Raw genomic sequence first — 72089 nt, forward strand, 5'->3', positions numbered from 1 at the left:
AGTTATCATAGCCTGAAACAGATCAGGCCCGAGTGTCTGTGGTTCAGGGGGATGAAGCCCTGCTGCAGTGGGTGTAAAGGTAGCCTGTGGCCCAAATAGAGCCTGTGCTCCACACTGGTTAGCTGTGAAAGCCAATACTTTCTTCAAAGTCTTTGGAATGTTAACGAGGCCAATACTTTCTGCTGTCAAAGTCTTTGGAATGTTAATGAGGGAGGAATGCTCTCTGGAGGGAGAGCCATCCCAATTCATGCAGGCACCTGCCTGCAGGGAATCCCTACAAGAAAGGCTTTCCTGTCAGAAGGCTAAAATACTAATTAAAGGTTTCCTTTCTTGTTTTTGTTAATAATAATATTAACTAAAGTCCAGGATGAAGGGAAGGAAATTTCACAAATGGGTTATACAACCTGCTGTAGTCTGAGTAATCAAAAACGCATCTTTAGAGCAAGAGACTAAGTCTAAAACTGGGATGCTCTTGCACAGCAGAGGTGTACTTACACTTCAGACTTAGTCTTATTGGAGCAGGAAGATTAAGACAACCCATTTGTGGATTCTCCATCCAATCATGCTGGAGAAGCAGGTATTGTTGCAGCAAGCTAGCATTTATAAAGTACTGTGATGTGATGGGATCAAATGTTTTTATGAAATCCTAGTTTTCAATGTCTTAGAGTCATATCCTACTTTATAGGAATATATGGATGTCTGTTACTGTGCTTAGCAGTCATCATACTGTATCAGATATTCCCAACAAAAGAATGAAACTACGAGCAATAAAACAAAGACTGTACTTATTCCGGACTACAGCTTTTGACTTTTTATTAAAAAAGAATTAAGAAACCCTCTAGATGCATAATTACAACATAGCAGGGGTGTCAAACTGAGAACTGTTCTCAGACAATACATGGGTTTCTTCAACATCTTTGATAAATAGGACTATGAAAAATGGACTCTTTCTTTAACCCTACTGGCAGGTTGGTGAATTGTTGACTTTTTAACCATTTGCTGGTAGATAAGTGAAATAATGATTATTTCCTTGCTTGTTTGCTTGTTCATCCCATCAGAGTGGAGCTGGAATGCCAAGCTTGAAGTGACCTGGCATTCAATTGCCTAAATCATCTGCAGCAAAATCCTTGAGGAACTTCTGTTACTAACTGCTCCTTCCAGAGCTCCATTGGTGAAAATAAGTGGTAGAGATGTACAATGAACTGAAAGCAAGGAAACGGAGGGACAGAAGGCAGGGAGTGATTGGTGGTGGTGGGAATAGGAGGGCAGGATCCTCTGTGGGTATTTAATATCAGGTGTGAAAAACCAGATCCATACATGAAGATTCAAATTAATGGATTTATTGTTAAAAGTTTATGCACTTCTCAACTAAAATCAGCACTCTTGTGGCTATGTAATGATTTTTAACTGATGCCTCTTTTAACTCTCCCCCCCCACAGTACAATCTCTTGTGGAACAAGTATAGCAAGGAACAAGCAAACATTTTCCTAACCACAAAAAAACAAAAATAAGAAAAGAACAAAATTGAAATTCTTTGCCAATTTTTCATGTTTTTATTTTAAGCTGCCAAAAGGGATAGCATATTAAATTAACAAACAAATAAGAGGAATAATTCTCCCTCAATCCCCTCCCTTCTCTCAACATCACAAAGGATACTGGACTTCCAGTTTAGAATCCTGTTATGTTTTTGGCTTGTTGACATTCTGTTAGCATAGTGTTTCTCAACCTTGACAATTTTAAGGCATGTGGACTTCAACTCCCAGAATTCCACAGCCAGCATTGCTGGCTGTGGAATTCTGGGAGTTGAAGTCCACATGCCTTAAAATTGTCAAGGTTGAGAAACACTGTGTTAGCAGGTCTTGCTAACCAAACGCTGAAGTATATCTTTGGGTGGAGCTGAAAACCGAGTGGAATCCTTTCTGGCTTAAATGACAATAATGGTAAAATAAGAGTGGCTCCCCTCCCCTCACTGGTACTTTAAGGGGGAATGAATGGCTTATTGTGAGCAAGAAACTCCTGCAAGGAGCAGGAAATTGGACTAGATGACCTTGAAAGTCCCTCCCAAATGTATGATTCTGTAACGGCTGGGTATTGTTTACTTATGCAAATAGAAACCATCTGTCTTTAAAGACCCACCCATGAAAAGTGACTGGCTCTTGCTTTCTGAGTGTTGGAGGTAAAAAAGCAGGGATCCCAAGATTGGAGCCAAGGAAGCCATGGGCAGACAGAACACCTGGCTGGCATTTTAGCCAAAATTTAACATCCACGCAGTGGTTAGGCTGGCTTCATATCCAGCTGGTATCAACCTGGTAGACAAGAAACAAAATGCTACAATGTGGAATTGCCCTAAGCCTATAAGCTAGTGGGAGTCAATGACACTGCCTTGGAAATGTGGCATTTACGTTGACTAAATAACATGCCAAGAACTCTGATCAATAATGGAATATATCACATTTAGTCATTACAAATGTAGAATGTAGCTAGACCAGAAAGATGATGGTCACACTTGGCTCTCAACATCAAATAGGTCTGAATGCCAGAATTTTTGGGGAGATTGTAATTCAACATACCTTAGAAGGACAGATTATTTCACATTTGCTCTTTGATATGTATGTAAATCATTTTAATCCCTAGTGACAGCATAGATTTTCTCCAAGACAATCTATTCCTAACCAGTTCTTTCAGGTCCCTTAATGACATACTCATCACCACTGTAACTTGAGTCCACTGACAAAAAATTTTTCAGCCACTGGAAGTGCTTGCTGAACTGAACCCCTTGTCACTGAGGCAATTTCTAAACCCTGAAAAGCCTACTTACTTCCCACCTAACCTTGTGTTGGCTATTGCTTCTATGCAACAACTGGATGAGTTTCATTTATCAACACCATCTGGCCATACTTCAGTCTTAATATCATTCCTTTCCCATTTAATGGGAGTGCTGCTTGCTGTTAGCATTACCTGGAATCTTTCCATGAATCTCTTCATGTTACTCCATCTCTCTTGCCAATTGACCAGGGGGTGGGGAAGAGTAGAATTCTTCTTTTCTAAAGACAGTGGCCATGTCCTCCCTGAAGGCTTCTGCCTCTCTCTTTCCTTCTCCTCTACCATTGGAGGCAACAGGAGAGGGTTGCTTTTCTCTAGGAGGGACATCCCATATTGCAGGATGGGGCAAGGATGGGGTTCCTTCTAAAGCAGGGGTGTTGTGACGTGTCGTGACATATCACGACTTTTTCTCCATTGCCGGCAATGGGGTGGGTGCGGTTTTGGCATGACGCATCCAGCCCATGGGCTGGCAGTTTGACACCCCTGTTCTAAAGGAACCTGAAGAAATTCTAGGCTCAGTCCTGCTTTCTCATTTGAAGAAAAACCACCTGGCAGCTGAGACTGACAATGCGGTCATTAAAGTAAGGAGAGGGCTATGAAACATCAGAATGTGGAGGTAGCATAATCAAAGCGGGAAAGAACTATAAAGGGAAAATTTGTCTCTCAGGAGAGCAGGTATAAAGAAAGTTGATGTTTTGTTATTGAAAAACATAGCCAACACAACAGTTTTCAAATATTTCCTAAAAGCCAAATAAGATTCAAGAATATTTTATGAATTATTCTTATGCTAACTAGTCTTTGCTCAGAATGCAAAAAACAATATGACCCTTTGATATTAGCAGTCTTAAACTGCTTACCCCTATTCAGTAGACTTTGACTGCAATAATTGTTTCTACCTTGAATGAGCTGCATTAAGTTACATAATTTTACATAGTGGGCCTTTGACCATAAAGGTCTAGGTCAGTGGTTCTCAACCTTTCTAATGCTGCGACCCCATAATAAGTTCCCCATGTTGTGGTGACCCCCAACCACTTATACATCACCGGGTGCCAGGGGCGTGGCCAAAGAAAAGGGGGAAAAATGGCGGACAACCTTGTTTGGCAACCCCCGTGAAATGGTTTTTCGACCCCAAATGGGGTCCCGACCCACAGGTTGAGAACCACTGGTCTAGGTTATGCAATTACAAAGGGAAGATATTATTCTATTCTTCCTCCACATCCATTCAGAATACCACCATTAAGTGCTCTAATTGGGCAGTAGATTAGGCCACAATCAGTTAACCCAGCTGTGATATCAGGCATTTAACGACACTGCACAAGACTCTAATTAGAGATTACAAAACTGAGTAGGGGTTTTTTTCACTAAATATTTTTAGAAATGAAAATTATGCCTCAGAGATTTTACTGCAATTATTGGAAATCATTTTTTTTTGCTGACTAAAATAAAACAGCAAGACTTGTGAAAGCAACCGTTATCTTCTGTCCCTATGGTGACCAGTGCCTCATCATCTCCAGTTGCTGAACAATCTGTCTCTGCTATCCAAGCTTCCCAGAACTCGGGTAAGGTTAAGAAATTGGTAATGTTTACAAAAATCTAATCACATCTACTAAAATATTTACTAAATATATATTTATTTTAAAATATGAAATTTTTTAAAGGATTAAAAAAAATCAGATTTAAATTCTAGATTCAACTCCATTTTTACAGCAGAAATCTGGACCGAGTCAAAAACACTAACCAGTGTACCTTTACGGAATTTCAGCATATTTCTATTTTTATTAGAGCTCTTAGTCTCTGATTAACTCAGATGTTTAAATCTTCCAATAATTTTCTGGCATATTTGAGCTACCTGGTGTTATAACAACACCTTGTTTCTGCAATTGCCGTAGAACGTCTAACATTGAATCTAGTTCAACGCGAAATTTTTCCAGTTCTTGATTCTTCAACAGAGCAAGTTTCCTCCATTTCTCTGTTTCCTGAAGATGTTTGACTTCTGCATTATATCTTGTTTGTTGTATTACCTGTACAGTATGAGAAGAGTTATTTCAAAACACATGCTCATCAATATCTGTTTTATTCTTAAGAGCATTTACAGCACTTATGGCGAAGTTTAATTGAAAAAAATTCTTGCACTAAGGGAGATGCCTCAGATACACTCAATGTATCAGGCCATGGGGTTTGAGGTAAACTCTTAGAGTATGTTATTCGGATGTTTCTCTGAAAGAAACCTATGACTTGTAATAAATTCAGTTCATGCGTACTGAAGGATATTGCCCACGGGTATCTTTGTAAAATGAAAAAGATGGGGTGGCCCACTGATTCCAGAAGAATAGCGACTTGGTTACATGTGAAATGGCCCCAAAAAGTAATTCTGTGAATTAATTCTTCGTGCAAAAAATTCTATGAAACAGTCTTTGAATTGCTTTTAGCCCTTAATTCTAGACCAGCGGTTCTCAACCTATGGGTCGCGACCCCATTTGGGGTCGATCGCCCATTTTTCGGGGGTCGCCAAAGGTGGCGATCCGCCATTTTCCGCGGTGTCGCGCATGCGCGCCACGCATGGGGGGCACACGCACGCGCCCCGTGCATGGGGCGGCACCGTGCACGCACGTCATGCATGGAGCGCCGCGCACGCGCGCCGTGCATGGGGGGAGCGCCGCGCACACGCGTTGCGCATGGGGGGAGCGCCATGTACGCACGCCACGCGAGGGGGGGCGTCGCGAATGCGCGTCGTGCATGGGGGCGCCACCGCGCATGCGTGCCATGCGTGGGGCCCCTGCCCCCATGCGCGCAGCCCGGCGCATGCGCAGAACGTTTGTGTGACGGGGGTCGCTGTCACACAAACGTTGAGAAGCACTGTTCTAGACTGTTCATTGTGAAGAGAACTTACAAAAATTGGATAGGGGAAGACGTGTATTAACAAATTTATAATAGTTGCCACAAATGATTTGTTTTCTTTAGTTAGAAGCTAGAACTGAGAAAAGACTCTGGTTCTGTTGGCAGAGCCAGGACTAGCAAGGCGTGGGAACGGAGGCTTTCTTTCCCGACTCCTGACCTCTCATTTGGAAAGGCCTTAATCCCCTTCTGTCCAAACGCTCATTCTCGTGCCTTAAGGAGGTAGGGGAGGATTAATAAAGCACCTTTTTGAAGCCATAGTCCACCTTACTGCAAGCGCAGATGCTGAATCACAGGAGCTTGGCAACAATTCAATCCTTTACTCCTTTTTCAGAATCCAGTGCTGCAGGCTATCCATAACTGAATATTTTAACCTTTACATTAAATCAAAGAATCAGAAGGATCTTGCAGCATTCTCCATCCGAGCTGCGCTTTTAAATAACAATTTGACCGCTTCTTACTGTCTGGAAATAGATTACATAGACACCGAAGAAGACTGTAATTAAACCAGTCTCTTTTTGCTGCCATGGGACTACTAAGTGCGATACTGATAACCTTCAATTTTCCCTTGTTTTTTCTCCCAAGGCTGCCCTGGGAGCTTTCCTAACGCTCCCAAGCAAACTTAGGGGCTACTTGGGAGATGAAGAATGGAAGTGGGAAGAATGGTTTTTCCACTACATTGATAGAAGGAATTCTATCAGTAAGAGCAGTGTATTGCACATCACTGTAAACCCATAATATTTTTAACGATTTTTCTATACAAATTAATTATATCTGCATGCTTTCACAACAGATTAGAATCCTGAAGCCAGAAAATATTTGCTGTGATTCTGAAAGGCTTATAAAATTCAAAATATTTACATTTTAAGATTAACAATTCCTTGTTTTCTTACCTGCTGCAGTTCTTGCTCTCTCTGTTCATAACTGGTTTCCAATTGTCTTATTTTTCGTTCCAGACACGAAAAGCGTTTCAGCTCAGGACTCTGATTCTCTCTAGCTACTTTGAGCTCTTCTAACAACTTTCCCATCTGGAAGGGCAATTTATGTAATGATCCAGCATTTGATTAAGAAGTATTCAATTATTTCGCTTATATAAACTTGCATCAACTACATAAAAGCATGATTCTACTTCTGGGAGAGTAAAGGATGCAACATTTATATTTATCTTTTGTGCTCTTCTATGTATCAGCATACACTTACTATACTTCAGGGGTGTCAAACTCACAATGTCATGTGACATGTCACGATGTATCGCGACTATTTTTCCATTGCTGGCAATGGGATGGGCACCGTTTCGCCATGATGCATCTGGCCCGCGGGCCGGCACTTTGACACCCCTGCTATACTTACTCAAAATACATACATTTATCCCCATTTAATAATGGCAATTGGGACCATGACTGTGCCATTTTAAAATGGCAGTTGCAGCAGTCCCAGTTGCCACTGTTAGGCAAATCTTGCATGATTTAGCATCTTGCAGTCACACGATTGCCATTTGTGACTTGCTGGTTTCCCCACTGACTTTGCTGATTGTAAACTGGCAGTGAAAGTCACAAATGGTGAACGCACGACTGGGGCATGCTGCAATGTTGTAATTGACAGCCGACTGCCAAGTGCCTAAATTGTAGTTCATATGACCATGGGAAAGCTGTGATGGACACAACTATGTAAGCCCCTCTCATTAAGTGCCATCGTGACTGCGAACAGTGGTCATACATTGAGGACCTGTATTTGCATATAATGATATAAATAATATATAAATAATAATGCGTATTATTTCTGTTTTATTTGATTCCCATGGTGCTTGCACTGCTTTGTCTTTGAAGAACTTAAAAGTATATTGTTATTTTCACACATATAAGGCAATGAACATATGCAAAAACCCTTCCTCCTCCCATTTCCCCCCACAACAACAAACCTTTGAAGTGAATTGGGCTGAGAGAGAGAATGACTGGCCCAAGGTCATCCATCTGTCATGGCTAAGGCAGAACTTGAACGTACCGTTTCTTACTTTCTAGCCTGATGTCTTAACTACTGGACTAAACTGACTAATAATTTATAACTATTAAATATTTTCTACAGTTTTAAGAAATATCCGCACATTTACAGGTAAGTATTGCAATTCTAGAAATGCATATTTAAAAATAAGTCTCACTGCGTTCAGTAGGGCTTACTGACATGCAGGGTATTGCAATTTATATCTGATGGTACAATATTCTAGACAACATGGGGCAAGCTGAACGTTTGAGAACTTCTCATACACAACCCCCCCCCCCGAGCAGTACCACAGAAACTGTATCCTTTTCAAGAAATTGTCTTTGAAATAGCTATTTTTAAAATGAAAAATTATTCCATTATATCTACATATCTCATCTATCTTCTCTATCATCCATCCATCTGTTCAATTCTCAAGGTTTACTCGGCCTTCCATCCTTCCGAGGTTGGTAAAATGAGGACCCTGATTGTTGGGGGCAATAGGCTGACTCTGTAAACCACTTAGAGAGGGCTGTAAAGCAATATATAAGTCTAAGTGCTATTGTTGTCTGTCTGTCTGTCTGTCTGCCTATATCTATCTATCTATCTATCTATCTATCTATCTATCTATCTATCTATCTATCTATCTATCTATCTATCTATCTATCTATCTATCATCTTTACCTACCTACTTACCTATGTACCAACTTTCATCTGATGCTATTAGCGTTCAGTGAAAATGACTAATAAGTCACTCTCACTCCAGTTTGAATTATAACAAACTGGTGAACTAGTTAATGAAATAGGTTTAAAGTATTCTGGCACAAATGCTGAAGCCAGCATACAAGGCAAGAACAGGTGGATAAAGGTCAGAGTATAGATATCACAATCATGATAAAATGCTATCAAGACCTATTGCATAAAATGCACCAATTTACGAGGGCAGTTCGGAAATAAACCGAATTTACAAACTGCTGTTAATACTCTTAAAATACTTTAGATTTCAATTTACCTCCTTCTGAAGAATGGCTTCCCTCCTTTGTGAAACTGCAAGGGCTCCCTCCTCCTTTTGCAGTTCATGAACTTGCTGCTGAAGGTACTTAATAAGGTTCTATGGGAAGACATAAGTATTCTTGATGGTTAGACTATTCTAAAACATGATGTACTTCTTTAAAGATATGATGGTGTGTGGCCCATCCACTTCAGTAATCAGAATCTGCATTGATTAGGACTAGACAAGAGAGAATTGTGTTGCCTTAGCGGATAACATGCAAATAATTGTTTCAATTTCATTTTTTAAATATTATTTTTATTGAAGAAATTTTTAATAAGATTAAAACACTATAAATATTAGAAAACAAAGAAAATATACTGAATAAGAAAGAAAACAGAAAAAGAAATAGAAAAGAAAAAAAAAGGATTATAAAGAAATGGCTTCTAATCTTTTGGATACTGCTTGTACATGCATTTATATTTTACTCCTTTCTAAGGCTATATCATAATTTCCTTCTTTCCATAAATTATCCTTTCTAATCCTCAAACCCTAGAAAAATTCATAACAAAGTTTTTGAAATGGGATGAAGATGACACGGAGGCAGAAATTAAAAAGTATATAGAATCAATACACAAACCCATAAATCATAGGTTCACTTTTCTCTTTTTCAGCAAAAGGTTCATAAGGAGTTTCAGTCACTGAAAAATGTAGTTATTGATATTTCTGTAATAAAATTAATTTTGCCATCTCTGCTAGTTCTGTTATCCTCACAAACCGTTCTCCCATTAGGGCTGTTTCAGAAGCTTTCATTTTTGTGCATATAATAGTCTTGCAACAATAATCATATATAAAAACAATCTTCCATGGCTCTTTCTAATTGTTTATTAAACCCAGAATGAAAGGTTCTGGTTTCAGTTGAAGACTGCCCTATAAAATTATCATTATATGTATTTGAACCCAGAAATTTCTCGCTTTTTTACAAGTTCTCCAGGCATGATAAAATGAACAGCTTGTCAGTCAAAAAGAAGTACTCTTCTTTTTGCTCAGTATTCTAACTGGAATTTCTTTTAAGTACAATCACATCCACATTATTAATCTTCAATCTCTTAGTGAAATGCTTCTATAAAACTTGATCTCTGCTGATCTTTCTGACAAAGTGCAGAAGAATATCCTTAGTATATGTCTTAGTTTTACAAATTGTGTAAACACATAATTTACATAAACATGGCATTCAGAGTAATATTGTCAGAAGTGCCATCTTACGCCTGCACTTTGCATTCACTAGCTGCCAGTCTACTATGAATTAAGGGTGAGGGAGAAGGATGTTCAAGATCCCATGGCTGGGAAAGTAAACCTTTCACACCGAATGGAGTTGAGAGTCGTTCTTACTTAAAGGACCAAGCTGGGGCAGGATTGACAAATATATAGTACAATGGTTTCTATGACAGTTCATGGAATGAAAAAACTACTTGCTATAATGGCAAGTATGTCTGCAAGATACAATATACCATGGCCTTTCTGTGTATGCCTGTGTCTATTTGTAGGGGTATGTTGTGGTGTGGGTGTGTGTCTACCTCTCTCTCTCTCTCTGGCCAATTTTACCTCTTGAGATGAAATCTTGCTGTTCAGTTCTGCTGCTTTGGAAATAGAATATTCTCTTGCTTGCTGACAAAGAATTCTCTCCAGCTCTTTCTGATGTGATACTTTAAGAGTAGCAATATGACCTTGTAACTCTTCTTTTGCCCTGTAAGCACAGAAAAAAAGTAACACTCTTTGCTGTGTTGGTAGTAACCTACATATATCCAATTCTTTCCAAATAATACGAATATCCTATCTGGCTTGTATGTACTATATTTTTCAAATGTTTCTGCAGCTGTAAATCAACCACAATTGTTCTTCCCATTGTTCTTTTTTTACACCACTCTTAAACATGAGGGATAGGGCAGAGTTCCCCAATCTTCCTGGCTTTCCGGTGGGGAAGAGGGAAAGGGGATGGTTCCATGCATGTAGCCGGCAAGTGCGTGCATGTGCAGCTCCATTTGCGCATGCATGCGCTTGCCCGCTGCTCACGCACGTGGAGATGTGTGCGTGCATGCACACTTCCGTGGTCCAGTACCAAATGGCTCAATAGTGGGCCACAGCCCGGGGGTTGGGGACTCCTGGGGACAGAAAGGAGAAAAAAATATGCCTGCTTTAGGACCAATCTTAAGAACTCAATATTTAAATCTTTAATTCTAATAAAGCAAGTACAAGCATTATCATTAATGAGAGTGGAAAGAGGATCAAGACAGAGCCAAAAAGGAAATGAACTGTGGCATTTCTATCAATTGTAATTTAAAAAAGAGAGCTTATTTTACAAAATGAAATAGTTTGCGCACTAAACAAATATTATTCATTGTACGGAAAAGCAATATATGTATGATTTCTATTCTAACAATAGATCTCTGTAAAAGATTCTATGTAATACTGGCTGATCAAAAAGGGCTTGTTTAATTTTTTTTTTAAAATAACACTTTAAAAAAAATCTGTGTAAGTTTGTTCTAGTGGTCCAATTAACTGCAAGGATCATGTGTTAAAGTCCATAATTTATTTAAGGGTAGAATGCAAATAATACTATACAATTGTAATTTAGACTGTATTTGTAACTCACATCACTGCATAAAAAGTAATGGGAAAAATTCAACAAATGCCAGTGGAAGCTTGACTTAAACTGCAAGGAAAAACTTTAATTTAACCTGGCCCTGCTGAGGAGAGCTGCTTCTAATGAACAGGCTTCCAAGAAAGCACTCGTGAGAAGGGCAAGACTTCAAATCAGCAAGCGTTACTACTCTACAGCAGGAGTAGTCAACCTTGGCTCTTTTATGACTCGTGGACTTCAACTCCCAGAATTCCTGAGCCAGCCAAGCTGGCTCAGGAATTCTGGGAGTTGAAGTCCACGAGTCATAAAAGAGCCAAGGTTGACTACCCCTGCTCTACAGGAATAAATGGCCCTGGGCATGTGTTAACAACTCTAGACCATCAAAAGATTACCTTCTCATAAGATCTTCAGCATTTGCCAGAGCTGCTTGAGATGTTACCCTTTCTTCGTTTAGTTCCAGTTTCAGTTTTTCCAATTCTTCTTTCAGGTGGGCATTTTCTTGTTGGACTTCTGAAATGTGAGCGTCAGCAAAGACATCGGGCTGGTATATCTTATCTTTGAGATGATCAGGGAAAAAACCTGCATTCCTGGGGACCTTTTTCTCAGGACTCACAGGGTCTTTTTCCAGCATTCCTTTTTTATCAAGCCTTCTTCCAGAATTTGCACTGGACAGCATCCTCCTCCTCTCTTTTTGAAGCCTTTCAACAGTTTTGGTGAGATCTTTTATCTCCCTGTTTTTGGCAATCATTTCCTGATTGAGCCGAACCAACTGGGCTTTTGCACGCGCTTGTTCCACCTGATGTTCTAGTGACTGCAGATCTGCAACGTCATCTCGTGGATTCCTCTGACTTTCTAGCTGGGCTACATGGCTTCGGAGGGAATTGATTTCAGCCTGGAGATTCTGAACAGTCTCTTGGTGGGCTTCATTGACCTTACACAGTTCCTGATCAAAGCTGGATGACTTGTCTTGAAGCTTCTGAGGCTCATTCAGCAGTTTATATGCCAAAAGTTGTTCAAGTTCCTCAATTCTTTTCTCATATTGAAGCTGTAAAGACAGATTGCAGGAAGTAAAGATTCACCTATATTTTGCTTTTATTTGCTCTGAATCTCAAAGGAGAGCAAGGGCGCAATAGTTAACGGTTCCTTAATGCTTTCCCAGGGAACACATGATTGTTTCCTTAAGCAGTCACCAGGATAGATCCAGACTGATATATCCAACTATGGCACTTTGCATACCAACCTTAGAAGTGTATTATCTGCCAGCTTTCCGAGAGGGAAGCCATCAAGCCATGTTCCCAGAAGAGAACCGATGGTATGAACAGTGAAGTATGGTAGACCGCGTTCTTTTTCTCAACTGCTTTGACAACACTCATTTTAAAAAAGACTCTGACACCAGTAACCAAGAGTGAAAATATTTTTTTTTTAAAAAAATGCAGCTTGTTGTGCAACACAAACAACCCAAGTACAAACACTTGCACAATTATGGCTTCCTTTCTATGAAAGTTAAAGTCAACATGTGATGCTAAAGTGACAAAGTAGGCTCACTTACACGCATGCTTTCGCTTACATAAATGTGAAATGAAACACAAAAATATTGGATTTTGTAAAATTACACCAGGGAACTTAAGGAACATTTGATAAAGTTGATCAATGTGATGGACAAGAAATTTTGTAGGAACTTTGGAAAGCAATAACCTAGGTCAGGGGTAGGCAACCTTGGCTCATTTATGACTCGTGGACTTCAACTCCCAGAGTTCCTGAGCATAGCTGGCTCAGGAATTCTAGGAGTTGAAGTCCACGAGTCATAAAAGAGCTAAGGTTGCCTATTCCTGACCTAGGTGTCAACAAGTAGTCTCCCAGCATTATCTTCTGGACATGGCCTGATAAGGAGAACTGGAACCACTGGAAAACAATACTATGATTTATTTATTTATTGTAATGCTCTCCATCTTTAATTGATTCTGGCTCACCACATAAAACAACGAAGTAAAATAAAAAAATACTCAGCAATAAACAACACTGTGAATCCTATCAGCAACAACGTTGTCAGGGTTCCGACTAATGAAGCACTTTAAAGAACTTTCAGGCATGTTTCCTAAAGTCTTTATTACAGAGCTACAAATTGCCGGTCACCATCATGGACGTTTTGATGCCAGAATCTGACTTCCTCTCGCTGGCATCAAACTTTTCTTGCTAAACCCCTCCCTTATCTTGCAGTCACAAGTCACATTATCCAATTAGTGTGAAGGTCAAAAGTTTACTTCCCCTTTCTTTCCCGGGCTTTTTACCCCCCCACTCTAAGCTATGTATTAACCCAGTAAATACCAGACAGTTTCGCATATTGTCAAAGCAAGAATATACAGTATTTGCAGCATTGACAAACGTATCATCCATGCAACAAGGGGTTCCAACCACCGACGTCGAAAGCCTGGGAGAAGAGCCAGATTTAAAAGGCCCTCCAGAATGCCATCAGAGTATTAAAACGTCCTGAAGTACCCAGGAAAACAACCAGAGCCGAGCCCTCCAAGACAGTTTCCAGCATGGCTCACGGTTACCAAAGTAATCGAACAATTTTAGTATCGTATCTTACTAGAAAGACCAGTTGAAATGGGCCTAGATAATTAGTACTCAGAGTTCTTAATCACCTTTCTCAGAATATGTTTGAGACTGGTCTATAATTGCCAAGATCTTTTGAATCAAAGCAGGTTTTTACTGAAATCCTGGCTCATCTTCACCAGTGTTTTTACTGAATAGTAAAGAAGAGCAATAATCAGCCTGTTCTGTACAGGTAAAACTGAGGCACGCCATACCTTCCTTATTATTTCTACTGGTACAAAGTAGATTGAAACCTGCAACGGCCTCATCTTCACCAAAGTCTTTCACTTGCAGTCTAACTGGCATCTTAACAGCTTCAATCTTTTCAGCTGTCAGCTAGTAGATTTTAAAAGAAGTATTTAAAACTGTAGTGAAGTGTTTCACCTTTATTTTTTGAAACTGTTGTTCCATGGCACGGAGACTTTTTTTGGCTTCGTCATCTTTACCCTCCAGTTCTGTTTCTAACTTCTTAACTCTTTTTTCAAGAAATTCCACTGTATTACTTTTTGGTGTAGCATCGCCGTCTCCCTCAGAAGCTGCTGTAGCAGCAGCATATATCAAAGCTGGCAAAGAATTAGGATATCTTCTCTTCAGAATCCCTTCCATTTCCTTAACCTTTCAAAAGATACATTAAATTAAATAAAAATAAAAAAACACTTAGGAAATCAAAAGGTTTAGAGCAAAGGCATTTTAGCTTTACATTTTCAGTGACAAGAGAAAGGTGTCTGATAATATTTACACTGAAATTTTAAACATACCTAAGGATACTTGTTTCATAGTTGAACAATACAAATACGCAAACAATACTGTTCATAAGCTAAAGGGAGAATCCTAGGAGTATACTGAACATAACTAGTGGGATTTATAATTGACAATTCAAATTATAATTTATAATTAACAATTCAATTATAATTAATTGCTTTCTCACAAGCCTCAGTTGTGAAAATGATTTCACTAAATGAGAAGAGAGAGAAAAAGAACTCAGTAGCAAAGAAATCCTTTGCATGCTAAAAATATCAGAATCAGCCTTAACATTTCCATCTAAATTTGGGGCAGACAGACATGCATGCACACTGATCGTTTTCCAAAACCTATATATTTCAGGGGTCTAGGGAAAGAGCAATGAAAAGACATAGATATATCATTTTTTTATAGATTCTCTATCTCAGAAAGAGACTGAAACACCTCTCAATTACTGTAAATGAACTCAACATCCTTCCTTGGACATTATTTTAGTATGAAGAGTATTTGGCCTTAATTCCCTATCCCCACTCTGTAAATCTATTTAACAATTATTTTCCAGAAAAGAGCTTCAAAGCAAACACAGTTAAATCACCATTCTCATTATTAATAAAAGTAGATACTAATATAATACAGGAAAAAGGACTGTATATTACATACCTGCCGCTCAAGGTCTTGAATCCGTTTGGCATCTGCTGCCCTATTTTTTAGCCGTGTCCTTTGCTGGGCAGAGTGATGCCCAGCTTCACTTCTAAGTTTTTCAACCTGTGCAATAAAAAGTAAAAGTATACCAAAGAATGGCCTAAACAATCCATTTATCATTACCGTAACACAAAGTATTTTCATTTTTTTTCAATGGAAGATTTTTCTTCATGAAAACAGGACTGGAACCTAGACATTGACTTTCTCAGTAATAGTTGTCCCTCTGAAACAGCTTGCTTCCCCCTGATGTTAGGTGTGCCTTGCTCTGATAATGTAGCAGGAAATACTAAGTTATTCTCTCTATGATAGCATTCACATTATTGAATAATTTCCCTTGAATAGATCTTTATTGTTTTTTTGTTTTAAAAAACTCATAGTATTTGATCTTTACAGCAATATTTTTAAAGCCTATTAGTCAATGTACAAATTGCTTTTCATTCTGTCAATCCCATATCAGCATGGGGGAGAGAGGCTCTTTTCTTTATTGATTTGTCTGATATTGAACCATATCATGTTCCATCAACATTTTTCACAGACTCTAGGTTGGATTGTAAGTACAATATCACTTTAAAATAATTTCAGTTTATGTTCTTGTGCAACTAATTTGGCTTCTAGAATTCTATTTTTTATGTATTTGGATTACCAATGGTTCTAATGCTAGAACTATTAGCTAATAATGCTAATAAAAATAAAGGAGAGAATAGCCTTGTCTTGTCTCTCTCTTGTTTTATGCATACAACATATTTAATTTAAGTAAGTAAGTAAGTAAGTAAGGAAGGAAGGAAGGAAGGAAGGAAGGAAGGAAGGAAGGGAGAAGTTGATATGAATAATGAACCTGAAATTCTATCATCCTTTTTATTGGGCTTATTAAACATGACAGCCCTTTATGGATTACTGCCTTGTCGTGGCAAAGGGGCTTGTGTAACTCAATGAAGCTATAAGCTATGCCGTGCAGGGCCACCCAAGACGGACAGGTCATAGCAGAGAGTGCTGACAAAATGTGATCCACTGGAGAAGGAAATGGCAAACCACTCCAGTATCTTTGCCATGAAAACCCCATGGACAGTACTAAAAGGCAAAAAGATATGATGCTGGAAGATGAGCCCCTCAGGTCGGAAGGTGTCCAATATGCTACTGGGGAAGAGCAGAGGGCTAGTACTAGTAGCACCAGAAAGAATGAAGCGACTGGGCCAAAGCCGAAAGGACACTCAGCTGTGGATATATCTGGTGGTGAAAGCAAAGTCCGATGCTGTAAAGATCTTTTTTCCATAGGAACCTGGAATGTAAGACCCATGAATCAAGGCAAGCTAGACGTAGTCAAAAAAGACATGACAAGACTGAACATCGACATCTTAGGAATCAGCGAACTAAAATGGACAGGAATGGGTGAATTTAACTCAGATGACAATCAGGTATACTACTGTGGGCAAGAATCCCTCAGAAGAAATGGAGTAGCCTTCATAGTCAATAAAAGAATAGGAAAAGCAATACTGGGATACAATCCCCAAAATGACAGAATGATCTCAATTCGAATCCAAGGCAAACCATTCCATATCACAATAATCCAAATCTATGCCCCAACCACTAGTGCTGAAGAGGATGAAATAGACCGGTTCTATGAAGCCCTGCAGCACCTTATAGAATTAACACCAAAAAATGATGTCCTTATCATCATGGGGGATTGGAATGTTAAGGTAGGAAGCCAAAAGATAACCGGAATAACAGGCAAGTTTGGCCTTGGAGTACAAAATGAAGCAGGGCACAGGCTAATAGAATTTTGTCTAGAGAATACGATGGTCATAACAAACACTCTTTTCCAACAACCCAAGAGACGGCTCTACACATGGACATCACCTGATGGTCAACATAGAAATCAAATTGACTATGTGCTCTGCAGCCAAAGATGGAGAAACTTTATACAGTCAGTAAAAACAAGAAAAACAAGACCAGGAGCTGACTATGGCTCAGATCATGAGCTTCTCGTTGCAAAATTTAGGCTTAAATTGAAAAAAGTAGGGAAAAGCACTAGGCCACCCAGGTATGAATTAAATCATATTCCTGATGAATATACAATAGAGGTGACAAATAGATTTAAGGAATTAGATCTGATAGACAGAGTGCCTGAAGAACTATGGATGGAAGTTCGCAACATTGTACAAGAGGTAGCAACTAAAACCATCCCAAAGAAAAAGAAATGCAAGAAAGCAAAATGGCTGTCTGAGGAAGCTTTGCAAATAGCTGAGGAAAGAAGGGGAGCGAAAGGCAAAAGAGAAAGAGAAAGATACACCCAATTGAATGCAGAATTCCAGAGAGTAGCTAGAAGAGATAAGAATGCCTTCTTAAATGAACAGTGCAAAGAAATAGAAGAAAACAACAGAATAGGGAGGACCAGAGATCTCTTCAAGAAAATTGGAGATATGAAGGGAATGTTTCATGCAAAGATGGGCATGATAAAGGACCAAAACGGCAGGGACCTAACAGAGGCAGAAGAGATTAAGAAGAGATGGCAAAACTACACAGAAGAACTATACAAGAATGAGCTTAACGTCCCAGATAACCACAATGAGATGGTCACTGACCTCGAATCAGACATCCTAGAATGTGAAGTGAAATGGGCCTTAGAAAATCTGAGCAACAACAAAGCTAGTGGAGGTGACAGTATTCCAGCTGAGCTATTCAAAATCTTAAAAGACGATGCAGTAAAAGTGCTACACTCAATTTGCCAGCAAATTTGGAAAACTCAACAGTGGCCACAGGATTGGAAAAGGTCAGTTTACATTCCAATTCCAAAGAAAGGCAATGCCAAAGAATGTTCAAACTATCGCACCATTGCACTCATTTCACATGCTAGTAAAGTTATGCTTAAAATCCTACAAGCTAGATTCCAGCAGTATGTAGATCGAGAACTACTAGAAGTACAGGCAGGATTTCGAAGAGGCAGAGGAACTAGAGATCAAATTGCCAACATACGCTGGATCATGGAGAAAGCTAGGGAGTTCCAGAAAAACATCTACTTCTGCTTCATTGACTATGCTAAAGCCTTTGATTGTGTGGATCACAACAAATTGTGGCAAGTTCTTAAAGAGATGGGAATACCAGACCATCTTATTTGTCTCTTGAGAAACCTATATGCGGGTCAAGAAGCAACAGTGAGAACTGGACACGGAACCACTGATTGGTTCAAAATTGGAAAAGGAGTCCGGCAAGGCTGTATACTGTCGCCCTGCCTATTTAACTTATATGCAGAGCACATCATGAGAAAGGCAGGGCTAGATGAATCAAAAGTTGGAATTAAGATTGCCGGGAGAAATATCAACAACCTAAGATATGCAGATGATACCACTCTAATGGCAGAAAGTGAAGAGGAACTAAAGAGCCTCTTGATGCGGGTGAAGAAGGAGAGTGCAAAAGTTGGCTTGAAACTCAACATTAAGAAAACCAAAATCATGGCATCCGGCCCTCTCAATTCCTGGCAAATAGATGGGGAAGAAATGGAGGTAGTGACAGATTTTATTTTTCTGGGCTCCAAGATCACCTCAGATGGGGACTGCAGCCAAGAAATTAAAAGACGCTTGCTCCTGGGGAGGAAAGCTATGGCAAATCTAGACAGCATACTAAAAAGCAGAGACATCACCCTGCCAACAAAAGTGCGTATAGTCCAGGCCATGGTTTTCCCAGTTGCAATGTATGGCTGTGAAAGTTGGACCATAAGAAAGGCTGAGCGCAAAGAATTGAGGCCTTTGAACTATGGTGCTGGAGAAGACTCCTGCGAGTCCCTTGGACTGCAAGGCGTTCAAACCGGTCAGTCCTAGAAGAGATCAACCCCGACTGCTCTTTAGAAGGCCAGATCCTGAAGTTGAAACTCAAATACTTTGGCCACCTAATGAGAAGGAAGGACTCACTGGAGAAGGGCCTAATGCTGGGAAAGATTGAGGGCAATAGAAGAAGAGGACGACAGAGAATGAGATGGCTGGATGGAGTCACTGAAGCAGTAGGTGTGAACTTAAATGGACTCCAGAAGATGGTAGAGGACAGGAAGACCTGGAGGAACGCTGTTCATGGGGTTGCGATGGGTCGGACACGACTTCGCAATTAACAACAACAACAAAAAACATGACAGAGAAACCATCACAAAAATCACAAAGATGAAAGAACAGTTTATTTAACAGCTGATCTCACTTTCTGTGTGAATGAATGTTGTAGTCTGACATTCTCAAAATTTCAGCATATTTTGTGCATGCTGATTGTGCAACAGCCATATTCCTGGCCAGCTAACAAGTAAAAGAGAGCATTCTAGATGGAGTCAATTTGCACTCCAGGCCTCCAATTGAACATTTTCTGGGCTATTCTCAACAGACAAATCTAAAACACTAAAATACAGAGCAGTTTTATGTCAGGGTACAAACCACAGTATCTCTTGAACTTAAGACCTTGTGACGTCAAGCAATCCAGGCTGATTCCATCACCTAGTTCTGGTTAATAGAGAAAATGCAACAAAGGTAGCCACCTCTGTGGATAAGCTAACAGGCTGGAACAGTTCCATTAAAACTCCCTGATTGCTTATCTAGGGCCAATTTTCCTCCCTTCTTTGTTTTGCCAATAAGTGGCCAGATTATATACTTATAATGAGAAGCAAGATGTGACCATTACTGTTGCCCACCAAGAAGTCAGGCAGGCAATAGGTGTTTCCCCCTGAATACATGAACCTCAGGCTGTATGACACTCTGTCTGAGGGGGCAGTTGGGAGATCTGGCCCCTGTCTTTTTCAACAAAATGCCTTGGCTTGGCATTGGTGTACTTCTAGTTGATGTTTGATAATCACCTCTACTTTCAGCTTACTGATTTCTTCTTTTGCTCCTCTCAGGCGAGCTGCATCTTTATCCAAGAGCTCCTGATTTTCTGCATACCACTGGAGTCTTTTTTGCAAGCGATTAATTTCACCTTTATAGGACTCTTCCATAATTTTCATTTCATATGATTTCTCACCTAGGAGATAAAATGATTCGTGCTGAATCCTTTTAGAAGTATCGTTGTTATTTTTCTTTACTTTGGTTTTAAACTGTGGGCTAATTTTTGCATATAAAAACTTGGGTTTGTTTGTATCCCGCCTTTATTATGTTTACAAATAGCTCAAAGCGGCAAACATATCCAAACACAATCCAACACACCTTCCTCCCCCTATTTTCCCTACAACAACAACGCTGTGAGGTGGGTTGGGCTGAGAGAGAGTGATTGGCCCAAAATCATCCTGCTGGCTTTCATGGCTAAGACGGGACTTCCAAATTCAAGAGTGATATTCTTTGGGTTTCTTTTTTCCCTCATGAAAAGAAAGTAAAAGAGGTGTTTTGCAATGCATGGGACCTTCAAAGAACACCTTCTCCTCCAATCTTTAAAGCAGTTGCATTTTTCGCAAAGCTTTTTCTGAGGTGCCGTGTAAGCCTTACTAAAGAAGTGGCTGCTTTAATGTTTTGTTCACAACCAGCATTGTGCACAGCAATAGAATAACAGCATAATAGAGTTGGAAGGGGTCTTGGAGGTCTTCTAGTCCAACCCCCTGCTCAGGCAGGAAACCTTGTACCATTTCAGACAAATGGTTGTCCAATCTCTTCTTAAAAACCTCCAATATGGGAGCACCCACAATTTCTGGAGGCAAGTTGTTCCACTGATTAATTGTTCTAATTATCAGGAAAATTCTCCTTAGTTCTGGGTTGCTTCTCTGCTTGATTAGTTTCCATCCATTGCTTTTTTTTCTGCCTTAAGATGCTCTGGAGAATAGGTTGAGCCCCTCTTCTTTGTGGCAGCCCCTGAGATATTGGAACACTGTGATCATCTCACCTTTAGTGCTTTAAATGGAGCATTCTGGCTAGCAAAATGCCTCACATCAAAATGCCAAAGTCACTGCATCCTCTTGAAGACTCAGTGTGATTGTTCTCTACATATGCATATACATATATGCAAGGAAGACACTTAGGCTGGAACTGCACTATTTTTCAAAGATTCCTTGCACAAACACATTGAATATTAAACAGATGCAATATTTTCCATTTTGAAGAACACAACAAAACAGCAATCTTATTCACTGGGAAATAGTCTTCTTAAAACAGGATGTTACCTGAGGCAGAAACAATCTGAGCTCTTGCCAAATCTCGTTCTTTCTTCATTTGAGCCAAATCAACTTCAAGGGATTGTTTATCTTGCTTTAGATGCTTTCTCTCTTCAAGCAAATTGGCCTCTGTAGCCTTTGTTCCCCACCCACCCCAAGAAAGGGATATCAAAGAAAAGAGAAAGACAAAACATGTTATTAACCACTGAACCGAGCTTTCCACATGGTTGGGAATAATGGCAGATCTATTCAATATTTTCTTTATCAAGAAATCAGTCTGTCCAAATGCCCAGGTGGAATTGTCACTTTAAAATACATTTACAGCTGCCATTTCCACAAAATCAAGATAATGTAGTTCATGCAGTTTAGTTTTATGGCAGGAAACTAAAAAAAAAAAATCTGCAATTTCAGTTCATGATTATGACTATACTTCGTAAGAGTTACATGGAAAATAAAGTGAATCTCCTCAGCAATAAAATCTGTCAAGAATTGTCCAATTGTTAAGGGCATCAGCTTACATAGTTGGGTAAAGAAGGCTCCTGAAATTTGGGGGATAGTTGGAAAGATAATACACACTTTGAATGGAAAAGGATGATAATCTGGTCACAAAGGAACAGGAAAGTATTAATAGAAACTTTTCTGAGTTGATCTGTTAAATCAGAGTAATATATCTTATCAGTCCAATCTAGTGTTTGTTTAGAAAGAATATTAAAATAGATATGTTATAAAAATAAGTAACACATCTACATATTGATGATATGAACTTGCTGGTAATATTTTGAATATTAAAGCACAGAAATTGCAAAAAGGCCTACCTTGGCTGTTCGAAGTTCTGAAATCAAGTCTGTGAAATTCTGATTCTCAGATGGTTTATCATTCTGCACTCCATGTGATAAAACATTATTTTTTTCTAGCTTCTCCCTATTTTAAATTAAAAGATTACCACTTTTGTACAGTTTTATATTTAAGATAGAAAGTGTCTCTATTTTGGATATATCTGCAAATGAATCTAATTTTTATATGTATACACATACTCCATTGCTGACTTCTTAGTTTATTGCAAATGACAAGAATATCTCAGAATAATTTAGATGGAACTCTTTCAAAGCAGAACAGAGTTGTTGTTTTTAATTTCTATACTAGGATTTCTTGAATAACTTCCTTGTTGAAGCTATTCAATTTGAATAGCAAGAAGATGAGATTCAGAACTTTATATTAGGTGGCTGATTTACAAACTTAGTAAGAAATCTGTCCTGACCCAAACTACTTCTCTAAAATGGCTTTTTTTCTGCAAAACCTCTGTCAATATAATCCTACCCATTTTGTACAGTTTAGAAATGAGACAATATTTGAAAGGCAACTCTTACCTAACTATCACCCAATATTAGAATGTCTGATTAAACCACTGATTTTGGTGGGAATAGCCACACTGATTTGCTAGCTAAAAATCAATTAGACACAGCACAATTATAATCATGTTTATTTGGAAGTAAGTCCTACTCATGTTCAAAAGGAATTACATATCCAGATAAATGACGTGTTCCTTTATTTACTACAGAAATAATAATTTATGCAAACTTATTATAGATTTTGCCATATACTTAAATAAACTCACTGTAAAGCTGCTAATTGAGTCATCAAACGTTGATTCTCTTTAAACATAATTTCCTCATTTTTCTTGTTATTTAGCTGAAGCTCCTTAACTTGCTTATATAATCTTTCATTCTCCTGAATTAAAAAAGAACAATTATTTAGTTACTATGGGTTCATGTGAAAAGATGTGCACCAGTATCTGTAGTTTCTAATTTCCAGACCAATAGTAGTTTGTTATGTAAAATCAAAGTATTGTTGAGAGATTTCATCCAACATTCTCCCTGGCTCAGAAAATTTATATCACAAATCATGCAAGTAGAAACATACTAAGAATTTTCAAATTGAAAAAATTGAAATTTAGAACATTTAGATTTGACTTTGTTTGTACGCATACAAACAAAATGTAGATAGCTGCATGCAAAGTTATTTACTTCTTAAGAACCAAATTCATGTACCACCAGTGATTAATTTGAAGCATCAAAAATTAAGAGACATTAGAGAGCCAGCTAGCTCAGTATCTTAATATCCTACTGGCTCTCTAATGTCTCTTAATTTTTGATGCTTCAAATTAATCACTAAAATGCTAGATGCTTTGCCAAATTGATGATACTATTTCAGAATGTCTAATTTGTATGGAAAAAAGGTGATTATAAATCTAACAAATGCAAACAAATAAATACAAGTTAGGCTTCAAACTGAATTTTCTAAAAATAAGCTACTTACTTCAGATTCTTCAGCTTCTTTTCTGCCAAGATAACTACTAGTTGCACTGACTGATAAGTTCCAATGGGAAGTGCTGTCTAACACTTCTGGTAGGCAGGACAAAAAGCCCAGAGTCACAATATTAAATGATCTTTACCTGGTGGTATCCTTGGAGAAGAATCTCTTGATTCTGGATTTCTTTTTGGATTTCTTTCAACATTTCTTCATCGTTAAGATTTTTCTCCCGAATAGTTGACCACATTGTTCCTTTTTTAAGGTCTTTTATATTATTTAGCTATGAAGAAAATGCCTAAGCATTATTGCATCTTATAACAATGCTGAGAAAAAATAATTTTACGTGTAAGCTGAATACATATATAATTGAGAAACAGAATATAGGTATTATTATTCAAGTAAATAGTATTCATTTATTGAAATGTTAGTAACCTGAATAATCACATTTATATTCTGCTTTTCCTCCAAGTAACATGTATGGGATATGGGTTTATTGGATTTTATAAAGCTGCTCAGTATTTCTGTGATTATTAGGAACTGAGTAGTAGTTTTTTCTTGTTTAATAATAGACATTTCAATGCATAAAACTGGATCAGAGTAGAAAGACAATCTTGCATGACAACTGACTGAGTTGCATCTCCAAAAACAATGAGTAAAGGCAGGTAGTTTCATGGACATTTTAATCAAATGTAAGATAAATGTTGTTTTAATGGAATATACTAAAAAGTATGCTATTTATTAAGCAGCAAAAGAATGTAAGATGGCACCTGTGTTTGAAGAACATAATTTTCTTGGCTTAACTGGGAAAGTTCTTTATCTTGCTGCACTTTCCTTTCCAGAATTTTTGCCTCCATTTCCTTCTCTGTTTGCAGAGAGGTGGCTTTCAGACGCTCAATCAAAGTATTGGCTGCAGTCAATTCTTCCTCTGCTTCCTGCACTCTTTTTAGTAAATAAAGCTCTCTTTCATTATGAAATGAGGAAATTGGGGCTGCCTGATGATACACAGGAAATAAATACAATATGGAGTGCAGAATCAAATTCAAGTGCTAATTTTCTTTTTTCATATAAAAATTAAATGCTTAACGTTTTCCAAGCCTATTCCAGTATGCAAAATATTTCAACACTGTAGAGAGGAATTAAAACACTTCTGTTCATTAGGAAAATGCATCATTTTAGCACCAAAGCAAATTAATTCAAGTACATAAAATATACACAAATAAGTGCTATGCTTGAGGAAGCAGTTGACTGCATCCAAGTGTATTATAATTAAAATGAATAAGCACCAAGATGGAAAAACATGAACTGGTCTAAGCTCCCTGAAGCAAAGATGGGGAATCTGTATTCCTCCAGCTATTTGTACAACCCTCCCCCCCCCGAATTTTCAACAATAATCGTAATGGTTGAGGCTGCTGGGAATTGAAATTCAACATTTCCCAAAGCTGTCTTACAAAAATAAGGATATAAATGTGATAAACAATATTACTATAGATTGGGTTTAACATATCTCTTCCCCAGACAAGCCTCCTATGTTAGAAACCCAATCTATCCTGTTTGCAAGAAGGACCATGTACAAAGTGACACTTTCACAAAAGAGGCAGAGGAGGGGAAGGCTGGGATATTGCCAGTTCCCCCTCCTCCTCCTGTATCACCTCACATTCTGTCTCTGCACCCAAAATAAGGTATTGCGTAAACTGAGAGACTGCAGCTTGAGGAAAGTCAAAATTACCTCTCCCCCTTTCCTTCAATTTATGAGTTCTATTAATGGAATCCAATTCATAGATTATGAATTCAATAGTAGGTAGTTGTCTATGGTAGCACAAGAGTTATTTAAAACAAAAAGCCCCGCAAGTATATACTTTTTGTGCTACGGTTTGGGCTCAGTGTATATATGCATTTGCTAGATCAAATCAAATAAGGGAATGCCAAACTGGGTGTTCATTCTCCTTTCTCACATCTGAGAAGAGTATACAGGTCTCATTTAGCGACCGCCGTTGGGACCAGCAACTCAGTCTTTAAGCCGAGTGGACACTAAGTGAAATGGCAATGGTGCTTCCTGTCTTACTTCGGCTTTCTTTTGCTTTACAAAAAGTAAAACCTTGCTTTACGGTGAAGATTGTAAAAACGAAGATGGATAGCAAAGTTACTTCTTCCTCACTGTCGTAACTGCGAACGGTTGCTAAACGAGAACAAGCTGTACGTGAGTGACATTAAGAACACTTAGAACAAAGAACCTTCCTCTTATTCTACATTTTCATTTCTCCAGCATTCTCCTTTTAAAAAAAATACCTGTTGAAGAGCAGTGGTTGTATCACTTATCTTGTGATGCTGGATGTCATTTTCTTTAGGATCTGGTGGAAATTCACCTGAAGATGGTTGTCCAGGGTTAATAGAATCATTTCTTTTGGATGAGAGTGAAGGGGGTTTTGTCTGAATTACTTTAGTCACTGATGTGCCTTTGAAAGAAAAACAATCAATTATGCCTTGTTTTTTTTAAAAAATTGCAACAATGACTCTATAATTTTGATATAGATACCTTATATTTCTTGGAATCATTATTTTATGCCAAAAAGGTCTATTTTCATTACCTTTAATACGGTAGTTTCTTTAAATATACATTACATCACGTTATACCAATTTTAAATTATACACATACACACACATACACGTAATTTAAAATATATAGACACACTCACACACCTTTCTGTCTTGGTGGAGATTTGACTTTCAGAAGTGGATTTTTGTTGCTTTCCTTCAACGTCTTCTCATTAACTGTAGGGAGGTGCTTTAATGAAGAATTGGGTTTTCCATATCCAGAGCTTCTAATAGAACTATGTGATCCACCCAAATGTTTCTTTCTATGAATAATCATTGTGTTTTTACTATTCTTATACATTACTTGTTTATTTGGTACTAAATTTGGATTCTCTTTATTCCAAGTGTTGGGTTGATGCATCTACAAATGACACATACATGTATATTATTGACTAGTTTGGTTTCAGAATGTAAACTGAAGGCTTAATATTTAAAACAAAATTATGTAATCACCAAGTTATACTTCTATAGAATGGCAAGATTAACTTGTAAATCTAATTCTACCAAATACATTTTTACCAAAATTATATTAGCTTGATTGTATCCCAAGTAAACAACTCAAGCATCATATATAAAATCATGCAAACAAGTAGATACTCAGCTGCCTAAGCAGTAACCTAATCACCGTGGTCAACACGAGCGTCTTGAAAGTCATATTTCAGAATCCTAGAAATCAGCTGCTTCAAGAAAAGTGAGGAAAGTTGAAGATAAGTAGGAAATAGGGAGTAAAGGTTGGAGGAATAGGATCAAAGTTTCAACCAGCAAAGTATTAAACTCTGTTACTAAGCAGGATCATTTTGATTCCTTTCTGATGGCTTCTAATTGATTGGCAGGGACTTATTTTTTTAATTTTGTGATTATGAAATAAATTTGTCCTGCTGATGACTGGTTGCTGTTTTGAAAGGCTACCTTTCATTTAATGGCTTATTTTGGACTGGCTTTAGCTGTAGAAGAATAAAACTCTTTGATTTTCCTGCTTTTTAGTGCCTTAACTATGACAAGTAAAAGCTGCTCACCTGTCCAGATTTCCTCTCCTGATACAGTGTTGAACAATCTGACAGAGTGCTTAATTTCATAGCATCATGTTTAATTTTATCAGCCAATTTCTTCTTGATAACTTTCAGATGAGGACTATCTTTACTACTTTCATTTGCAACTTCTAAAACAGAAGTATCTTCTTGTTCGCCGTGGTGGTTTAAAAGACAGCCAATGTTTTGAGATTCCACTGAAGTATCATTAGGATGTTCTTTAGGTGTCTTCATTAATCCATCCGGGTGATCTTGTGTGACTTTCACAGGACTATGAGATGGAAGGGAAAGAAAACCATATATGAATAGGTCCTGTTGTTTCTATTAATAATAGCTTATAAAATTATGGACATTTGATACTGAATTGCACACTAGTTTTATATAATTGTGCAGTAAAACAATTACCTGATCCAGCAAGACAGGACTAAGTAATAATGGCACTATCAATAGATCACACTGCAGCAGATGTAAACAAGTATCTCATATTTGGCCAGGTAATGTTCTTTCCCATACACTCAAAAACTCCTTGACTATAAAAAGAAAACTGTACCCAATACAGCAATAATGAACCCTACTTATTTGTTTTACAGTTTTATATACTAGCATACAACAAAAGAGAAAAATTAAAATTAAAAAATATTCTCTGTCTCCTGCAGCGGATGCAAAAAAAATCAGTAAACTAAGTTGGCTGATCACCTTATGGAAGGCCAAAAGGATGAAGTATAATCGGATGTGGCTTTATGATTTCATGATTTATGATTTCATGGACATGCACTATTAAGATAATGTATTTTAGATAGGTTATTGTTGGCCCCATAAGCACCCCTTTGAAGCTCTATCAAGGTTTGCCTTCTGGGTATGGAGATTTTGCTTGGGGGGATTCTTTCCCATCATACCTTAAGTCATCTATTTTACAGGTAGTCTTTAACTTACAACCATTTGTTTACTGACTGTCCGAGGTTATAACGACACTAAAATAAGTGAGTTAGGACTGTTTTCACACTTATGACCATTGCAGTATCCCCGTGATCATGTGATCAAAATTCGGACCTGTGATGATTCCCCGGATGCGTCCCCAGATGCTCGTTCAGAGGAGAATGAGCTGGCAGGAAAGGGCTACAAGCCAGGAGCGGAGGGGCCGAGCACAGGGGAGACAGGAGAGACTCAACTGCAGTTGGGAAGCTGAGAGGCCTTGAGGGGAGAGGGCAAACAAATGCATCTGGTCAGTGGAGATGAAGAAGAACTACCTCCTTCTCCAGATCTGAGAGCATGTAGGGCTGAGAGGAGGCAGCAGAAAGAAGGTCAGCCAGGCCACTTGTGAGAAGATAGCCTCATCCCTCTTGATGAGCTGTACTAGGAAGCAGTTATTTAGCTCATCAAGGGGAGTGAAATGATGCTTGGAAGGTGTTCGTTTCTTGCCTTGAACTTTGGATTGTGTTTCTTCAGCTGTGGCCCTGCCTTTGCCCTGTGGATTTGCCTTTGGCTTGCCTTGGTCTTGGATCTTGCCTTTGCCTTGGGAACTTGCTTTTGCCTAGTGGACTGGACTTGCCTTTGCCTTGAGGACTAGTGTTGGCTTCATTTGAGCAGCCTGCGGAACTTATTGGGGTTGAGCTGGTGCTGGCCCAGGGAATTGCTGGGGAATACCAATTCAGGCTCAGAAGCCTTAACAAAGACTCCTTGCACCTGTGGTGTATGTATGTGAGAGAGAAAGCGCGCTCGAGAGAGAGAGAAAATGGGACAGCAGACTCTTGGCAACTGGCCTACATTTATGAGGGTTGCAGGGGTCATGTGACCACCTTTTGCAACTTCTAATAAGCAAAGTCAATGGGGAAGCCAAATTCATTTAACAACCGTGTTACTAAACAACTGCAATGATTCACTTCACAGCTGTGGCAAGAAAGGTTGGGGCAAAACCCACTTAACCATCTTGCTTAGCAATGGAAATTTGGGGCTTAATTGTGGTTGTAAATCAAGGACTACCTATACTTAGTTCTGCCAGCTACAGGACTGAGCAAACAGATACCATTTTAAGGTTGCAAGTTTTCAGCTTAAATTCTTCTCTCCAATTATTGATTAAATAGATGTTAGCAGCAAAGAAATATTTAAATCTTATGAATAATATACTCAAGGAGCAAATGATATCTTACTAACACTACAATAGTAATATCTTCATTTTAAAAAGAGTTAAAGAAAAAAACCCATGAACATTTCATTGGCTATGCCATGCATTTTCCAGAATGAATACCTAACAGGCTCCAGTTCAAATCCCCTGACAAAAGATGAATCTGCTCTGATAGGTTTCATCAGTTCTTCTATGGTGGGCAAATCTAGATAGAAGGAGAACAGCACACTTGTTATTACTTCTGTAGCAAAAGTATTTTCAAATAAAATTAGAAGAAAATTTCAGTTTTTGGTCAGAAATTACTAAAAGATTGGCATAAATTTAGTTTCAAATACTGGGAAAACCAAAGAGATCATTGTCGATTTCAGAAAAGGCAGGCACAACCACACTCCCCTGTGCATTAATGATTCACCTGTGGAGATGGTTACCAGCATCAAATTCCTGGGTGTGCAGCTAATGAGTAGGCTGGCTTGGTCGCTCAACAGCAAGACAATGGTGAAGCGGGCACAGCAGCGCCTGCATTTTCTGCATTGCATGAGAAAAGCACATCTTCCTTCCCCTGTCCTGACCACTTTCTACAGGGGGACGATCGAGAGCATCCTGTCATACAGCATTACAGTCTGGTTTGGAAGCATCACTGCTTCAGACAGGAAGGCGGTGCAGAGAGTGGTGAGGATGGCAGAAAAGATTATTGGCAGTTCCCTCCCGTCCATAGCACATAAGTGTAAGATTGTCTGGGACATTACACACCCTCTTCACAACTTGTTTTCCTTGTTACCTTCTGGGAGGAGGCTCTGTGGTATTCGAAGCAGAACATCCAGATTCAGTCAGTTTTGTTCCATACTGTATTAACCTTGTGAACTCTAAAGCTTCCTCCTTCCATTATGTATAGTATTCAAAATGGAAGTGATTAATATTTATATGTTGCTTATATGTAAGGGTGTAGGTCTACACATATGTTGTATATAGTATGTTTAAATGTGTGTTATGTATGTGTACACTTTGAGAGCAAGCAACTAAATTTCCTTTTTAATGTGTGCCATTGTGCCCACAGTAAAAAATAACAATAAAGGCTATCTATCTATCTATCTATCTATCTATCTATCTATCTATCTATCTATCTATCTATCTATCTATCTATCTATCTATCTATCTAATACCTGGTTATATTGGGACTGGTTTGTTTTGTCCATCTTATTACATTTTGCAGTGATTAATGCAGTGTATTAACCATTGATTTTGAACTGTTTTGAATAGCTATGATTTTACATTTTATTGTACATTTCTAGGAGACATTGGTTCTCTACACAGTAGGGACAGTAAACAAAACTAAAAACAAGCATTACTTTTAACTTTTCTTCTTTAAGATAATTTGTGATCTCCTAATTACAACAATTTTTATTTTTCTTATATACATAGTTTACTTCAATCTTTAATATATTTATTTTCTATAGCAGCCTTCCTATTCTTTACTATTTTGCAAACTAGGCATGAAACAGTGAGATCAAACTTCAGCCACAGAGTACATTGGGTGATTTAGAGCAATTGTTCCATCTATGCCCAAGCTTCCTCATAGTTGTGAGAATACTATTACAGCTTTCAAAAATGTCATCTTGTGCTCCTGGATGAAAGGAAGGATAAAAACTTAAAAATAATAACAAATTTGAGGCAATTCTCTAAAGTATGACTTTTTAGTGATTATTGAGAGTTGGTTAGTAAAGAATGCTACTGAATGGTATTAGACTGAAATTATATATTTAATTAACTATATGTTAGCTATAATATCATAATATCTTTTATTCGGGGTCTTATAGCAATAGCACTTATATACCGCTTCACAATGCTTTACAGCCCTCTCTAAGCTGTTTACAGAGTCAGCATATTTCTGGGTCCTTATTTTACCAACAATCTGGGTCCTCATTTTACCAATCTCGGAAGGATGGAAGGCTGAGTCAACCTTGAGCCACTCAGGATCGAACTCCTGGTGTGAGCAATGAGTTAGTCTGCAATACTGCTTTCTAACCACTGCGCCATGATGGCTCTTATAGTGGTATATCCTATTTTTGCTACAGTAACAACCTTGTTTGACAAAGACTGAGAGCTGAGAGACAATGACTGGTCACGAATCACACAGTGAGTTTCTGTACATCAGAGTCCAGGTTTCAACACCTCAACCATTATAGCTACATTAGCTCTATACTGTTAGCTCTATTTAAGAGATCAGCCAAATATATAAGTAACAGAAATTATTGGAATGCTAACACTGAATAACTGAGCAGTCATTGCTGCCACTGAGAGATCATAAATGCACTGGCTGACTAAGTAATTACTCATTTTCTTGGATGTCAAATAAATAAAATCCTGAAAGCTGAGGAAAGAACTCAGACAGTCTGATCAAGATAAGCAATAAAGATATAAAGTGTAGCTTTCAATATATTTCCTCGGATGCCTAGACTGTGCTTCTAACGCATTTCCATATGCTAGAATACAACACCAGTTATGCTGGTTTGCATAACAGTACACATCTATGTTCAACTGACTTCTAGACTGATGCTAATACAATCACAAAATACAAAAGGCGACTACTAAAGATAGAAAGGCACGAATGAACTGTCAGCATTAGTTTAGTTCTGTTTTTTAATTTCTTGAACTTTATGTATGTAGAGATTTAATTTTCTTACTAACAGACTAGTATATTTTACATCCTTTGATGTATTTCATTTTAAAAAAACTAAAGGAAAATATTTAGTTTTTTAAATCTCATGGTCAAATTTGTAAAATCTTTTGCAGACTACAAATAGAACATGTTTCTTCTTTGAGAAGTTTCAAGAAAGATTTCATGAGTTTCATTCCATGAAAAAAAAAAAAAACCACAATGGCTACAATATAAGAAAATGAATTACTCATCCTATTCACAGAGACCTTAAAACAGAGGTCCCCAATCCCTGGTCTGCGGACCAGCACTGGGCTGTGGCATGTCAGAAACTGGGCTGTGCAAACAAGTGTAGCCCCATCCATGGGATGCAGGCAGCACGCAAAATCACGCCCCCTCCAATCCAAAGAAAAACCTCTCCCCACAGAACTGGTCCCTGGTGCCTAAAAGGTTGGGGGCCTCTGCCTTAAAAGGCTGGGGAAACCCCATAATATTGGCCTTGGACATGAATAATGAAACTACACTCGCAGGAGTCCGAATCAACGACACAAATATCTTTTCCATCAAATTATTGCCTAACCTCCTTTCTAGAAAAATGATACTCTGATAGAAAAGAATCATGTAATTAGCTTCATTAGCACAATTTGGGAAATCAGCAACATAAATGCAGTCATGTGGGATCACAATTCACAGAGATGGGTTCTGCACTTTCTCTGGTGCAAACAATGATGTCACCAGAGATAAAGCAGAATAAGCAATAGCAATGGACATTTTAGTATTAACATGGAAGGAGCTACAGTATTTATATCTTCTTTGGAGGAGGACCGGGAACAGTCCAGTGATCGGAATGATAAATGCAAACAATATTGGGAAGTATCAGAATTTACCAGAATTAGTAATGGAAGTATTTTGAGGGCAGCTTTCTTTATTTTGTGAAGTGTCATTGACTAAGCAAACTTCGACTTCAATTTTTTCATCATGAACGTTCTGTTCATCTGTAGCTCCTAAAGACTGTTCAACATGACGGTAAGCTTGATGCAAAGCTTCAATGTCACTGTTGGTTTGCCCACTGGAAATACCTGAAAGGAGAAAAATTAAACAATTCCAGATGTAGTAGGCTGAAAATAAATATTCATGAGGAACAAATCAGTAAAATAACAGCACTAGTAACCTAGTATGACTTAAGCAAAATTCTAATGTCACACAGGGCCAAAGCTTGATCAGGCAACAGGACTTTTAACCCTTTGCAGGCACTCAATTCAGCTCAGGATTTTTCAGGCTCAGAGCAGATTTTATGAGTGAGCAAAGGGAAAGGGAAATGCCTCTGATTCTTTCCATTGTTAGGAGCTTATATATATATATATATAGATTATAAAGCATCTTCTGCTGAGATTCAAATACAAATGCATCTGGGAATGAGTTTCATCAAGTTCAACAGGATTATTTCCAATAAAAAAAAATTTAAGATTGAAATGTAATTATGTCAGATCATAACACCAGATCCTAACCAACCAGTAAATACTAATGTTAAAAAAATATTCATTACATCTGACATTACTGTAACTTAAATTCAGTAACTAGTAAGACCAAAGAACAGAAAAATAGCATTTTATGCTTTTTCTTGCATTTATCGTCATCTCAAAACTAGATTTGGCACAAGCACTTGTTGCTTGTATATACACTGAGAGCTTATGCACTGGAGACAAATTCCTTATGTGACCAATCACACTTGGCCAATAAAGAATTATATTGTATTCTATAGGGCTAGAGGTAGTCTATTTGATCATATGGAAAAAAACAGTGTCTAAGCTACAGTTGCATACTTTAAGACTGTTTGATTTTAAATATTGGATTTCCTGCCACTGAAATAAATGGGAAGTCAATGGGAAGTTTTGTTTTGCTTAGATGGATACTTACATGACCAAACAGTAATTTTAATGAACCAAGATAGAATGAGACAAACTGCTCCCGCCTCACATCCGTTTAAAGCATGATTAATAGAAGAAATAATTAACAAAAAGTAGCTTTACCTGTTCCAGTCATTTCTTCTACAGTAATTTCTTGAGCTGTATGTTGCTCTACCACAGCTGCATCTTGCTGTTCATTGGTTTTTGGAGTTTCTAAAACTGACTCCTGAGAATCCAGAAGAACTACAAAGGAAAAAGAATTATATCTTCTCTATATTAGTGAAGATGAAGAAAATGTAAAGGCAACCTTATGCTTAATCTGTAACATGCGCAACATGCAGTAAAGTTTAATATGTAGAAATACTAAAAATTGTTTAGATAAGAAACTTTTAAGATAACACAATAAATATTTAATAAATATATTAAATACAAAAGGCTTTAAATAAGAAAATGAAAAAGATAAAATTATGTATAAAACGATAAATAATTCACCATCAACTTATTTGCAAAAAAAAAATGTTAAATGGTTCTTGCTTATGCAACAATAGGATCTAATCATATGTCATGCTTGCAGGAGATGGTTGGGGAGAAGACTGCAATATCAAGTATTCTAACTAGGAAGAAAGCTGTGTCACTCAATGGGACTTCTTTTAACTAAGCATATATACAAAGGGACAGCATTTTTTCCCCGGTTTCTATTATGTTTTTCTTTGTAGAGAGACTAACGGCTTTTTTACTGAAGCTTGCCTCTAATATGTACTCGTAAATTGTTATTATTTTAAACTTTAAATTATTTCCAAAATTGAAAAATAAATGTTGATGTCAATTGTTCACTTACATTACCATTTTTATTTTTGACCAGTCTTTGAAAATGACTCCTAGACAAAGTTATTTGTGTAACGCTAATCTGTAAAACTTTTCTTTTTCCAGTTACAGTGACTGATATGAGTACTTTTGACATCAAAGTATTCCTGTAATCTTTTCTAATAAAATTCAGGATTAATAATAATAAATATTGCTTGCTTTTATTCATGGGGAAGCCAGCCCTATAATAAGCAGAATTAAAGGAAAATTATTTGCTTTTTCAGATATCCATAAAGCATTTCCGAAGTCAATTTTGCCAACATATTTACAACTGGCATTGAAACCAATTAAAAAAATATGGCCCCATTATGTTTGATTATTTATTTCCCAAATTCAAGAAAATCGAACTCATTTTATAATATATATTTCATATTATATGAATTCCGTACCTTTAGCCAGCATGCCTGTTCTTTCCTCCTAGAAAATAAAATTATATATATATATATATATATATATATATATATATATATATATATATATATATATATATAAAAATCTCATACATGGAAGAAATTATTTTGAATAAGAAATAGGAAACTTTCTTGAAGTAATTTACCATTTTACAACTTAAATGTTTTGATATACTATAAAACTAATATTTCACTTGCATAAAACGTAAGCAGCATCAAGTCAAAAGATATATACTACTGAAAATTGAAGTTATAATTCTGGGTATAGAAAATTAGCAAAATAAGTACTATTTTCAAAAAAAGTAAATTAAAATCTGAATAATACTTTAAGGAAATAATATTTGGAAGCATTTAATACATGTGCAAATCATTCCGATCACTGTGCCTTTCTCCTCAAAATGTATTGATTTCCAATAGCCAAATGATTAATACCCATGGTGGCACAGAGGATAGAATGCAGTATTGCAAGCAAATTCTGCCCATAGCCAGGAGTTTGATCCTGACTGGCTCAAGGTTGACAATTTACCAACCTTCTGAGGTTGGTAAATTGAGGACCCAGACTGTTGAGGGCAATATGCTGACATTTGTAACCACTCAGAGAATGCGGTAAAGCCCAATGGAGTGATATATGCGTAAGAGTAAATGCTACTGCTATTCCTTGAATGATTTTGGTGTAGAAAACTGATTAATCATTCAGTGCTTTTAATCTGGCCCTTTTACTGAACATAATGCTTCATCTATGCTGGAAATACACCTGAGTATACATGAAAATACAAACCAGAGAAGATGGTTATGAATACAAGAAAATTTAAATGGTAATATTTTATGCTCTTGGATTAGAATGTATTATTTATTCGCAATCCTATACATGCCTGTTTGTTCATTTTTTAGAAATTTTATAAATAAAGTTTAATGTTGTACAGATTGATAATACCATTATTATATCACTTAAATATTAGAATCCTGATTCAGCTTTTATTAAATCAGGAACATATGCCTTTGTAAATAATATTCCTGGCTCTACCATTATAGGGTCCTGAGATTTGCAAATCTGTTTTAAAAACATATTAAAAACACTATGTATATCTCAAGAGAATTATGTTTGGCATCAAGATCTTTAATCATATCATTACTGTAATGTGATTTTGGCATTGATGCTGAACTCTTATTGCTCTTTTATCCTTCCAATAGTTTTGCTTTATAGTGGTAATCTAACTTTTTATGATTTCAGAAGTATACATTTCTGAAGAGCTCTGAACATAATTAGATGCCAGCTATGAAATGTTATAAACAATATGTATCTTCAGGAGCAAAGCCAATAAATGCATTCAAAGTCAACTCTATGTCACATTTCTATCTTTGAACTGGGACATTTGGGATTTCAGGGCACGCTGTTCCACAACTGCTCACCTGGATGCTTATTCCACTGACCTTAGTGGTCCTTACATCTCAAAAGACAAGTACCGTAAATAACTAGCTAATCCCACAGTCAGATAAAACATTGAAACCACAAAATTTAGAATGCTTAAATAGGAAGTGATTATACTTATCACAAATGCTCACAGTAGCTTCAGACGTGACCACCTGTTCAGCTTTGTTGTCTTCATTACACTCTGAATTTTCCTCAAAATCCTCACTATAATCACCTGAACGTTTGGAGGAAAGTCTGTGTTTAGTTCTTCAAAACAAATAAGAGAAACAATGCAATTTTCCTTTCCAAGGATCTATTTGACTCTTTTATTGGATCAGATCAAACAGATGGGAAAACCTTACAGTTTAATGTTAAGTTACAGTTTAATGTTCTTCTCTCAGCAGGATAGTCAGCTATGTAAGTGTCCTTATACACTGAATAATGTTACAGGAGTAACAGGAACGTGCTGTTTCTCACTGAATTGTAAGAGTGCAAGCAAGCATTAAGACATGGTTTAAATTCTTTCTATTTAAAATGTGTCCAATTCTGAGTTAAACTATATTTATCAATACTGAAAAAACAAAAACCCAAACTTATTCTACAGTCACTGGTTGCATAAAGCCTTCACATTCTGTTGCAATGTAGCAGATTACCTCAATGGCCTAATGACAACAATATTTTCCTATTTGTCTCAGGTAATTCTTGACTTATGAGGAACTGCCCTTTAAATTAATGTAATATCTTGTGACTGCCTTTCATGAATCTTTACAATGAAACAATGAATTGACAACATCCTTTGGAAATCAATGCCACGTAAGTAAATAGGCATTAAATGTTAGGTTACTAAGCAAATTGTTTGAAATTACCAGATTTTTCATGACTCATACATTCACTGTCATCTTCTCCTTTTGTCTGTTTCGCTTGAGACTGGTTGCTGCAAAATATAAAAATATTAGTTATGACAAAATATTTTTCTCTTTACATTTGGCTGAGGATATTCATTCTAATGCTATGCTGTTCTAACAACAAAAAAAGTCCTTTCAACTACCCACAAATTTTTCCTAAACAACTAAAGGCAGGCAGGATGGGTGGAAGTAATCTGTGAATATCTACAGTATATCCAAAGAAGATTTTAGAATACAGAATCTATATTTTTTTTAAAAAAGGAAGCTATAACCCCCAATTTGGCTTTACTTATATTTATAGATACACATTTGAAAAATATTTTAGCCCATTATGGCTTCAATAGTGAAAATTCCTTTATAATAAAGACTAAATTTCAGTTTAGACCAGTATTCAATTACTATTGTATTGCTCCTAGATTGTATCGACATTAATCCTAGATTGGACCTAAGAAAAATACTGTAAAAATTATGGATGGCCACTGAATATTTTACTTATTTATTTGTTTGTTTGTTTGTTAAATTTATTAAATTTATTGGCCGCCCATTTTACCACAGAGTAACTCTGGACGGCTTATAATAAAAAAAGATAAATATACAAGCCAAACTTTACGATCCAATTAAAAACAGGGAGGGGCAGGACGGAGGGACTTGTTAATTGATCAACCACCTCCACTGTGATGTCCCCTCACTGGAACCCCAAGCTAGCTGGCACAGCTAGGTTTTTAGGCTCTTACGGTAGGTCAGGAGGGTTGGATTTTTTTCCAACTTATTTACATCTTTACTTATTTATGTTAACACTGAGAAGGGAACATTTTCATAAATGAACAGAATCACAAATGGTAAGCAATTTTTCCTAGTCTATGCATAAATATCTGCTTGCTTTCAACTTCCAATCTCATTTTCCTGTTCGAATTCATTTTGTTATCCATAAAGTGTCATTTTCTACTCTACGGCTTCCACCTTACTTTTCAGTGCTACAATACAATGTGAATATTTATTTAGTACAATTTGTTTTCACAATGTTTCACTGTTACATTTCCAAACTACTGCAATTCAACATATAACTACCATTGTTATCTTTGTTTATTTTACCGTAAAAATGTGTGCAGGATTTCAGAATTATTAGAATCTAATTCCTGATTTAATTTTGAGTAGTCTATGGTGGAGGATGCTCCTTTTTCAAGGTCAGCAAAAAACTTCTCCTTTTCCTCTTCTTCTTCCAAAGTATCCAATCCATCTCCCAAAATATTCTCACTAGGTCCCAAAGCCACAACTGAATCTAAATGATAAAAGTATCAGAATATATATAAATAACCATATGAATTTATACCTTAGTACTGTAACTGTCAAATGACATTCAGACATTTTAAATAAGAAAACAAGAATATTAGCATATGGTTCTAAATTCCCATTTGTTTAAACATAGGAAGTAAATCCAAGACTACAAAGGAATGTGTGGGCAGACTGGTTCCCAATGGAGAAAAAAAAAAACAAAAAAGAGGAAAAAAGAAATATGCTTTGTCTTCGCATAGCAGGATAGTTTTGTGAGCTCATATGGTTTGAATGAACTATTGGACTGGGGCGATTGTACAACTAGTACAGAAACCTAAAGCCCATGTATTTTCTAGAGCTGAGTTGTAAAACACTCCTTGAATCAATCATACTGCATTTTAAATTGTGGCACCAGGGTAAAAATAAATATATAACATTATTTTGAAGTGACCATTTCATTTCTTCAGAACTATGCAACATAAAAACCACTTAAAAAAATAACTAGTCTATACTTGCAATATGTTTGTTAGCAAATTTTTAAAATATAGTATAGTAAAAAAGACGTTTAATGTCAGAAGCACTTTTACCATTTGATTCCAAACTATCTTTGCTTAAAGAGACAGAAACACCATGAAGCTGCGGGAGCTGAAGGTCTTCTCCAAAATCTTCATCTACTTCCTCAATAGAAGGAGAAAGCTTCCGTGATTTCAGAAAGTTATTGCTGGTGTCAGGTATACCTTAAAACAAAACCAGGGAGAAGGGGAATGAATATTGATAAATCTATAGTTGAACACAGAAATATATTGAATGATGGGTTCAAGTATTTTGCCTACTTAAAATCTCAATTTTCAAAACAGTTTACATATTGCATTTGGTCTAATAAGCTACCCAAAAATTGTGATGTGAAAAGTAATATCCCCAATGTATGTTCTCCACAGAATAATTTGGATTTTTTATGACAACTATACTCATTAATACAATAAACTGGCAACACTGTTTTCCAGATTACTGCTAACAAACAAACATCCAGTTCTTATTTGTTCCATTGCTAATTTAAAAAACAAAAAACTAGATTCACACTCGAGGACATAGGATCTACTTATCTTATCAATGTAATTGTATTTAAGGATAAATCATGTTACTGAGAAATATTTAATATTTAAATAGTTTCATACAACAGATTTAATTACAAAACAGAAAAATATGGCATTGCCTGTTTAACATTTTTAAGGTTTGATTATATATATTGTTTTGAACTGAAAGCAAATTCAACTGTAGTACAAAGAGTATAAATCTTTAGCTCCTCAATGAATCCTAAACATACAAATGAATAAATCACTTTTATAAATATAATTGGTCTATAATTTTGCTAAAGACTACACAGAATATTCACCAAAATATTTCAACAGAACGCAATAAATTTTGCGACTGAATGTCAATCATTTAGATGAAGAACCAACATTATCTTTATATATTTATATAATACACATAGCTTCTTTATAGGACTAGTTTTAAAAAATGTAGCCTTTATAACGTGGGCTCTCATTTGACTGCCTGGCCACTCAAAGAAATCAGATTTCTCATATTCTGGTCATTAGCTTAATTTGAATCATATCAGGATTGTTGTAATTTTTCAGAATGGTGCATTTAAACATTAACTGAAATCATACTGGAAGATCTTTTAACAATGGCTTATGTATATGGCTTTTGATTCAAAACCAATTTATACAATTAAATATTTCATAGAAACACAGGAACTATCCACCTAGCTCTTTACTAGCTGGTGTAGAAAAGACTCACCTAAAAGGCAGTTCAAGAGTAAATACGATTAAATACCCTGATTCATAGTGATTCAATAGATTTTCAGATTAAAAATATTTTCAATTCTGCTTGTAGATGACATAAATTAACTAAGGATCTTACATATACCATTGTTTTAGCAAGTTCCCTCCTATTGAGATTATAATTGGAAACAACTCAGTAACAAAGTAAAAGCACTGTTACTTGAAATAAATTAATTTTGAGTCCCAACACATCACAACTAACATCAAACATTGGCATTTATAAATAGGAAATTTAATCCAGTACCAGGCTCATTATCTGAAAATGATATCCTCTTTTCATAATTTTCAGCCACTGCATCTTTTCTCCCAATAAGTTTCTTTTCATTCCCTTTTGATACACTTTTGATAAACTTGCTCTTTTTGGGAACTTTGGAAATTCAAGGAAATAACAGAAAAGATTGCAACAGTAAGCCAAAAGTAAAATCAAACCACCAAGAATAAAAAAATGAAACAGAGTATATAGTGTCAATTTCTAGACATGCCAAATGTGAAAGTTTGGAATCAGAAACAATTTTCAGTTAAAAATAGTAGCACCCAAGAATACTATTATAATCATTTCCTTAACTATAGAAAACACTGCTAAATCGAAGGAGAGAAATTGCTATACACTAGCAAGCATGTATGTAGAAGGTTTTGTTTATTTAAAGTTGCATTTTCAGTTAAATGTTGCAAATCTAACCTTTCTCAAGTAGCAATAAAATAACAATAATAATAATTTCTACTTCTAAGCATTATTTGATTTGACTGCATTTCTGGATGGTTTACTTTCTATTTCCTATAACTGGGGTAATGTCTCAAGAGACATTTCAAGATAAACAATTTATTTTCAATTATACACAGCTTATATATCACCTTTCTATTTTTGAAATTGCTGCAAGAAAAGTGTCACATTTCTCATATAATAATAATATTTAGTTCTTCAGCAAAAAAATCCAAGAAGCATTAATATTAAACAAGCGTTTTGATTCTCAGACTGTGTATTTCAAAAACCTTAATAACTATAATTAATATAACACTGAAAATCTCAGTTTACAAATCATATACGCATAACAATCTAAAATCTAAGATTGTATAAACTTACATAGTGGGATTCCAGAATCTCATGAGGTAATTCTTGCTCCCACTGGCACGAGTGTAATAATTTATCCTTTCCTCTCTAGTTCCCTGCTCTCCCAAGATGTCTCGACTTATGCGGAAAGGACATTTGGTAAAAAAATAATCTCTCTGCTTATGGTGGATCAGAAAGTTCTTCCATTTGCAGAATTGCAAATCTAGATCAGGCTTACTAAAAATAAGGCTAAACAACTTAATTTGCTTTTATCATCTTATTGCTAAATATTTTTTTTTCTTGTACTCTTCATCAGAAAGAATACTTCAAAGTATCTTTTTGAAATGGTAGCTTAAGAGCTGTAAATATTATAATGTTTTTTTCTTTACAAGTGTTTTATATTAAAAACAGGGCACTGAATTAGGAATTTTCATTGCAAACTTAACTCTTCACAAAACTGAAATACTATACTGTTCAGTAAGCTTTACTTTACTTTACTTTACTTTCCCAACTAAATAAGTTTTGCAGATGAAAAATCAACAGTGTCTACTATCTATCAAATTTTATCCAATACTGATCATATTATTTGATTTTCATGCATTTCAAAAAGAATATTGATCTTCACGCTTCTTCCAACTAAGTTTCATTAGAGGACAGGCTACACAATAAATTATTTATGCTTAAAGTAAAATACATAAAAATCCCAAACTATATTATTGTAAGACAGTGCCATATGACAGATAAGGAGATTTGCCAAATCCACTATTTGGATATTTAGTTGGAAAGAATATTCTAAGTTTTCCTGTTCTGTGTGCTTTACAGTTTAATAGTTAATTTCTCAATGAACACATGAAATGCATTAACAATATGATCCCTTGAATATTTATTTCGAATGGTACTTGATTCTAATATATATGATTAAGAATGTAAGTTTGACCTCCGATATCTACTTCTCCTGAATCTTATTTGTTTTTGTAAATATGGAGACAATCACAAAGTGCTTTGAACTGTTATAAAAAGAATGAACTTATTTATACTCATATAATTATACAGTTTTTAAAAATGATTTACAGTGTTTTTAAATGATTGACAAAAAATATGTGGAATATAGCACAATATAGCTTCAAACAACTCTTGAAACAGCTGCCCAAGCTCAGAAAAAGACACTATGCTTAATCCTGTTAAGCATCTCTTTCAAAAAATATGCAGTCCTACAATTTTTACTTCATTTTCTCTCCTTCTGTCTCTCTCTGCTTTGCTCTCTCTCTCACACACACAAACAGCCCCATCTCTATACATATGAATAAAAATCAGCTTAAATCAATCCACTTTAGGTTGAAATCATCTTCATTGAAGGTAATTTATATGCAGGTCTAGTATGAGTTGGTATGTATCCTACTTCCCAGTCTAGGCCAGAAAGACAATTACTGGCCCAAAATTTACACACACACAAATAAGAGTACAAAAGTGATTCACTGACACCTTGTGGCAGAGATGTTACATAAAATAAATTTCAGTACAATACTGTACCATCATCTGAATCATCTTCTGTTATCCACCATGGCACAGGATGCTTTTTATTTTTAGACTGCTCAACTGATTCAGGAATAGTAACATTTTGATTTTGTTCATTTCCAAGTGAATCATCTGAAAGAGACTGAATAAAAAGAGAGCCAGTTTGCTGTTATTATTTATTATTGCTTCATAATTTTTATCAGCCAGCCAAGTTTAAGCTTGTTTAAGTATCTATGATTTCGAGGGTTAATCCTGTGCTTAAAATACAATGGTTCTTAAAATAAAATTTTGCACCAAATAAATTGTTGGAGGAGAAGGTCACATTTTTATGATAAAATTGTAGCATTTATACTATGCTACTAGCTATTCCTCCAATACTATTTAGGCTACAGATTCATCTCTGCTCATTCTCCACATTCTATTTTTGATTATTTCCATTTCCAGCAATGGAGAACATGTGTGGTTCCTCTTCAAGCCACACTCTTTTTGAAATCTATTTTTTAATTGAAAAAAAGATGCAAGAAAACATCTTTTCAGATTTTCTAGAGTACAGATCATGTATAACAGGAAATAAGTTCTACAGGACAGAAGGGGTATCATAACTGAAAATTATTGGACTATATCTGCAGAAATTCAACATTTTATATTTTTATTTCTGCCTACATTTTGTCATTTTTATCAAATTAATATTGTCCTCATTTGACAGTTATGTATGTCAATGATCAGACTTCCCTATCACTAGTGTTCCTAAAGAGCACAGAATATCCTTATAGAATCCTTAAAGATCTCTATGTTTACATTATGAAAATTAATGTCCCCAGACCAATATAAGTATATTTGTAGATCCTTTTAATTTAACTTTTGTGTAAGTGAATTCACTTATAGGAATTATAAAATAATTCTTCTGATAAGCCATGCAGTTTAATTATTATGTTCTTCTTTGCCAACACTGGAAGAACTGAAGTAGCAGCCAATCTAATTTGAAACACACTTTGATATTAAAAGTTGTACTCTGATCTGTTTTGGCTTAGCGCTTGTAGCAGAACCATGTCTGGAAGATTTTTTTCAAATTGAAGACACAAATGGCCAGGACAAATTAATTCTTAATGTACGTAAAAAAAAAATTATTACTAATCAAAACAAACCATTTCAAATAAAGTACAAGCTTGAATAAATCCAGTCAATAAATCAATAGATAATAGATAATAAAAAAGCAAGGAAATTATATGGCACAATTGTTGAACTACAATAACTTTTTGTTCTTATGTACCATGTGAATATATAGGAGCAAGGATTTATCTAATGGAGGCCTTCAGCTTATCCCGCAAGATTTGTCTGTAGATGGAATCAAACGCATACTTGAAACTGACAAATGCTTAACAGAGCACTGCTTTGGGTTCTCTAGAGCAGTGGCCCCCCAATCTTTTGGGCACCAGGGACCTGTGTGTGTGTGTGTGTGTGTGTGTGTATTTCGCATGCTACCTATATCCTGCACATGTGTATATGAGGCTTTGCTCGCTTGAGCAGCCCAGTTCCTGACAGGCCGCGGACCGGTGTGGCACAGGGGACCCCTGCTTTAGAGTAGGGTTTCCAGAGTTTATGACAATAGGTACCACACATTGGATGGAGTACAAAAAAATGGAAGAATCAGAAATTAAATATTTATATTATTTTTAGGGGTGTTTTTTTTCTTTTCTTAACATTTATGAATAGCAATACAGATTTTGGCAATGAACTTTATGCAAATTATATTTCCTTTTTATATCATCAAAATAATTCAACATACTTTGCTAATATATTGAGCATTAATTGTATAATTTTAATAATTATCTATTTATAGATATTATATATATTATCATTTTTCAAAACATATGTTTTAAATATTTTTTTAAAATACCATACCACTGGTATTTGTAAATTATGTTTTCTGGTTTACTATAGTATGTGATCTCATTTGCCATGTATGTATAACATACTATTTTAATTTATATGCCATTCATGTAAAAAGAAAAAAGTGTTTTAAATGTGAAACTGAATTGTACCTTTTACTGATATCCAATGCCAGTGAAAAAGTATTTGATACTAAGCATATTGATCAGTTAATATAAATCTGAGTTGATGTCGGGATAAGACATTTAACAATATTATAGAAAGGGGCACAATATTCTACTGGTACACTGAAAACAGACAAATAAAAATATAATTGTACCTCTTTTAAAAACTGCTCAAACTTTTCATCTATATCTTTCATTGAAAACCGATGAGCCATAGTTAGCAACAAAGTTCAACTTCCCAAGTCACTAGAATGATCAAACACATTCTGAAATGAAAAAGATGTAATTATTCTAGCCAGAATTTTAAATTTATTACTTTCTAATCTTATATTATAAAACTTCACTTGGCCTATAATGAGGATGGACTAAAGTACATTTCTTCAAATGCATCACCAAATTTAAGCTCCTGTTGCTTTGGGGCAAGGAATGCAAAATCCATATAATAAGCTTAAAACAGCCTTAGACTAAACCATAACTGTTTCAATACCTCCACAGAAACAACCTAATTTAAATTAATATTTTGTTCACATGCATGATGTGGCACTTTGCACTGATGGCGCTTCCATTATAGTTCTCAATTCATCTATTAAGAATGCTTACTATTCATTTTCTCTCTTTTTCTTTCTAGATGGATAACCACATATGGTACATACAGCTAGCAATTTTCTTTGGTATTCTGTATGGATATAGTCATTTTGACTTATGACAATTGCGCCCAAAATTTTTGTTGTTAAGTGAGACATTTGTTAAATGAGTTTTGTCCCATTTTACGATCTTTCTTGCCACAACTGTTAAATGAATCACTGCAGTTGATAAGTTAGTAACCTGGTTGTTAAGTGAATCTGGCTTCCCCATTGACTTTGCTTGTCAGAAGGTTGCAAAAGGTGATCACATGACCCCCAGGACACTTCAACCGTCATAAGTATGAGCCAGTTGCCAAGCATCTGAATTTTGATCATATGATCATGGGATGCTTTAAAGGTTGTAAGTGTGAAAACGGTCATAAGTCACTTTTTTCAGTGCCCTTGTAACTTTGAAGCATCACTAAATGAACTGTTGTAAGTCAAGGACTACCTGTACAGGATAAATACAATGATTCCTACATTCTAATTCTGTAGTAACAGAACAGATCTACTCAGTGCTTTTTTTGTTAAAAAAAAAAAGGTGCCGGAACTTACATACGTTATACAATCTGCCTTGCCTACCCTAAAAGGTTCCATCCCAAAAAAGTGCCGGAACTCCGTTCTGGGCGTTCTATGATAAAAAAAGCCCTGGATCTACTTCTGCAGCAGCCCCTCCCCATTTCTCTTCCAAGGCTGTTCTGTATATTGAGAAGCCTTCAAAATTGGGTGGTTGTTGGAATAAGGCTGTAGGGTAAAGTGATATCACTATCTTTTCTATCATCACCTGATGAAGAAAAGCACTGGATTCCATCTGTTTACTTACAAATGTTTATGCAAGAGACACAACCATTAAATTAATACCAGTTAATTTGAGATGGACTATACGGACCTTGAGATGTGGAGATGTGTTTTATTAATATTACTCACTAAAACTTACTAATGGGCTCAAATAAACTGTCAAAACTAGTTATAGTTTTGGCTTCAATACATAGTTTTAAGAAATATTCCTTATGCTGATTTCTAAACACCATAATTTCAAAATATGCTATTTCCTTTTTTTTAAATATACAATTTTCATATGTTTTTACAAAGACATCAGTAATAATGTAAATATTATTTTTACACCAAATTTAAATAAAAAAATATTATTGACTCATGCTAACCAGACAATGATCCAATTCTATTTTCCTGATTCAACACTACTGGACAGCCACAAAAGACTTTATTAAAATAACTGAAGATCCATCAATGTGTACTCTGTTAATGAAAAAAAAAGTTTGCAAAATAATTTGTAATATAAATAAAAGTTTTAAGCTCTTTAGGTATAGTGAACAATTGCACAAAATATTCATTAAATAATAATTCAGCATTAAGAACAATTTCCATTTCTAATCACTCATCTCAAATCATTAAAGAATATCTATACAGAATAATATAAAACAACAATGGATGCAGAAAATTGAGTTTAATAAAACATTCTAACGGAAAAAGTCTCCAACATAAAATTATGACAAATCCATTTTCCATACCTACCATTTTAAAGGTACAAAAATGATATTACTGAAAATATATAGAATAAAATTCAATAAGAACTGTATTTGATAAGATTGGAATAAATGCCAGGAGTAAAACTCAAATAGAGTAAGACTGTATTTTAATTTATTTCATTAGGTTTGTATCCTGCCTTTTATACTGTAAAGGAGGCATCATATAGAGTGCTTCCTCCTAATATTTTTCCCCACTATCACCCCCTTATGAGGTAGATTGGACTTAGGAGGGAATAACTGGCTCAGAGTCACCCAGGAAGCTTATGGCTGAGTGTGATGTAGAGCCTGGGTCTCCCAAGTACCAGTCCAATACTTTAATCACTACATCTATCAGCCTCATTACATTTACAAACTTCAAATTTATCTATATCTGATCGCAATTTAAATCCAGCAAAGAGCAAGAGCCACTGAACCAAACAGTACTAAATAAGTACAGTTTGGATCATATTGTCTGTCTTTCCTATTTTCTACCAGTTTAGACAACTTATTTCAGAGCTCCTCAATGGGTTTTGTATTTTAGCACTTTTGGTGAGAACCATCAGACGAGAGTGTTGGTCCACTGTCTTCAAGTCATTATCAAAATATTCTCCAAGCTAAATAGGTCAGGGCTTTTCAACCTTTTCACCCATTGTACCACTTTTAGGATATGGCAATATCCGAGTACCACCAGTCGCCTAGCAAGGTGTCAAAAACTTGATGACCAAAAAAAAAAAAAAAGGAAAAAATTGATGAAGTACAGGTAGTCCTCGACTTACAACAGTTCCCTTAGTGACTGTTCGAAGTTACAATGGCAATGAAAAAAATGCCCCCCCAAGCCACAGCCTGCCCACCCGGCGGCACTCTTCCTCCTGTCCGAGGTTTTCATTGTGAGCATTTCTGTTGAGGATTGGCAACGGAGGTGGGGCGGTGTTTGGTTTTTATTCCCCGTCTGCTGGGTGGTTGCAGCAGGTTTTGGTCACTTCACATGACCCTGGGACATTGTGACCATCATAAATATGAATCAGTTGCCAAGCATCTGAATGTAAATCACAAGACCCTGGAGATGCTGCAACATTCCAGCTGATCGGCTCTTCTTCTGGGCTCAGCGGAAGCTCCAGGATCAGCACCAAGCTCCAGCTGGAGCTTGGCGCTAATCCTGGTGCTTCCGCTGAGCCCTGACAGCCCTGCAGCTCCAGCCATCTCTCGCTCAGGCTTGTGCGGTGCTGCCACCGGTTCAGCTCGTTCCCCTCCCCCGCTACTTTTCTAGGATGGTTGGGTACCACCTGCCAGGTACCAATTTACCACAGGTGGTACCCGTACCACTGGTTGAAAAGCCTTGGAATAGGTAATACTGAACCATTCCCTGTCTTTCAGCCTATAAATCCAAAGGTTTTATTTTATTTTATTTCACCCCAAAAGGCTTTTCTCCAAGGACCTTTTCAGAAGACTTGACCATTTTGCTTAACTCAACCTTCACACAGGAAATCCGGGCATTGCCGTTCAACAGGACAAGGCAAGAGATGCAAAGATAAGGATGAGCAATAAATTTCATGTCGCTTTTCTGTTGATTTGGTGTCAGCCCTGGTGAACGGCTGTCTGCTCAGATAGGGCGGCAAACATCTGGGCGATCTTTAGGCAGTAGCGAAGAATTGGAGGTCACCCCCTCCTATCCTCCCTCCCCTCCCCTCTCCTCCCCCCTTCCCGCCGTTGGTCACCCGAGCATAAGCTATGCCGGACCTGCTACACCCCCTGCGCGCCAATTTTTTTCTGGGAGCATCTAAGCGCACGGGGGATCCCTTGGGGGTTTGGGGGAGGGGGATCTTGTTACGCGAAAGCGGGAATGACAACTGCAGGGAATATCTCGATTAGCCCTCTGCAGGCCTTCCTACCGAGGGCTGAGGGGGCAGACAGCCAGTAACGCCGCTCCGGCCCCGCACAAGCTGCTGCGCCAACCACCTCTCTTCGCGCCTCAGGGAGGAGCTGAGGCGAAGGAGGCCAGGGCGCCGAAGTAAGTTCACCTGTCGAGGAGGAATTGGCGAAGGGAGAAGCCGTTAGAGAGGAAAGTTCCGGGCATCAGCGGAGGGGTAACCTAGGCAACCGACTGAACCGGTGCGGCCGCCGTAGCGCAGAAGCGAGCGCTCAGTGCCGCAATAGGTTACGTGCCGGTGACGTAGACACAGAACGCCAAGAGGATGATGAAAAAGCTACTTTTCTTTCTCTCCGTTGTCACGTGATGCAAACAGAACTCTGTACTTAGAGGGTGGGGTGTGTGTGTGTGCGCGTGTGGGCGCGCTTGCGAAGGGTGTGTGTGTGTGGGGGGTGGGTGGGAATTAAAGCAGGTTTTGCTTCAGCCCAGGGATTTTGCGCCTTGATACTTTTCAATTGAAGGGAGAAATGACTCTGAGCTTCGCGGGTTTTCGGCGGCAGGACCATCATTTCCTTCGGTGTCCGGTAGCGCCGCGGTACATCCTCCCAAAGGCAGAGCACCTTGCTACTCCTCTTCTGGGAGGCTCGGCATCAAGAGGATGCCCTAAGTACGAGAAAGCCGCCCTATTTGGATCCTGGGCTAGTCCCCAAAACTGGCTGCAAAAATCCGGATGATTGTAAAAATATACGGGGAAACTTCCTCTTGGCCATCTAGTTGAAGTTCAGATTATTGAATTTATTTTAAACTTCTGAGATTGCCTGGTGATTAAAAAAAAGCGATCTGTGAAGTTGTGCCTTGTCTTGAATATGTAGGCTCTGTAGTATCTTGTTTGTGTGGAAAAGGTGGTGATATCACAGCTGGAGGACTTCATGTAGACCTCTGACTGATTCTCTCTCAGGGCTAAAAGCCACCCCTGATAGATGGTTTGGGAAGAAGCAGTAATTAGTGTTGTCCATATAGGGAGTTAAATATTCAATTCACAGAAGCGTTCAATAATGCAAGTGATCTGCATAAGAGAAAAGTTTGGAGACCACTAGTTTGGTGTACTGTGTGAATCCTGCCGTTGCAAATAATTTTAAATGTGCTATTACTTTCAAAGCTAAGGATGCCTTTTCTTTTCCTGGCTAAATTCAGAGGCATATGTTTTGCAATTTTGGCAGACAGGTCCTGGAGCCTTAGAACAAAATGGTTTAGGATTGTCTGCAAGATTTGTATTGATTATTTCTCAAAGTGAAAGAAGTTGTTGCCTGTATCTGCTTGTTTGCTGTCTTTGCTAGATGGTTGGTCAGGAAAAGAGAATTTTGATTTTAGCAGGTATAGTTGGAGAGAGCAAGAGAGTACAAATTGGAAGTGAATAAAAGGTCTGTTCTTTAAAAGATCAGTGGGCAACAGCATGTCACTGGGTTTTCCAGAGACTGATGTTTGGATAATAATTTATTAAATGTCTTTACTACTTCCCACTGTAACACCGTTCAGAGGCACAGATGAGTAAATGCAGGAATGAGATACCTTTTGCTACATTGCATATTAAGCAGAGAGAGGCAGCTGTATGAATGCTCTGCCTATAGCATAGTGGATTCAGAGAACGATACAGAAAGTAGAAGAAACCACTATCTTACTTTCCTCGCATGTTTTTCTATTGATCCCTAAAAACAACAGAAATGAAAGAAGGAATAGGTACTGGAAAAGTGGTACAAATATTTTTTTACTTTTTTCTAATCTCTTTTAAAGAGCAGGGAAAAAGAGACAAAACTGGTATTTACCAACTTATAATTAGTAATATAAAAAAGTAATCTAAAAACTCTCCCTACAAATTCTGAAATGATATATGGAAATAAGGAAATCTGTTCTCTAATTTTTAACATGTACTTTAACCCCAAAACTGTATAAATAGGAACAAATTACACAATGGAGTCGCATAATATTTCTCTCTACCCTTAGCTTAAAACAAAAAATTGTCTTAATTGTGCCATTCGGACCTCAAGTATTTGGAGCTAGAAAGTTGCTGGGGCTTTGGATAATTTCTTAAAACATTCCAGGACAGTACTATTTATAGATTAGGCTGCTTACCAGGTTATCCTTGCTAAAATTAACAGCATTGTTGCATCCTAAATGGCTCAGTAAAGACAATCAAAATAAAATGGGAGGCTCTGGCAAAGGCCTTAGGAAAAAGACTCAATCTGCCATCTTTCTCTATGTATACTTAATCACAGTATAAACTTACATCCTTTCCCCCTCCCACATTGCTTTCATCTCAACCTACTTCATGAGTAAGGATTGAGTCATCCTTAGTTTTACCAGTGTTAAAAGTATTTCATAAACCCTATGGAGTGGCCAGTGGTAGGTAAAATCAGAAAGCTACTTGTGGACTGTTTCAGGCTGATGTTTCAGGCTCCCTTCTGAATGATTCCTGAGCGTTCTTATCTGTTTCAATTTTCCTATTGTTTCCTTAAGGAACTGACTTATTTGCCAAAGTTTGAAATAGTAGAACAGGCCTAAATGATAGAACTCCCCCATCCTTACTTTTTGAATAGAGCATGTGCATCTGGAAGTGATCATGCCTGTATAAAGGAAGAAAAACAAAAGGGAGGGACGTCATAATCAGAATTGTTCTTTGTGATTCAGCTTTCTTTGTAACTCCAAACTGTTGAGTTTTTGTTTTGTTTTAGTTACTGTGCTCCATTTGGGTACCTATAGAATGGGATACAGGAAGAAAAGGAAGCTAGAGAAGATAGGCAAAGTCCTATATCCAGATCTGCAACCATTCCTCCTGCAGTGACATGTTTGATGTTCAGAACAAGGAGGTCAGCAATACTGGAGGAATCAACCAGCTGCTGTTTATCACTCACTGCACAAGCAAAATCAGGACAGCACCATTGGCAGTGAGTCAGAATAGAGACCATAAAGGCAAGATAGGGATCAGCAGTGGAGAAGCATTTTTCATACTGGTATCATTTTCTGCTAATGGATGATTAAAACTTTAGCTTCGCAACAGCTATGTACATTAGGGATTTATTTCTTGCAACAAACGGGAGGATACGCTTAAGCAACAAGCAAGAATAAAAGATTAAAGCTGATGTATGAATACCTTGTTTGTTTCCAAGCCTGATGCAGATGGTGTGGGGTTTTCAATAGGGAAGGATGCAGAACTCTGCATAGGCTACTATTAAAAAATCCTATTAATGCATCTGCCATTTCTATATAGACATTTCCCCCCCTTTGGTTATATACCAGAGCTTCAGAAATACCTTCTAAAATTGACTTCTTAGAGATATTTTGCCTGTTGGACTCTTTAGCACCTGAACTATTGGGTGTGTCAAAATGTCAAAAATACTCTGAACAGATTACAGGAACTAAATATATAGAAAATAACCAAATTTTCTTGGACAGTACCCTGTACTTTTGCTGGCTTATGGTGGATAATAAAATGAAAGTTTGTGTGTGTGTGTGTGTGTGTGTGTGTGTGTGTGTGAGAGAGAGAGAGAGAGAGAGAGATTCTACAAATCCCAAGGGTGATAAGCATCTGTTGCCATTACATTCCCAATCTTTTAGCTAAATCTCTTGATCTTCTGATGCTTTATTATTGTGGCAGCACCTAGTCAAATATGACTAATTTTGAAAAAAATTAAGAAGGGTTAGATTTGCCTAATATTTGGATGGAAGATCAGCAGACATTCTCAGGGTTGAAGGCTAGTTTGGGAAGTCAATAAAACATCCTGCAAGAAGAGAATGGCAAACCATTTCCATATTGTTGCCAATACCAATATGCCCTTATATTCACTAGGAGTTAAGCTTAAGGGGGACTGTACTATTTATGAATGTGTTTTAATATTTTTGCAGAATTTTGGTGCAAACAAAATAAAGATCCTAGCTTCCTTGGTAACATCAGCTTTCAACTATGTTCAGAACAAAAGTAATGTAGCTGTGTTACCTGGCGAAATGCTTGTTATGAGGATCATTTGGCTTAGGAGTTTTGCACCACAGTTCAGTGAAACTATTTTGCTGAAGAAAGCAAGTTCTTATTTATGTTTCTAAGTTCTTGATTTCTCTCATATGAAAATGTCAAGTCATTTTGTAAGCTAATCAAAGTACCCTTGGTTTTGAAGATTTTTTTTCATTTTCTTTGTCTAATTGGTTAAGGTTTACATTGGTTCCCAGTTTTACTTGTTAAGGTATACCCATTAGTAGTTTTTTTTAAAATAAGAGGAACATATGTAGAATCAAAGGGCAAAATATGATTTTATTTCAGGTTTGAGCCATATTCAAAGTGGCATTAGCCCAGCTGCCAGATGTGAATCTGTGCTTCCATGAGACTTTGCATTACTTAGATTACACTGAAAGAAATATATGCTACATATTGACTATATTAAAAAATTGGTGGATCCAGGGCAAATAAATAACACAAAACTTGGTGACAAGAGATCTGCCTATACGACCTTATTGTCCTCTGCCTATGTGGTACGCTGAATAAATAAAAGTAGAAAGTTCAGCAGCAGCCAATCATCCTATTCATTCATACTCAATACAAGAAATATGGAGCAACTATTAAATTTGTTTTTTTAATCTCTTACAATAAAGCTTTTGAATCAAGAGCTCACTGTATAAATTGTTTCACCCAGACAACAATTCTCATAATCCCTTTCCAGAATAATATGCAGATGCCTCTTATTCTTTTAGCTGATTGACATATTTAGATATTTTTTAAAAAAGAGGAATTTTGATTGATTGATTAATTAAATTTATGTAACCTAATTGATGATAAATGACTTTGGGCAACATACAGTAGTAAAAACTAATACAAACTAAACTTAAAGCAAAAAGTGTAGTAAACAATAAAAATTGCAAGAAAGAGAAAGAAAATAAATGATAAAAAGATAAATATACCGTATAAAGAAGTGATTTCCAACCACCCTTATAACAAGAATAGCCAACTCTTCATCCCCTGTAAGATTACAAACCTTCCCCTATCTATAAGAAAGTCCATAAAACATCAACTTTTTGTAAAGCCAATAAGAAAACATTTTTCACGTAGTTCCCTTGGTTGTGATTAGTATTTTCCCTTTAATTGATAAAACTTCATCCATTTTCTTTTGTAGCCAATAAAGCATCCTTTTCCAGATCATTCTTCTGGTCTGTCCTTTATAGTTCCACTTCTGGTACTTATTCAGCCTTGTCAGCAAAATGTGCTCCTGTCATTCTTTCATTGACATCTTTTGGACGCAATCTATCCATAGAATCAGACACATTATTGACACTGTTGACATTGTAGCTATTAATTTTTGGCTCAATTTTTCAAAGATCCGCTTTAACAGTTCCAATGTTATTTTTTTTTTTTTACTATTTAGAATTGTTAGTCCCCTTTAGTGTCAATTTCTAAAATCCTAAAGTTGCTTATTTTTGTTATCAGGCAAGATAGCCAGAGTAACTTTGGTTCCCGTGAGAAGCTAGATCTATTTTATAGTTAATTCCAAACTTTTATAGTAAAAGCCAATATTCCTAATTTAACTGGACTCTTAAATTTGTTGGTAACTTCCTTAAATCAAAAACTTATTTAGCTTTCTGCTGTTTATTTGAAATTCTTTAGGTTATTAAGCTTGTAATTAGTTTTTCTTTTTTTCCAGGGTTGAAGCTGAACTCACCCAGTGACTTTTCAATTTTGTGATTCCGAAGATCCCTTATAGCTTTAAGATGGTTAATAGGCAATTTCCAAAAGTGATTAGAAACTGAAGCTTGCAAACCTAGTGTCTTTTAAAAGGCTCTGCACAATTTTGAACAAGGTGGCTAATTCTTTTGTCTCCTGGTTGTCAAACCTCCAGAAGACTGCTGTCCTGTCTTCTTGTGAAAAGGAGCCATTTGGAGCATATGTAGGCTATCTTCCATCCTCTCCTTATCCAGAGAAGTTCTGATCTACTCACTGGTTCTTTAGTTGTTGTTGCCTCTGTTGTTGGCTTCATTTTTGTGGAGAGGTCTTCAATTTGCCAAGCCTTCCCTGAAAGTCATAGTAATCATATTTGGAATATGGAGGTCATGTGTATGCCCTAGCTCAGTGATGGCGAACCTTTTAGAGACTGAGTGCCCACAAACCAGCCCCGCCCTGCCCCCCACCCACCCACAGGGCCACCCACTGCCTCCACAGCCCAGCATGACCACAGCAGCTACGCCCTCCGCCCGCGCCCTGTGGCATCATCTGTGTGCGCAAGTGCAGTGTCCTGTCCCCGCTGCTTGGCTGCCATGTCCTTGGCTGCTTGGGGACGATTCTCCTCCAGGGGGCTGCTGGTGAGGGGGCCACAGGGGGAGGTGGGGCTGGGGCGATGGGGTGTGTGCCCAGAGAGAGGGCTCTGAGTGCCGCCTCTGGCACACATGCCATAGGTTCGCCACCACTGCCCTCGCTATTGTGGAGCTTATCCAAAATGGCTGTGTTAATAGAGAATCCATAAGCATCAACCACAAGAAGGCTACCAACAAAATGTCATAATAAAGTATGACATAAAAAACTATTTAGTCTTCAGTATTCCATAGGTTTGTGATAGCTATAACAAATTAAAAGCCACTGTTAACTGATCTTCTAATGTGGCTACTAATGTGACAGAGAAATACTCTGTGAATTGATGTTTCAAATATTCATAGGTCTTGCATATTTTCTTTTAGATTTATTAAGCAATGTGTTTTTGAAGATGGTAGCAATGCCGTGGTACTTTATAAAAAAAACCCTTATGCTTTTTAAAAAAATATTTTATTACATTGCATTGCATTGTGGGGAATTGCATTCAGCCTAAATGATGATGCTTTATAACTGTGGGAGAATAGGAACAGCATGGGTCTGACTAAGGCATCTGATAATAGATTTCAGGACTGGATTTGCCAAAATGGGAAACAAGAGATTATGATAATAAATTGTTGGCCATTTTCAAAGGTCATTTTTAACATTAGAAACTTTATACAAGATGAAAAGCAAACAAACAGCAGTAAATGGAGATTTTCCCTTAAACAACAATCTCTATTCATAGCCAATGCTAGAACTTCCTTACATGATTGTGCAGTAAAAATAACACACAACAGCTGCACACACACACACACACACACAGCAAAAATGAGGAGAAGAAGGAGAAAAAGAATTGCTTAGCACACATGGTTAAGTTGTACAGAGCTCAGAATTTCCATTAGTTTTCTGGAAGATATTTTTTTTTTATAAACAGCATGAAAAATATGGAAATTCAATCAATTTTATTGATGCAACTTTACTCTGACTTTCATAGTTGAAGATAATAACATAGGGTGAAAGGGGCTTTTATCCCAAATAGAAACACACCATGCAGGACATGTTAGAACAAACTTAACATCACATCTCTTCCCTGCTACGGTATAAGAAGTTAGTAAGTCCTCAAAGTATTCCAGGACAGCTGGCAATTCAATCATTGATCCATCTGTACTGAAGTCACCCTGGTATAAAGATTTTGCTCCTGGATTTAGTCAAAATTTCAGACTTTTTATGTATGTAATTTGAATACATACAGAGAATATTGCTAATATTTATAAACACAGATCTCTGTGTCCAAGTAGTATCACTGACGTATTCAGAACATACAAAAATTAAAAGGTGAACAGTTCCAACCATTTTTTGAAAATTGTAGTTACTTAAAAAGAGAACTACACTACAAGGAGCAAAGACTATTTATTAATTTTCAAGGAGAGTGTAAGTAATAATTGCTATATTGTAACATTTCAATCTAATAACCCTCTAATCTAGCATTCCCCAATCCTTTGGGCACCAAGGACCAGTTCTGTGGAGGGCGTTTTTTCCAAGACTGGGCGTATGTGGTTTTGCGTGCTGTCTCGATCCCAGGCATGTATGGATGGGGCTTTGCTTGTTTGCGCAACCTGGTTCCTAGCAGTCTGTGGACCAGTGCTGTTCCGCAGCCCAGGGGGGGGGGTTGGCGATCCCTGCTCTACTGGGGTGAGATACAGTACTCCCATTATCCAAACAGAAAGTGATTCTAATAGGTAAAAAAAAATTCTGGCAATCGTTCAACTTCAGGGAGGCCTGACCATTTGTGGTGTGGAGATGTCAGCAACGTAGGAGAAATAGTGTTGGTATCTATCAGGATTCAAGTAGGGTGCACAACTCTCTTCACTACTTTCCTTGTATCCTCCTCAGATACAACAACAGGGAAGAAGTTAAATCTCTGAAAGAGTTCAGTTGAGGAATAACTTTAATCCACATCACTCCTGGCATGCTTAGTAAACACATGAAAGCACATGTGAAGCAGGATATTTTCTTGGAGCCCCAACTTGTGCATTCTGGAGATGTTAGCTATTTGCTTTAGTTCAGGGCTGGCTCAGGAATTCTGGGAGTTGAAGTCCACAAGTCGTAAAAGAGCCAAGGTTGCCTACCCCTGCTTTAGTTCATCAAAGCATGGTGAGGTTCTTTGAGGTTTCTTCCTGTTACACTGCCTAGTAAATACCATGTTAAACCAGCCCATTGTGAACAAGAGTCAGCCTTCAAATTTTATTTATTTTATTTTATTTTTAAAATTTATAAGCCGCCCCACTCCCAAAGGACTCTGGGTGGCTAACAATAAAAAACACATGAAACATAACAGAACAACAGTACAAAGACAATCATCCAGGGGTCAGGTTTTATAAACCCCAGGCCTGCCGGAAAAGCCAGGTCTTAAGTAGCTTACGGAAGACCAACAGGGTGGGAGTGGTCCGGGGGGAGCTGGTTCAAAAGCGTGGGCGCCATCACAGAGAAGGCCCTCCTCTGCGGCCCTGAAAAAGTAAAATTTGTGGGCTGCTACAAAATTTTTTTTTGAGGGATGACTAGGCTATGATTGAGAAGGAGTTCCACTGAATATAAAACAGTGCTTTAAAGAAAATTGTTTAATGTCACTCAATGGAAAACTGCTTGCTGAAAAAAAGAATGCTCTTGCCATCTTCTCAGGCCTGTTTCCTCACCATGCCAGCATCAAAGCTTGTCTGCTCCCATTTTTTTTATTTCTTCTAGTAAACTTGCTGCAAAATGCTGGCAGAGGTTTCAGCCATCCCTTGCAGAGTCTTGCTTGGTTATTTTTAGTCCTTCTGAAGCCTGGGAAATCAGAAATATAGCTACTTTGAACAGACAAAAGAGCCAACTATAGCACAGGCTCTGAATTTGATTAGATAAAAAAACAAAGAGGTTCTGTTAGGGCAGAGGCAGGAAGAACTGAGGTGGGTGGCAATATCTGTAATAACTCAAGGGAAATGTAGCCTCAAGGCACTCAAAAGTGGGTGTAAAAATAACATAAGCAATAGGCAATTTTCCCACATCTTGAGATGTCTCTTCAGCCTAAAAAAAATAATAATCCTTTGCTCTCACTTGTTCACTCACTTTTGTTTGGGTGCCTTTAAAGTATAATAAACAGCAGATGAATGAAAGTTTCTTCTGAGGATCTTTAGGAAGAGATTCTCACCAGCCTCCTGAAATCTTATGTCTCAGGAAATAAAAAATTCATTACAAGAACCCTTTTGGAACTGAAGTTCCAGAATCAGGATTATGTACAAGTTGTTGCCTGATGTAAACCGAACCAACTATTTAAAGTATGATATTTGCTTAAATACATGGGACAAATATATGGACCATCATAACTGAAGAAGTTTTGGCCAATGAAACCCAACTTAAGATAGCCTCCTTTTCAGAACTACAGAGCATCATGACCATGGTGGAGTTCTTGGTTAGAAATATCTCATACTGCAGGATTGGCGGTCTTACTCTAATGCCAACTGATTAATCTGAGGAGGACTTTTGAGTCCTACATAAATAGTTCTTTAATATTGGAGAAGTTATTTAATGGTGGGAAAGGTAGTGATGCTACTAAATTACCACTTCCAGAAGCCTCAGTCAATGTGTGGGATGGTGAAGAATGCTGTGAACTTCATTAACATCTAGAAGACAAAATTATAGCCTTTTTTCTTTTCCACTTGTTGATAATTTAACTCAGTTTTGCAAATTTGAAAGTACACTTCTCCCCCATCACGTTTACAATTGCATAAGGTGTGTACTTAAACAGTGCGTTAGGTGCTCTTCAAAATGGAAGAGTATATAATATTTTCCTTCCATGTTCTATTTGATTATGTCCACAGATCTTCAGTGCAAAACAATAATGTATTTGTCAGGAAAGTATATTCCTGGGAACTTGCTTAATTATTCTATAGTTTTCCTAATCTCTAGGTTGTTGTAAATAGTACTAAGTGCTTTTCTATTAATATGCCTTAATTATTATTATTAAAAAAGCAAGAGTTTACTACAGGTTTTATGGACAGATGCTGAACATAGTTGATTCCAATTATCTCTCTTAATTAGTTTTATTTGAATTACTCCCATTATTTTTATTTCTTGAAATAATATTCATACCTACCTTTTTAGAGAAAAATCAAAATTAATAATCAAAATGCAAGAGCAGGTATATAGCAACTGGAGCATAAAACTGAGTTTTCAGAAAATATATTTTCATCTTCATTTATGTACATATTTTTGCAGCCCATTATGCTGGTACAGTACCATTCAAGCATTTTACACTAAGGTGACTCATTTCCTGCTTTGATTGCAGCAGGTAAGTTTAATTTGCACCATTGAATTGGATGAAGGATTGAGCACTGTAATCTAATACATTCTGGAATGGGTGGAGATTCCATATGTCCCAAAGTAGAGCATTATGGAGCTTACATATTTGTAAGTACTATAAATCACTGAAAATGGGAAGCACTTTTCAATAGTCCCAGGAAAAAGCATAAAACGTGGTGAATTATTTGGGCTATTTAATTTCCTTCCTCCCTTTCATTTTTTCATGCTTTTTAAAGATCTGTCCCAATACATATGATCAACATTAATTCAGATTGCTTAGAACATATGTCAGGCTTCATTGATTATATGTTGCTTTATTGAAATTCCTTGAGATATATCCCCAAGTGTTTCTGCAATTTACCCCAAAGCATAGAAAAACATCCACATGCTTTTAAAAGTTGGGCTTTCTGGTCTTTGATATTTGATCTGATTCAGATATAGATTTCCTAGAACAAGTCTTTGAAAAATTATTCATTCCTCACCATTGAAGACTCTTCAGCTTTGAAGATTTCTGGAGCACTGCTTTTGCTGAGTTAGTGGTTAGTGATAAATATTCTGTACTTTTGTATGAAAATGTGCACAGTAATTATCGTGGCCCTGATTGATTGTCTGACTCATCTTTGGTGGTTTGGATGGCATGTGTGGAATTGTGTTTTGGACAAAGAACTCCAGAATAAAATGCAGCAGCCCACCTGTACTGCAAATGGTTGCATAAAGGAAAACATATGTTAACCTGCAGACCAAGTGTGGGAGGAAAGGCAAGGGCCTGTTATATTGGCATGTGTGAGGATTTGTTTCTCTCCCCAGCTTCCTGGGATGATTTATTCATTACTAAATCATGTTTGATTTTATTTGATGCCAACCAAATCACTGCAATCAGATCTTGTGGAAATAACACTAGAGGATGTTTGATCTGAATAGATAAATTATAACAGCAGGCATAATTTACGGTGAAATGTTAATGTTGCTTCTTGTTCTAATGTATGATGTGGTTCAGAGTTTTAGACCTGAGTTTTATTGACACAATATGGTCTCTCTGCATAATACTGCTCAAATATGAGTCTCACTTTTTAAATTACCACTTTTCCTCACAGTGATATACAAGGTATCCCAGTTTCGCCCTGACCCACCTGATTGACGGTCTGAATTTGGCAGCTTCAGTTTAACTCTAACTTTCTAATGCTTTGCACTGGCTTTCATATATACATTGCAATATACTGTGTGTGTGTGTGTTGCAAACAAAATAATAATAACTTGAGGACAAATGCATACAAAGCCAGAAATGAGAAGATAGCAACTAACAGCAAATGCCACATCTGCAAGAAATTGAAGAAACAGTAGACCAGGGCTTTTCAACCAGTGGTACGGGTATCACCTGTGGTACATTGGCACCTGGCAGGTGGTATGCAACCATCCTAGAAAAGTGGTAGCGGGGGAGGGGAATGAGCTGAACTGGTGGCAGCACCGCACAAGCCTGAGCGAGAGATGGCTGGAGCTGCAGGGCTGTCAGGGCTCAGCGGAAGCACCAGGATCAGCGCCAAGCTCCAGCTGGAGCTCGGTGCTGATCCTGGAGCTTCTGCTGAGCCCAGAAGAAGCGTCGATCAGCTGGAATGTTGCAGCATCTCCAGGGTCTTGTGATTTACATTCAGATGCTTGGCAACTGATTCATATTTATGACGGTCACAGTGTCCCAGGGTCATGTGAAGTGACCAAAACCAGCTGCAACCACCCAGCAGACGGGAGGGGGGGAATAAAAACCAAACACCCCCCACCCCACCCCCACTGCCAATCCTCAACAGAAATGCTCACAACAACCTCGGACAGGAGGAAGAGCGCCACTGGGTGGGCAGGCAGGCAGTCTTGCTCGTCTGTGGCTTGGGGGGCATTTTTTTCAGTGCCATTTTAACTTTGAACAGTCACTAAGCAAACTGTTGTAAGTCGAGGACTACCTGTATTTTATCACTTTTTTCCTTTTTTTTTTTGGGTCATCAAGTTTTTGACACCTTGCTAGGCAACTGGTGGTACTCGGATATTGCCATATCCTAAAAGTGGTACAATGGGTGAAAAGGTTGAAAAGCCCTGCAGTAGACCACCTACTTAGCTGCTACAAAAAGATCACCCAGACTGACCACAAGCTATGGCATGACAAATTAGCAAGAGTGGTGCATTGGAATATCTGCAAAAAATATCCTTTCCCTGCAAGCAAGAACTGGTGGGACTACAAAATGGACAATGTAATAGAAAATTAAGAAGCTAAAGGATTTTAGAATTCAAGCATATAAGCACCTGGCACATAACACTGCAGACTTAACAGATTTAAGAAAGACAAAAAAGTCTGGACAGTGGACATTGCAATACCTGGAGACAGCAGAACAGAAGAGAAAGAATTGGAGAAAATAATAAAATGCAAAAACCTGCAAATATAAAGACTATGGCAAAAGAAAGCAAAGATAATGCTAATAGTAATAGGCAGTGCTTTTTTTGTTAAAAAAAAAAAAAAGGTGCCGGAACTCACACACGTCATACAACCCGCCTTGCCTACCCTACAAGGTTCTATCCAAAAAAGGTGACGGAACTCCGTTCTGGGCATTCTATGACAAAAAAAGCCCTGATAATAGGCACATTGGGTGCAATCCCAAAGCATATGGAGCCCATTTGAACAGCATCAGCATTGACAAAATTACCATTAGTCAAGTGTAAAAGGTGGCTTTACTTGGAACAGCTTACCTCCTGTGACAATACCTTTAATACCATCAAAGAATAACATCTGCCTATCCTTCCTTGGGAAGGATAGGTGGATAAAGATGCCAAATCCAGTCTAACCATCTGGCTGACAGTGTAACTAATGGCAACTATAATAAAACAACCTTTAATCTTCCCATCCTAAACTATTAACAGAAAAGAAAAACTTATAAAGTAAGAAGATTATCTTTTCAGACTTTTAGTGGCCGCATCTTTCTGGGAAGGAAATATAGCACCATATTTCTGGAAAAACTCTACTCTCAGTAGGCAAACTCTTAGAACTCTTTAAAAAAGATCTATATTCCCCAGAGTGAATGAATTATAATTCAGTTTAAAGCATAATCCAATGATCCTGATAAGACACAACAAAGTGGAGTCACATTTTCCTTCCTATAATTATCCTGTGAAAGAGCATTGGCTACCATTGAGCTTAGTAGTGTTTCATTATAGTATTAGTGTGACAAGTCAATTAATCCTGGGTTTTACCAGCAGCTTTATACCTCTTCTTGTACTGGCTGGGCCACATGCATCAGTGGTTAGAATTTTATTAAAGGTCACTGCTGAAGCACCTGCTGATCCAGAGGAGGACTGTATTGCATAAATGCCAATGTATGTTGCAGTATCACTGCGGTACCGGGATGTGCTGAATATTCCTGATCTAATTCCAAATATCTTCAGATAAAGGACCCCATGTAGCAGAGCTACAAAGGATCTCAGCTGGAGACCTGGATCAACATCCTGTTTTAGCATAAGACAATTTCACATATGTTCAGATATTTACATTACCATTTTATTTGTTTATAAGGTTATATAGACAATGTTTGAACAGGGACAGGGACAACATCACAAAGTTCCACTAGATCCATTACATGCAGTATTTCATTCTCTGGAATATATTACCTTAGGATCACCAGAGTAACAATTGGAAGGGATCTTGGAGGTCTTCTAGTCCAATCCCCTGCTCAAGCAGGAAACCCTATACCATTTCAGACAGTATAATCAGAACATTGGCAGTGTCTTCTTAAAAACCTCCAGTGTTGGAGCACCCACAATTTCTGGAGGCGAGTCGTTCCACTGATTAATTGTTCTAACTGTCAAGAAATTTCTCCTGACAGTTTGACCAAAGACCTAACCCTAAATCTAAAATTCTAAGGTGTTTGATCAAATGCCTAATCCACTTTTTCCTTCTAAATTACAGCCAGGAATATACATTACCTGCAAGTTCATAAGCCATGCATATATAATGCAAAGCATGTCTTGTATGATCAGAATCTGAATCCCTTGCTGGGAATGGAAGAAATTTGGATAAGGATTTAGGTTTTTCCAGAATAAGTGAGAGAATAAGTAAATTGGATCAATTAAACTGCTAAATGAAAAACCAAGAAGGACATTGATGCATAGAATGCATGGACTTTGTGGCCGATACAGTAATGCTTATGTGCATAGGAAGCAAGCAAAAGGAGCTTGATTGCTTACTACAGGAAGGCATCTTGGTTTTAATAGATGCACCTGAGACCAACAGTATGATTCTTATGAGTTAAATGCAACTACTGAAGGACACAATTTGTTCTGAAGGAAGAGAGTGAAAAAGAGAGGGGTTGGGGAGAGGGGATGATGGGAAATTAATATAGGACAACTGCAGCAGAAGGCCATTGATGCACATGAGAAGAATGGGGTCTGTTTTCCGGCAATTATAGAACAGACAAGCTATTTGGCTACCTATAAAGGGAGGATGTCAGAAATTTACACAGCACTTCCACCTCCCTCCCCCCAACTTTTGTGTGGCTTGCTTTGAACCTTCTCTGCTTGACTGTACAGCCTCCCATACCCCATACATAGATTATCTGCAAGCTCAGTGCTTGATCTGGAGGCTAGAGGATGATGATGATGATGATGATGATGATGATATCCATCCTGTTGTGTCTGACTCTTGGTGCTTCTATGGGCCAGGTCTTTCCACTTTTTCACTACTTGCACTACTTCTTTGAATAGTTCTATGCTCTGGGCATAGGATAAGGGCTTCCCATTAAAGCAGGAGAGGCTGTTTTTTCATGCAGCATCCCTATCCCAAGGATCAGCTTTTCGGCAGTTGAGGGAGATAATAGTTTTTGACAAGTAGTTAAACTCATGGGCTCACCCATCTATCAAATCTCTCTGCTAATTGTGATTGATGGATGGTTTCTTGGTGGGTGATAATTTTAGGGAAAAAAAGGGAGAGCAGGCAAGCCAGAGAGTTTAATCCAGTGTTTCTCAACCTTGACCATTTTAAGGCATGTGGACTTCAACTCCCAGCTTAACATTTCCTGCAGCCCTAAACAAAAAATTTGATTATTCAAGTTGCATAGACAGTCCTTTAGTTGAGCTGTTCAAGTTTAAGTCCTCCAGTATATGAACAGTACTGTATATACATATTTAGGTGTGAGAAAAGATCACCGAGAGGATATTGTGGTATTTTTTAATTGCCCAAAAGGGTCAAGTTCCATTCTTCATCATCCTAGAAACAAGACACAGAATCATGGCTTAAGTTACAGGAAAGTGGTTTCTAAATGACTTTGAGGAAAAATAGTTAGAATAGTTTGACAGCAGAATGACAATACAGTCGGTGCTGTTTGGTAGATTAGTTCAAGTAGAGCAGTGGTTCTCAATCTGTGGGTTGGGACCCCATTTGGGGTCGAACGACCATTTCACGGGGGTCGCCAAACAAGGCTGTCTGCCATTTTTTCCCCTTTTCTTTGGCCACGCCCCTAGCACCCGGTGATGTATAAGTGGTTGGGGTCACCACAATATGGGGAACTGTATTATGGGGTCGCGGCATTAGAAAGGTAGAGAACCACTGAAGTAGAGGCTATTGTAGAAATCTGTTGTGAATTTCTTAGTTTGGATTCCTGCATTGAAGAGAGATTGGACTCCATGACCTGAATAATCCTTTCCAATTCTAATCTGATAAACTCTTGATGAAATTTCTGTAGTGCTTAGGAACAACATTGCATTCTTGTGTCTATGTCTTTGAGTTTGTGTTGATTCCTGAAGACTGCCTGGATAGTCCCTGCAGGGTTTTTTTTTGGAAAGATTTCATAAGTGGACTGCCATTGCTTCCCTCCTAGGGCTGAGAGAGAGTAACTGGCCCAAGTCTCCCAGATAGCTTCATCCCAAAAGTGGGACTAGAATTCACCATCTCCTGGTATATAGCCTGATGCCTTAACCAGGGGTTCTCAGCCTTGGCAACTTTAAGACTTGTGGACTTCAACTCCCAGAATTCCTCAGCCAGCAAAGCTGAGGAATTCTGGGAGTTGAAGTCCACAAGTCTTAAAGTTGCCAAGGTTGAGAACCCCTGTCTTAATCATTACATCAAACCAGCTGTCTAACAATACTAATATATAGCTCTAAAACTCACAGCTCTATAATATTAATATTGCAAGATATGAAGCCGCTCTTTTAGCTTCAGTCCATTTAATTAACTTTAATTAACTTTCCCACTTTTAGTATTATTCATATTGATCCATCTTATAATTTTGGATGTTATTGTTCTTGTCTCACACTGTCCTTGGGCAGAAAAGCTCGGTTGCTAAGGATTATTCTAACACAAATTTTCTTCTAATATTGTGAAGTGAAAAAAATGGTGTTAGAAAACTGAGAACTATCTCTTCCTTTGAATGCTCATTTACCTTGACTAAAAACACACATATCTGAATGTTTTTTCAGAGAATAATACCATCGATGTTTTGTTTTCTCAGTCCCTCCCATCAGTTTGAATATCTCCAGTTCCACCGTAAAGCTCATCTACCTCTACGCTGAATGGAAATATGGTCCTACAGGAATATGTCACTGTATTGAGCCAAGAAGACAGCAGTACAAATGCACATCTGGTGCTCTTTGTACTCTGAAGTAGGAAAGAACGAACCGAGTTAACAAATACAGATGGTTAAAATCAATAAGGGTGTTTAACAAAAACAAACAAAAATAGTTATATGTAAACCAAGCCCATTTGCCACTTGCTCCTTTTGACCAGCAGAAAAGTCCTGTTTTCTGAAGCTACAGCAGCTGCTTTCTTATGACAAATGTCCTGCGTGGGTGTTCTTCTAGGGACTTCAAGTCTCCACAGATGCTGATCATTGTTCATTTTTTCGTTCTTACTTGCTTAATGATTTGAGTTTTTAAAAAGGGTTTGAAGCAATGTGGATCTGCGATTAGTGGTTTGTACAGGATAAGAGAACTAGATTAGGGAGGCTAAAAAAAAAAAATCCAGTTTCATCAGGAATATAATTTACAACTCATTTTTCAGTGAACCACATGTTGTTTTTTACTACACTCCATAATCCACTGTGCAGTCCAAGGAGCTCTAAGCAGTTTTCACAGAGTCTATAGGATATCTCCATTAGGTTAGAACACCGTTATTTTATTTATGACTAGCACTGATGATGTTACTTAGTTTGGGTAATGCAATATCTGCAAGGAAACAACCAAGCTCAAACAGCAGCAAGGATCTCTTACCTTTATTTTAACAGGATGAAAACCGGTGGTGTAAGTCAGACTTTCCACTTCCACAACTTTGCCATGCAGTTTTGGAGAATATGTGACTGTGGTTATTAAAAAAAAAAAAAAGAAACAATGGAAGGCTACAGTGGATCAGACTAAAGATCTATTTAGTCATCATTGTGTTTTCTGCACTGAGTAACAAAATAGCTAGAGGGAACTCACAAGGAAGGTGTAAGTGGAAAAAGCCTCTCCTTAGATAGTGACAGACAGTCAAACAGATGTTCTTGATCTTTGTAATAATTTGCCACAAATAAAAATTAGTTTCAGCTGTTGGCTATGCAAGTAATTTCTTCTATTTAAAGAAACTGACTATTGGCCATCTGCGCATTGATGATTATTAACAGCTATTTTTATATCAAAATGTAAAGAAAAAAGAAAGGCTACTGATTTCCGAAAGGAAATATTTATCCTTTTACACATTGTGTAGTGCTCCATGGTCAAGATCTGTCTTGTCACCTACATGCGATGCTGTATCATATCAACATAGTATTCATCCAGATTATAAAATGCTGGCACGCTAATGCTTTATGTTAAAGGAACAATGGCCCAATTTAAAACTGAGCCTTGGGAAATTCCACTGAGATAAGATGTAAGAAGCATATATATGCTCTCCCCCTTCATGTAGTGCCATGATAGAGGTCTGTGATGATATATTTACTTTCATAGCCTACTGCAAAAAGAAAATTTAGAATAAATTGCCAATCCCGTGTTGCCCATCTTAAGCAAAGATTGAGTTTCTAAAATGCATATAAACTTAATGTTCTGTTTGGTCTTAAGCCTGGGAAATCTGTAAATCAATATCTAGTAGCAATGTCATACTGTTCCAGAAGGCTTAAAAGAAAAATGTAGAAATAAATATCAGGGGATTCTTTTTAATGAGACATTAATCATATCGCTTTGGGGTTAATCTCTTGAGCTGCACTGGAGTGGATGAGGTAATATTTGCACATGTTGAGGATAAGATAGAAGAGAAATGGATGAGTGGGAGAATGGGATGGTAACATACCGTGAAGATTATGAGCCTGTTGGCTGAAGTCAGTATGAGCTGTGACTGACTAGTAATGTGTGAAAATGCCAGATTAGAATGGTTTTAGTAGAGAATGTGATGCCCTTGGCGACTCCAGTTTTGCGTAGACTGTGCTGCAAAGAGGGTTGCTTGCAAAAATAGTAAGATAAGTAATTGAGGGTTTGATATAATGCTGAAAAACACTTATGGAGCCAGCATTTATAGGGGATAAACTTTCAGCTTTGTCTCTCTTGATTTACTTAGGAGTGTCAGCGAATGTCCATGGAAGTGAGATGAAGATAAAATGCTGTTAATCTAGTTTGCCTGCATCTGGTACTATGTTCTACCATTACGGCATCATCTGTTATTGAAATTATGGAACTTGTGTATTTGCTTCAATGCACAGTTTAGCTCTATTAAACTCTAGCATATCCTATGCCAATTTAATTGATGACCATTTAGCAAATTGCAGTACCAACCGAATGTGTCTCTATAATTTGCTTTGGGCTGAGGTCAATATTCAGTGGGTGTGCAAAAATAACTGGCAAAAAAAGGAAGCTTGACTTTTAGATATGTAGGAACAAATTCTGTTTTCTTTTTAATGGCCTTGAAATTGCTAATTCATTAGGATGACAGCTACTGCTACTGCTGTGGTTACTCATTAGGTGTGTACCTATTAGGAAGTAACATACAGATGTCAAATTTGCTTCATGGACAAAATCTGAAATTCCAGGACAATAGTTATTGGAAACAGAGATGTGAATGACTTCTCAGATAATATTTCAGAATATATTCTGACATTTCCTTAGAGTTATAAAGAAGTGATTGAAAAAAAATTGGCAGGTCCTTAATGGCATCATTGCTTTGGAGAAGAAGGATTTCAAAAAATACTTCGAGATACATCTGTCTAGTTTGATTGCAAGAGGAAAAGGCAGACATGTAATAACCACCTGGCTTGAGCAAACAGATACTAGTCCAGTGCATCCAAATGCTTACCAACAGTGTAAATAATGCTCAGGATCAACTGTTATAAATATGATACTTGAAACAACATTCCTACTAGACTATTTCATATTGGAAGCTGTAGCTGACATTTTGTATAGGACTAAGTGAGAGGTATTATCTGCTGGGATTTTTCTCTTCTCCAGGGACAGAGAATTTTATTCAATAGATGGATGGATTCCAGAGAGCTCTTTGAAGTTCTTGTGGAATTATTCCTCAGCATTTGCCAACTGTCCCGCTGAGGCTCAAGTCTCTGGCTGGAACAAAAAGATGACTCAGGCAACCAAATTGCAAAATTGTATCAGCCCCTTGGTGTTCCATCCCAGCTGTGGGATTTCCTTCAAAAGCCCTTAGACCTGCCCTATCACTGCTTGCATTTAGTTAGTCATTAACTACATTTTTGCCATGTATCTTTGATTGAAACCAAGGGAGAATCTACTTTGGAGCCTTTATTTGTTTACAAGGTGCTACTGTGCATGTACGTATGCATGCAGGTAGTCCTTGAGTTACAGTCATTCATTTAGTGAATGAAGTTACAGCAGCACTGACAAAAACTTACTAATGACCAGTCCTCACACTTATGACTAATGCGGTATCCCCATGGTCACATGATCAAGAATTGGATGCTTAGCAACCAGCATACATTTGTGACGGTTGCAGTGCCCTAGGGTCATGTGATCACCATTTGCCCCCATCCCAGCTGGCGTCCAACAAACAAAGTCAATGGAGGAAGTAGTTTTGCTTCACATCCATGTGAATCGGTCCACAACTGCAATGATTTGCATAGCCACCATGGCAAAAAAAAAAAAAAATGGTTATAAAATTTGGCATGTTTCATTTAACAACTGCCTTGCTCAGCAATGGAAATTTTGGTCCTAATTGTGGTTGTACATCAAGGACTACCAGCAGTGGTGGGATTCAAATATGTGAACAACCGGTTCTCTGTGTGGATGCCACTTCCGGAAGTCCATTCTGGGCAACAAAAAATTAGCTACCGGTTCTGCCAAAGTGGTGCGAACTGGCTGAATCCCACCACTGGCCAGCAGTATTCCTTTCTTCTATCCATTTACTATTTTGTGGTTGTACAGGGTGCAGATCCTATTCTGGTCTCTACTGTCATGTGTCACAGAACAGTGCACACTATTCTGAATGTGGGAATAGCAGGCAGAGTTTGAAAGATCAGATATGCCTTGTAATTTGTATTTACAGTACAGTTGGATCACATGCCCCAAGATGTAAATATAGTGCTACCATTGTGGAAGAAATAGAAGATTATGCAGTCATTCAGGCTTCTTAAAAATATTCCAGTAAATAAATAAAAAATGCTCCATGTAATATAGAGAAATAAATGAATGAATAAATAATATAGAACAGTCTGTGGATTGGCCCATTAAGTGGTTGTTTTTTTAATAAGACATTTTCTGGAAGACTACAGTCCAGGAAAATAAAATCCCATATAAGTATATGAACTATCAAATATAACTTTTAATCTGAAATGTTTTCATGTTCTCTTTGGTAGGATGAGTCTAATGTAAAATTTCACAATGCTACAAAGCAGGGGTGTCAAACTGCTGGCCCATGGACTGGACATGTCATCTGGAAGCTGCACCCACCCCATTGCCAGCAATGGCAAAACCGGCCTGATACGTTGCACGATGTCACGTGACGTTGCGAGTTTGACATGTCTGCTATAAAGGATGCCATCAAAAATATTGTGTCTTCATCAGGATTTGAACTTACTTCATTTAAATGTTTTCTTCTAATATAATACTGATAAATGATGCTATTCTTATAGCTTTGCCCTATCTGTTTCTTTGTTTAGTTTGTGCTGGTTATTGGTGAAATAAAGATTACTTGACTTAATGCTTATTGAAATCAAAATCAAAATCAAAAGTGTGCCAGGTAACATGAAATGGTCTTGTAGAACTGAGTTGCATAATAAAGCTTTTTTAAAAAGCTGAATTCAAGTGAATGAAAGTTAAGGAAGGCTGTTTCTACCCCTCAAAATTTACCTAAAGAATGATACTGCAGTCAGTTCTTTGGAGTTGTAGATTATATATATTGTTGCTTTAAATTACATCCTTTAAGACAAGGTTGTTAAACCGCCGGCCCACAGCCAGACGCGTCACGAGGAAACCACGCCCACCCCATTGCTGGCAATGGGGAAAAAGTTCCGATATGTTGTGCGACGTCATGTGACGTCACGAGTTTGACATATCAGCTTTAAGAAATCTCTCATCTCTAGGCAGATGGGCAGTTAAGAAATATATATATATATATATATATATATATATATATATATATATATATATATATATATACACTGTTCAAAACAATAGCTGGGATTTATATATATATAAAGCACGAAGCACAAAGCCGAAAACACCAGCCTGAAGATGACGAATGAGACTTCGTCGAAACGTCGCCAAGACACTTCCAATTTGACACGGGAGAAAACCCGAATAACCAAAGACATATATATATATTAATAACAATGCCGATGCTGAAAATAAAAGACTGATTCCTGGGTGTATTCTTTTCAAATAGCTAAAAAGCATGAGCACCAGGAAAATTTACAAAACTATAAAAGTTTTATTCAATAAAATACCAAGCTTTCGCTGGCAACTGCCAGCATCGTCAGGGTACATTCTATCGATGGGAGAGTCCATTTATAGGTGAGACACCATTTGCGCCCGGCTCCTAGATCTCGTCACGGGTCCTATCCGA

The 72089-nt window shown here is 37.3% G+C and overlaps 1 protein-coding gene across 8 annotated transcripts; it reads right to left on the minus strand.

Annotated features, from left to right (window-relative positions):
* Nucleotides 1–4442: 4442 nt before the first annotated feature.
* On the minus strand, nucleotides 4443–49707 carry CEP162 (centrosomal protein 162). 8 transcript variants are annotated; one of them, XM_039334497.1, is made up of 29 exons: nucleotides 49439–49652; nucleotides 47187–47280; nucleotides 45556–45666; nucleotides 43362–43488; nucleotides 41028–41150; nucleotides 39527–39676; nucleotides 38760–38946; nucleotides 37629–37696; nucleotides 36915–36997; nucleotides 35331–35358; nucleotides 34201–34320; nucleotides 33058–33249; nucleotides 29641–29722; nucleotides 27384–27666; nucleotides 26473–26728; nucleotides 26062–26228; nucleotides 24543–24767; nucleotides 23918–24055; nucleotides 23081–23193; nucleotides 22281–22386; nucleotides 21475–21601; nucleotides 20185–20348; nucleotides 15321–15425; nucleotides 14304–14534; nucleotides 11717–12369; nucleotides 10289–10430; nucleotides 8705–8803; nucleotides 6612–6746; nucleotides 4443–4844 (listed from the first exon to the last, which is right to left on the minus strand). In XM_039334497.1, exons 3-29 carry the CDS (start codon nucleotides 45613–45615, stop codon nucleotides 4635–4637), a joined length of 4374 nt encoding a protein of 1457 aa, XP_039190431.1. In that variant the 5' UTR covers nucleotides 45616–45666; nucleotides 47187–47280; nucleotides 49439–49652; the 3' UTR covers nucleotides 4443–4634. The 8 variants fall into 8 exon arrangements, with proteins under 8 accessions (XP_039190431.1, XP_039190435.1, XP_039190432.1 ...); XM_039334501.1 differs by having other exon boundaries at nucleotides 49568–49604; XM_039334498.1 differs by lacking the exon at nucleotides 47187–47280 and having other exon boundaries at nucleotides 49568–49707.
* Between the last annotated feature and the right edge of the window lie 22382 nt (nucleotides 49708–72089).

This window comes from Crotalus tigris, unplaced genomic scaffold (genome assembly GCF_016545835.1).
Source record: "Crotalus tigris isolate CLP2741 ecotype Arizona unplaced genomic scaffold, ASM1654583v1 scf7180000017631.5181431, whole genome shotgun sequence".
Taxonomy (NCBI): Eukaryota; Metazoa; Chordata; class Lepidosauria; order Squamata; family Viperidae; genus Crotalus; species Crotalus tigris.

What these genes read in the sequence shown, in the direction of transcription:
- CEP162 (XM_039334498.1), bottom strand. Translation starts at nt 45,615, where the DNA reads ATGGCTCATCGGTTTTCAATGAAAGATATAGATGAAAAGTTTGAGCAG. An exon ending in TTTGAACTGGAGCCTGTTAG is followed by an intron (nt 27,667 to 29,640) that starts GTATTCATTCTG and finishes TCCATCTCATAG; the next exon opens with TCCTGTGAAAGTCACACAAG. An exon ending in GCAAGATTTCATCTCAAGAG is followed by an intron (nt 8,804 to 10,288) that starts GTAAAATTGGCC and finishes GTCTTCCCATAG; the next exon opens with AACCTTATTAAGTACCTTCA.